At 45.6% G+C, this 63101-nt stretch overlaps 3 protein-coding genes and 1 non-coding gene across 5 annotated transcripts; 3 read left to right on the top strand and 1 right to left on the bottom strand.

Annotated features, from left to right (window-relative positions):
* The first annotated feature begins 5822 nt into the window (after positions 1 to 5822).
* Positions 5823 to 46187, top strand: RTF2 (replication termination factor 2). 2 transcript variants are annotated; one of them, XM_060123848.1, is made up of 9 exons: positions 5823 to 5962; positions 9675 to 9769; positions 10607 to 10700; positions 12436 to 12575; positions 16233 to 16311; positions 41508 to 41621; positions 44481 to 44535; positions 44643 to 44738; positions 45557 to 46187. In XM_060123848.1, the coding sequence occupies exons 1-9, from the start codon at positions 5894 to 5896 to the stop codon at positions 45982 to 45984; spliced, it is 1170 nt and encodes a 389-aa protein (XP_059979831.1). In that variant the 5' UTR covers positions 5823 to 5893; the 3' UTR covers positions 45985 to 46187. The 2 variants fall into 2 exon arrangements, with proteins under 2 accessions (XP_059979831.1, XP_059979832.1); XM_060123849.1 differs by having other exon boundaries at positions 45552 to 45925.
* Positions 24581 to 30643, bottom strand: LOC132505667 (beta-1,3-galactosyl-O-glycosyl-glycoprotein beta-1,6-N-acetylglucosaminyltransferase 7). Its single transcript, XM_060123847.1, has 3 exons — positions 29659 to 30643; positions 28623 to 28718; positions 24581 to 24804 (listed from the first exon to the last, which is right to left on the bottom strand). The coding sequence occupies exons 1-3, from the start codon at positions 30626 to 30628 to the stop codon at positions 24581 to 24583; spliced, it is 1290 nt and encodes a 429-aa protein (XP_059979830.1). The 5' UTR covers positions 30629 to 30643.
* Positions 46188 to 48572: 2385 nt separating the features above from the next.
* Positions 48573 to 50017, top strand: FAM209A (family with sequence similarity 209 member A). The gene is made up of 2 exons (XM_060124466.1): positions 48573 to 48821; positions 49754 to 50017. Exons 1-2 carry the CDS (start codon positions 48573 to 48575, stop codon positions 50015 to 50017), a joined length of 513 nt encoding a protein of 170 aa, XP_059980449.1.
* A 2758-nt stretch (positions 50018 to 52775) lies between these two features.
* On the top strand, positions 52776 to 52848 carry TRNAE-UUC (transfer RNA glutamic acid (anticodon UUC)). Its single transcript has one exon. It is a non-coding gene; the product is annotated as a tRNA-Glu (tRNA).
* The last annotated feature ends 10253 nt before the right edge of the window (positions 52849 to 63101 follow it).

The following is a 63101-nucleotide window of genomic DNA, read 5'->3' as shown; positions in this document are numbered from 1 at the left end:
AAATCGACAAAGGGAAAGCGCACAGGTGGCGGGGGGTGAAGTAGCAAGGAAACCAGGCTCAAGGTGCTGAGAGTCCCCTCCCAGAGGTCACACAGGACACCCTTAATTCCTCCAGCAGCGAGCTGTGACAAACACATGGGCAATGTTGCCGGTTAGGGAAACTCTTGAGAGCCTGGCCCCCAGGGTCTTCACTGGGGCTGATCATGCAGGCAGCCTCTGTGTGGCCTGGACCAAAATTCCAGACTCTCCAAAGGAGAGCAGGCATCCAGCATGAATCACATCATTTGTACAAACAGTTTAGGCCCTGCACCATTCTTATCAACTCTGGGGATGGTGAAAACCCTCCTCAAATCCAAATTCCTATCCAAGCACCAAAGGCAACCTTGCAAGCAGGACTCTCTAGGGAGATTAGTCAGGCCTGTCATGTCAACTCTCCTGCACAGTCAGGGGGCTTTTCTTCCAGCCTCGCAAGCAGCTTATGTTTCATCTTTGCATCATTTCCTCACATCCCTCAAGTCCCAGGGACAATGCAAAGGTGGGCCCATGTGATGCTGTGCACACAGTGGGTTTGCATCAAAGCCAAAGAAAAAAAACCCTGAACGTAGGAAGCCCCAATCTTTTATAGTATCTGTGTAAACCTGACCAAGCTTTGCCTCAGAGGGAGACCTTATCTTTACGACATTGGACAGCAAACAATCCCGCCCTTCTGCTCTGGAGGGAGAGGTTATCTCTGTCTTCCAAGGGAGTTTGTTACAAACATCCTGGAAAGGATAGTCTAGAAAAAAATGTCAAGTCAATGCCTCTGCTCAGAAGATGTGCAGAAACACGAGAGACCCTTGGGGCGCTGTGTCCCAGCTGGAGCCCCTAGCAAAGTTAGCAATGGTGTTAGGAGGAGGGGTTGCTCCAGGGAGACACCAATAATTGTTTACTCCAGGGGTCAAAATGATGTTTTACACATGAGTGATAACAACAAGATGTATCTATTAAGGGATTACTATATTCCAGACACTGTTCTAATGCTTTAGATGTTTCAGCTCATTTAGTCCTTTAGAAGTGACATAGTCTCCAATAGGTAATGGACAGGTCCCAAATGGTTTCAGAATACTATGTATGTACGTATGTGAGTGGAGAGATCAAGCCATGGATAGAGCCAAAGAGAAAGAGAAAGACAGAGAGAGAAACACACACACACACATGGATCTGGAGTTATATCTATATATACTTCCTTTTTTGAGAAGAGTTCAAACCAAGGACCTTTGTCAACAAAGTACAAAACCATTGGGTTTAAAATAATGCAAACTGCTGCTCTCAGCTAAATGTGTTTCCTTCCTTTTTTTTAAAAGAGAGCAGTTGTGGGATGAGTTTCCACTGATTAATTCAATAGGAAAATTACTTCTGAAAAAAACCTGTAAATTAGGATAAAATCGTATTTTTTAGCTTTCAGCAACTTTTGGCTAAGTATTTTTCTCTAACACCCAGACTTCTGTACTGTTTCCTCTCCAGGTAGGAAGAGGAAATGGTGGGTGGTATGGTGGTGATGGTGGTGGTAGCAACTTGATCTCAATTAAGTTCAATTTCATCAGGAAGATGGAAGTGGTAAGAAGCCTTGTTTAGAGATCTCCTAGTGTGATAAGCACTGTGGACCCAAGCACCCAGTGGCAACTATTTTTCTTAACAAAGCATCTTTTAAAAACTTTATGTTCTCCCCAGGTAGGCACCCCATGTCTCCTGAAGCTGCCCCTTTGCAAAAGTTGCCCATTTATGTAGGTTATTTGCTAATGCCCTTTTCCTTTCATTCATTCAACATTTAGTGAGCACCTCCTATCTGCCCAGGCCTCTGCTGATCACTAGAGGTGCTGCAGGGGCCAAAGCAAAGACTCTGCGTCATGCAGCTTTCATCCCAGCTGAGGGACATGGAAAACCAGGGCCAGAACCGGGTGAGGCGAGTGAGGCACTCTTTTTGGATGGAAAATGTAAGGGGGGGCTCCCCCAAAACTTAGTAATCAAGATAAATTATACTTTGATGCCATATTTTAAAAATCTAAATCAATGCAAAAAATCCATGGTGAACAAGATATCAAAATTTAAATTTATAACACGGTATCAGTGGTGGGAAGTGCAAGGAAGAAATTAAATCAAGGTAGGGGGTAGCATGATGGAGGAGATGTGCTCTTTTAGATGGAGAGGTCTGGGAAGATGACTTCGAATAGGGGACCAGGAGCTGAGTGATGCGTCGCTGAAGGGAGCTGGTCTGGCAAACATGGGGAAGAGTGTTCTGGAAAGGGAATAGCGAGGTGAGTGCCCAGAGTAGACGTACACCTGGAGAGTTCAACGGAGAGGAGCATGCCCGTGAGGCTGGAACTGAGTGAAAGATAGAGAAGACAGTGACATGAGCTGAAAGGAGTAGCCAGGGGCCACTTCATGTAAGGCCCATATAGTCCTGGAATATTTTGTTTTCGGCCACACCGTGCGGCCTGTGGGATCTCAGTTCCCCGACCAGGGATCAAACCCGCACCCCCTGCAGTGGAAGCTCGGAGTCTTAACCACTGGACTGCCAGGGAAGACCCTCCTAGAATATTTTTAATATTTCACTAAAACTGCAAACAAAAAGTAATTTTTGTCCTGAGTTATCTCAGCAATCAATTCCATTTTCTACTTTATTTTATTTTAACCATCTTTGGGTTATCCTCCCAAGTGTAACCTTAAATGAGGCTGTGAAATTCTTAAAGAATCCTAGCACAGAGTTGTTTTTTTTTTATGCTAACTCTTAAAGTGAGTTACTCTGCATATCAACTTTTTCCAGAAAGAATTCTTATTATTTATGTTATTTATTTATTTTTGGCTGTGTTGGGTCTTCGCTGCTGCGCATGAGTTTCTCTAGTTGCGACGAGCAGGGGCTACTCTTCGTTGCAGTGCACGGGCTTCTCATTGCGGTGGCTTCTCTCGTTGTGGAGCACGGGCTCTAGGCACGCGGGTTTCAGTAGTTGTGTCACGTGGGCTCAGTAGTTGTGGCTCTTGGGCTCTAGAGCGCAGGCTTAGTAGTTGTGGCGCACGGGCTTAGTTGCTCTGTGGCATGTGAGATCTTCCCGGACCAGGGCTCGAACCCGTGTCCCCTGCCTTGGCAGGCGGATTCTTAACCACTGCGCCACCAGGGAAGTCCCTCCAAACAGAATTTAAAACTGCACCTCTGGAGAGCACATGGGCAGAGCTAACCGGAAATCAAACCCTCAACAGTTTAGAAGTCTGAAATATTTGGGAACTATAGTAACACCCAGTAGAAGCATTTAAAGTATTGGTTCTTAACCTGGGCCTCGGGAAGTCATGAATGAAATACATACACGTATAAACTGTAGCAAAATTTCCTACATGCTTATGGATATTCTTCTGTGGAATAAGTCCAAAGTTTTCATCAAATTCTCCGACAGGTCCAATGACCCCAGAAAGGTTAAGGAATACTGATTTTGCTAGAGGGTAATGTTTTTCTCTTTCATGATTTCATTCCTCTCCTGCCCTTCAAGTTCACAGTTTGATCCAAGGATCAAAGTTGTCACCAAGGATCCTTGTAAGGGAATATCCTTTACTGGTTCATTCAGCACAGGCAGTGGGAAGAAGCAGCAGATAACGAACCTGCTGCCCAGTGCGCTGGAAATGAAATGGCTCAAATCACATAAAGCACGGAATACAATGCCTGACAGCTCTCAACACAGATTAGTTGCTACTGATGATAATAATCAACTTAGCTGTGTATAGTCTGCAACAAGAAGTACCTTAGAGACCAATACTCTAAAAAAAGAAACCAAGGAAGAAGAGAAAAAACATCCAGCTGCCTGAACTTTAATGCCCTGAGAGTCATCACCACTGGGTGTCATCAGCAGCTTTGCGGGGAGAGGTCAAGGATCCTGGCATCTGTGGTTAGATGGGCCTCATTTGAGGAAGCCCCTTCCTCATCTCCTACTCCTACTTCCTTGATGTGTGACCCTGACCCAAGACACCATGGACATCTGAGCCTCAGGTTTGTCCTTCGGGAAACAGAAGGCATTACACCCCCTACTAAGGTTGTGAGGACAGAAGGAAAGAATGTTTCCAAATCTCCCAGTGTAGGTAGAATCATGGTTTGATAAAGAGCAGCTATTTTTTTTTCTTTTTTTTTTTTTTTCGGTACGCGGGCCTCTCACTGTTGTGGCCTCTCCCGATGCGGAGCACAGGCTCCGGATGCGCAGGCTCAGCGGCCATGGCTCACGGGCCCAGCTGCTCTGCGGCATGTGGAATCTTCCCGGACCGGGGCACGAACCCGTGTCCCCTGCATCGGCAGGCGGACTCTCAACCACTGTGCCACCAGGGAAGCCCAAGAGCAGCTGTTTTTGTTTTTTCTGCCCCAAATGAATTCAGTGAGGGGTAGATATACTTGTCAGAAAATAGCACTGGTTTGAGAGTCTGTCTAAAGATCCTTGGGTTTTTGCTATTCTCTGTCTGATTTTCTGTCCATTGCTGTAAGAGAAAACTAATCTTAGAACCCATTCCCAGCTCTCACTGACTAGCTGTCTGACCGTTGACGAGTGCTTCGATCTTTCCAGCCTTCTGTTTCCTCCCCTAGAAATGAGATTCTAGGTGTACTCATCAGTTTTAGGGGCTGCTTGTCACCTCTCTCTGAATGAGTCTGTACTTTCTTTTGGTTTATTGACTACTGAATAGTGAGTGTGCCAAAGATTCTTCTAGGCACTGAGGATGCAACAGGGAATAAATCAAAGTCCCTAGTGAGTTTACAATTCTTGTCATGGGCATAAAAATAAATCATAAGCCAATGAGAGGCCAGCTGATTAAAGGGTTTATTTTCTTTTAATTCCCATTAACTGCAGTAACAGATAACCCAATCTTATAGCCCTTGAAGTTTTCATAACCACATACACTTTATTTTCTGTTCCCAAGTGGGGAATATTTTCTGTTTTTTATGTTTCACTTTGGTCAACGTGGTAACATCCATTCATAAATGGTCGGCTTTACTCGCAGTGGATAAGCTTTCCCCTAATATTTGTAATAATTAAAGGAACAAATGGAGAAATGGTCAAGAGCATGAAAGCAGACAATCATGGATTTTAACAGGGGTTTTGCAAGGGATTTGTGTTCTCATTATAGATATGATACAGCCTGTCTCTTGGAAACATCAGTGTACGTTTTATAACTATACCTGAGTCTGTTAATTATACCTCCTTTATCCTTTAATTTATTTTTAATTTTTTTATATACCTGCGTTTTAATAAGTAAAATATTTTTGCCTGGGCTTCAGTCTGCTGTGAATGAAATGTATACATGTACAGACTGTGTGCACTATTTCATATGTATAAAATATACATGGCAGTATCAGAAAGTTTCAGGCCTTAGAGAATCTTACTCCCCCATAATCTCATATAATATCACTTCAAAGGATTTGTTATGAGTGCTTAGGTCACAACTGATGCTCACTAAAAAGATACGTTCTCTTTTTGAACACATGAACGTTAACTGAAATAACAGTTCCATCCATATTCATCACTAATTGCACGAATAAAATGCAGCCCTTCCCTCCACGAGCTCCCCAGCCTACGGATGTCTGCCCAGAGTCAGACAGGCTGGGGCCCGACGGGCTGCCGCGAGGGAGTGGAAGAACGCTCCGCACCCTGCTTGGCACTCGAGGCCCATTCAACACTTTGCAGCAGCTCCTGCCGTGGGGCCACGCCCAGCGCCCAGCGATATTCTCCATGACAACCAGGGCGGGGCAAAAGCCCCACCCCCCCTCGCCGCGTTGCGACGGGCGTTTGCGTCACTGCGGCGCGCCGGAAGTGACTGCTACAGTCGCTAGGCAGCCCGGAAGTTGCGGCTGTAGGGGTTTACTTTGGACTCTGACTCCCGGCTTGCGATGGGTTGCGACGGGGGAACAATCCCCAAGAGGCATGAACTGGTGAAGGGGCCGAAGAAGGTTGAGAAGGTCAGTGACATGGGTCCAGTGGGGCCCGGGGGTAGTGGGGCACACGGACGCTCCCAGGGGGCGAAAGGAGGTGGGAGGGGGAGCCAGCGGGTTTCCACACGCAACTGTGCTCATTTATCCCTTTCAGAAAACTCAAGATTAACCACAGTATTAATAACGGGCCTCTATTGAGTGCGTGCTATTGCTATTCACCCGGCAGTGCGCATAATATGGGGTATCTCATGTAATTCTCAAAACAGCTCTGCGGGTACATACTGTCAGAAGACATGCAAATTGAGGCTCAGGAGGAGAAAGTTGTAAAGCTAGTAAGTGGCAGAACCAGGATTTGAAGTCTGTCTGCTGCTAGTAACAGTGATACAAATGGCTGCTCTTTGTTGAGTTTTGTACACACTAACTTCGTTTTCTCAGTGAAGTCTTCTCAAACCGTTACCTATGAGATCAGGTCCTCCTCTTTTTTTTTTTTTTTCTCTGCTGCGCTGCGAGGTATGTGGGATTTTAGTTCCCCGACCAGGGATCGAACCCGTGCCCCCTGCAGTGGAAGCGCGGAGCCCTAAGCACTAGACCGCGGGGGAAGTCCCCAGGTCCTCCTCTTTAAAACTATCTGACAACCATGTAGACTGCTTTCAGGTTGGTTAATGTTGATCTCAGAGGATGGTAAGCTCCTGGTAGCAGAGCCTGCACCTTTTACCCCCTCTACAACTAGCACAGCTCCTGGTGCAGTAGATGTAGTGGATAAATGAATGAGTGAATAATCCCTAATTCTCACCAGTAATTGAGCAAATTATGTATTATAATTTCCATGCTACTAACAGGGAAATTGAGTCAGTAGCGTGACCAAGATCATGCAACTGGTAGGTAATGAAGCCAGGATTCACATCCAGTTATTCAGGATTTCAAAGTTAGCACTAGTAATTACTTTTTAATAATAGAAGGTGTGTAAAGCACCTAATACAAGTGGCTGGCACATTGTGGATGGTCCATATGAGTCTCCATTCAGCAGCCAGAGAAGTCTTTTTTAAAGATAAACTCCACATTATCAACTGTATTTAAACCACTCCAGTGGCTTCCCATTGTGTTCAGAAAAAGAATCCCACAAGACCCTGTGTGGTCAGACAGGGTCTGATGTAATTACCTCATCTTCTGCCCTTCTCCAGCCCTTTCATTCTGTTCCAGCTACACAGGCCTTGTTCCTCAACCTGGAGTATAATTTCCTCAACCTGATATGTTCTTCACTGAGATAGTCATGTCATTTGGGTTTTGTTTTTTTTTTTAACATCAATCAGTTCTTTACTCAAATGTTCTCTCAGTCCACTGTAGCCAAAATACATCTCACTTCTGATCACTCTATCCTCTTCTGCTGCTTTATTTTTCTTTCTTTAAATAAAAATTATTTATTTATTTATTTTGGCTGCGCCGGGTCTTAGTTGCAGCATGTGGACCCTTAGTTGCGGCATGCATGCGGGATCTAGTTCCCTGACCAGGGATTGAACCCGGGCCCCCTGTGTGGGGAGCATGGAGTCTTACCCACTGGACCACCAGGGAAGTCCCTACTTTTCTTTATAATGATTATCACTATATTTGTTCTTGTCTCTTTCCTATATGGACAGGGTCCTTGTATGTTTTATTTCTGTGACCCCTGTGATGTGTCTGCCACACAGTAGACACCCAACAAATATGTGGAATTTGAGAGTGAATGAACACCCAGGAGGATGGAGCGTACCCTCTAATCATACCAACATGTGCAGACATTAATGCTGGGTAGTTACCACTTGTGTGCGAGAGCTTTTACCCAAAGAGTATTCAGCTCAGTTTTGTTAACTTGTGCCCAGAGCTGAAGAAGTAGCTTAATGAAAGGCTTGGCAAAGAATAGGTGTCAGAAGGGGATAGAAAAGAAAAAGGGTGATCTGAAACAACTAGAGTGCCCAGGCAGGATGGAGTTTTATTATCCTTATTCACTCAACAAATACTTATTAAGTGCTTACCGTATACACCATTCTAGGCCCTGAGGATGCAGCAGGAAACAGAGTCCAGCCCTTGTAGAGCTTACATTTTCAAATAGGTAAATAATAACATTTGTTGATCACTCATGTGGTATGTTGGGTCTGGCCCAAAACTCAAATTTGATACCTTGCCCTGAAAAGAGTGACCCTAGAATAAATGTTTTCAGAAGTTTGGGGGGGACCAATTTTTAAATTCCTGGGCAAGGAGTAATCTGGAAAGTAGATCCTAAACTTGCTGAACATGGCTTTTTATTTTTTTATTTTTTTAAATTGATTTTTTGTTAGCTGCGTTGGGTCTTCGTTGCTGCGCGCAGGCTTTCTCTAGTTGCGGTGAGCGGTGAGCAGGGGCTACTCTTTGTTGTGGTGCACGGGCTTCTCATTCCGGTGGCTTCTCGAGTTGCGGAGCACGGGCTCTAGGCGTGGGCTTCAGTAGTTGTGGCTCGCGTGCTCTAGAGCGCAGGCTCAGTAGTTGTGGTGCACGGGCCTAGTTGCCCCGTGGCACGTGGGATCTTCCTGGACCAGGGATCGAACCTGTGTCTCCTGCATTGGCAGGCAGATTCTTAACGATTGTGCCACCAGTGAAGTCCCCTGCCTGGCTTTTGATCCTAGCTCCTTGGTCTGCTTGTGTGTTTGTGACCTTGACATGTAACTTAACTTCTTGGTATGTCAGTTTCCTCAACTACAAAGGTAAAAATCCTAACTCAGAAGGTTTTATGAGGGCTAAAAGACAAGTCACTGAAACTGCTTAGCACAGTGCCTGGCACACAGTAAACACTTAAGTAGTTGTTCCTGCAAAAATTAAATTTAAGGGAATTTAAAATTTTTTCTTCTTGTTTTCTTTCAAATGTGCCATCCTGTTACATTATTCAGGTTTGACATTTTAGGAAGAGGAAAGAGTGGGACATGGAATATTAAATAGGAGAAAATATCATTTGAGGGCTCAGGAAGGTCTCAGACCTGGATATTTATACTGTGGATAATGGCTTGATATGCCACATAGTGAGCAGTTGGCAAAAAACACTTCTGTTAAATTGCTGATTTTATAAAGAATTATACAGTCTGTGCTGAACTGTTTTTTTAAAAAAATGCCTATCTTCTCAATTCTTTGTCCTTAAATTCTGCTACAACTTTGGAGCCTTTCCCATTGTTAGGAATTAAACTGTACTGCTTGTTTTTTCTGTATGGCCTTCCTAACTTACTGTTAAGATACAGATATTAATATGTAACTAGCATAAGCAATATAATGACTTGATGTGAACTGTTTCTTTGTACATGTCATGTATAGAGAGGCCTTTATTTGACGTAGTGTCGGTTACTTGTGACTTTTTAAATCCCAACTTCGTGTGTCACTATCTTTGATTTAAAACACAAAAATCGTGGGACTTCCCTGGTGGTGCAGTGGTTAAGACTCCGCGCTCCCAATGCAGGGATCCTGGGTTCAATCCCTGGTCAAGGAACTAGATGCCACATGCTTGCCACAGCTAAGGGTTCGCATGCTGCAACTAAGGAGCCCTCGAGCCACGACTAAGGAGCTGGTGAGCCACAACTAAGACCTGGCGCAACCAAATAAATAAATAAATAAATATTTTAAAAACAAACAAAAAAATTGTCACAGTGTGGTATTACTGAATAAGCCTTTATATGTGGAACTGTGGACCATGTGTCTTTCAGAGGTGAAAATTAATTAACAAGATTTTTTTTTCTTTTCTCAGGTTGACAAGAATGCTGAGTTAGTGGCCCAGTGGAACTATTGTACTCTAAGTCAAGAAATATTAAGACGACCAATAGTTGCCTGTGAACTTGGCAGGTGTGGTTCCTTTACTTAATGGAGACGAGTTTTTATTAAATGATCTTAAAAAGAATTTTAATGTATAAATGCTGTTCTTGATTCATCAAATGTGAATGATCTCCAGCAAATTTGTGAAGGCTGGGTTATCATTCCCTGTCTCAGAACATACTTCTGCACTTTTCTATTCAGTTTGGTTTATTTAATCCATGGGTTGAAAACTCAGGGGCCATTAGGAGTTAAGTTATAAAGATAAATGCATGAAGGACCCATGTGGGGTCAGTAGGGAATGGTGAGGACTGGGGGAAACTGGAGAGTTCACATCCTGTCTAAAAGGTAGCTGCAGGAATTCCCTGGTGCTCCAGTGGTTAGGACTGACTCCACGCTCTCACTGCCAAGGGCCCAGGTTCAGTCCCTGGTTGGAGAACTAAGATCCCACAAGCTGTGCTGCACGGCCGACAAAAAAGGCAAATTAAGGGTAGCTGCTATTCAGTTCCAGCCTGTTGTTACAGTTCAAGATTGTAGACTGATTCCAGAACATCTGTTTTTTTTTTTCTTTTTTTCAGGGAAAGTTGAAAATGTGTACTTTTATATTAAACTTCCCAATTTAAAAAAAGCCTTGTTCAGGTCACATTCAGTCCTCAGACTGCCAGTTTGTAGCCCTTTATTTAAACTAGTTTCTTTCTTTGTATGCTTTGGAAATGGTTGATACAGGATTAAATTTACTTTTTTTTTAGGAGTGCAGGGCATTTCTATTATCAGACGTAAATGACTTTGGATTGTACTCAATTTAGTCTCCTTCCTTTGGGTGAAGGTTGATTATTGCCAGAATGTTTTGACTGATCTTTATTGTTGCAGACTTTACAACAAAGATGCCATCATTGAGTTTTTATTGGACAAGTCTTCTGAAAAGGCTCTTGGGAAGGCAGCCTCTCACATTAAAAGCATTAAGGTAAGACAGGTGATTCTGAAGTGCTCCGGCGCTTTCAGTGGTTAGGGTTTATTTTATAGAATTCATGTAAATTTTAGACTGAACTTGGAAATTTGGAATTCCAGTCCCGCCCAGCCACCTAATAAAGGTGTGATTTGGGGCAAGTCACTTGAAGTTCAAACCAGAAGTCCTCACACCCGTACTTCCTGGATTATAAATCTGTTGTGAGTTCATATGTGGGAAAGAACTTCAAAACTGTAGTATACAAGTTTCAAAACTTCGAAACTTGTATATTGTGCTATATAGGTTTTGGGGGGCATTATTTTTATAGTTAAAACTCAGCCACTCGAATTTTGGTTTGGAAGACACTTTTATACAATTAGAGATTTTTATAGGTGGATAACTATTCAATCATAGTGGTTATCTCCTGCTGATTAGAGGTTCTGAAAGTTCTTTCATAAAAGTGGAAAAACAAGCTTTTTAGTAAAGGAAGTTTGTTGAGAGGACAGACTCTTTCAAATCTGGTCAGTGGGAGAAAAACAAAGTAGTGAAGAATTTGAGAACCACAGGCTTGACAGGTGAAAACACTCGCTGTGTATGACGTGTTGAGGCCTCATGGCTAGTCAGTGGGGCGCTTAAACTAGGTCCAGAGCCCCTGACGCCCGGGCTAAGGCTTTGAGTTTTTTCCTCCTTCTGTTTCTTTTTAAAATCTTTTTATTATTATAATAGGCTTTTTGTTTAAGTTCTCGGGGTAATTACAGAATATGTTTATTTCAGACAAATTAGTGATTCTGAGATGTAGCTGTTGGTAGTGCTGTAGAGGTAACCATGCTGACTGTTCCCATCATTTCTTTGGGAAGAGAATTCATTTCTCAAAAACCCATAGTAGCATAATTATCTTATCTCAAAAATGCGATTATCACTGAAATTAACTTATACAAGTCTACACTTAAAACACAATATATAATGTATGTGGTTGAACTTTTAACTTTAATGCAAAATTTTTTTTTCCAAGAAATCACAACTGTAAAGACAAAAGGATTCACATAAAACAATGCAAAGGTTATTATTACTGCAGTTAATAGTCCACAGACACTCTGAGCAGAGAACTTGATGAACACACAAGCAGGAAGCCGACCCCGTGTGTGGTGGCTTTCCCTTCAAGGTGCTCAGCTGCTCTCTGGAGTGTTGAAATCAAATGGTGCGGTTAAATATGAAGAAATGCTTCAAATGCTAAAGTGGGGCTGTTAAGTCACTCCTTGTAAAACTGAATTTTGAAAACCGGAACAGCTGGATCTTGGAGTGTGACAGTAATCTCCGGCTAATATTCTGCCTTGGACTCATTAGACCATGGCCTCACAGATTTTACCGTCTATTTATCTGTTAAATAAACGTGGCTGGTCAGTAATATGAACAGCCTCAGTGAGGCTTCATCAGCCAGGGAAAAAAGTGTTCCTTTCTGGATGAAACTAATACAAAGCTTTCTTCTCTTAGTGGGGTAAATTTTCATGTCTGAAGTTACTTTGCCTTATATAGCAAAATGCTTGTAAAATAGAAATTAATTATTTGCTAGACAGTGCATTTAAAAAATTTTGTTTTCTATCACAACTTATGGTTTAATTTTATATCCATGTTAATTGATGTTAAAGGAAAGTAGAAAAAGAGGTTTGAATGGGAAGGGACTAGAATAATACTTAAGGCCAAAGATGATCCATTTGTCAAAGGAACTCTTAAAATATTCATGTTTTTTTCACAGAATGTGACAGAACTGAGGCTTTCTGATAACCCCGCCTGGGAAGGAGATAAAGGAAACACTAAAGGTGACAAACACGATGACCTCCAGCGGGCACGTTTCATCTGCCCTGTTGTGGGCTTGGAGATGAATGGCCGACACAGGTCAGTAATGGGCGTGGGCAGATGCTGTGGAGTCTGGGTGAGTAATCGCAGTGCTGTTAGGATCTGTGCCGAAGCTTAATAATCACACGGATTTCTTTAAGGTGCCTTTTGGTTTGGGTGGCGCACAAGGCCATGTTCATTCCCTACCAGCCACGTGTAACGTGGCCTCTTTGTTGTCTGCAGCTTTCTGTTCTTGAGGTCAGGAGAACCTAAAGTAAAGAGGGAGTTGAAACATTTGTCTTGTGACACTTAAGAGACTTGAGTTGAGTTCTTTGGTCTTCTCCTATGGGAAAGAAAGTAAAGGACAGATATTTCCCATCAAACAAATGCCATTTCCTTAACAATTGCTTAAAACTCTGCAGTGGAAAACGGTCTTACAGAACGTGTGGTTGATCGGTCAGTGAAAGGCCCAGTTGATGATGATAACTTGCTTTGAATTTGTAGCTAACAGAGCCTCTGGCTAGAGCACCAGAAATCTTAAGCTTGAGATTTATATTGCAAATGTAAGTAAGTAAGTATATTTCCCCCTTAAAAAAATACGAATGTCGAGTGGATTAGTAGGTGCCTTTTTATAGGATGTCTCACTTTGCCAAAGCTTTAAACTTCTTTCCCATCATTTAGAAATATCTTTAATAGCTGGTAGTCCAGACTAAATTTCACAAGAGGAATATTCTGGGGAATGAGATTCATGTACCTAACCTTGTCCTACGTGTGTGTGTGTGTGTGTGTGTGTGTACGTACACATTATTTTGAGGTGAAAGTCATAACATTCACAATCTTTTTAAAGGGTATGTTTCAGTGCCATTTAGTACATTCTCAGTGTTGTGCAACCATCACCTCCATCTAGTTCCGGAACATTTTCAGCACCCCAAAGTAAAAACCCCTACCCATTAAGCAGTCCCTCCCCATGCCCCCTCCCCCCAGCCCCTAGCAGCAAACAATCTGCTTTCTGTCCAGTGGATTTACCTATTCTGAATATTTCATATAAAATAGAATCACACAATATGTGACCTTTTGTATCTGGCTTCCCACTTCTTTTTAAGAAAACCATGGTTCACCCCCAAAAGAGGAACTTAGCAGAAACAGACTCAACTCTGGCGTCTTGAGCAGGGGTTACCTGTAGCCTGTTGCTCCAGTTGTGGCTTCCCCCAGTTTTTTCCCTTTCATTTGCTGGTTAATCTCTTCTCCTTTTTCTCTTCTCGGTTAATTGAGCTTTGCCTGTTTTGGCTTTGCCCTCTTCCTGTTAATAGGGCCTCCACACTCAGAAATTGATTTGGGGGTTAGTTTGTATATTTAATAACGTTTGTATAATAAGGATTTAAGTGTATAGAAAAATAGAAATAGGTTATTGGTATAATAAAAACATTTAGCCTTTGTTTAAAGAAAAACCAGTTCCTAAGTCACTAATACTTAGTAAGCATTCATAAAGCAGGGTTTTTTTTAAGTCCTAAACAACATTTAATGAATATTAGTACAATGTTATTAATTTGGTTTTCATTAGAGCAATCTGCATCTGCTATAATCCCTAGGATTAAAAGTTTCTATGGAGAAATTAGAGAAAGTTTCTATGGTGAAAAGTTTGGAGAAAGTTTCTATGGTGGCATTTTTTAGAGGAACATAAGAAGTAAATGTGAGGGGCTTCCCTGGTGGTTCAGTGGCTAAGACTCCACGCTCCCGATGCAGGGGGCCCGGGTTTGATCCCTGGTCGGGGAACTAGATCCCACATGCTGCACTGAAGAGTTCACATGCCGCAGCGAAGATCCCACATGCTGCAGCTAAGACCCAGCCCAGCCAAATAAAAAAATAAATAAAGAAGTAAATTGTGAAAGTGCTTTTTGCACCTTTGCCCCATCCTAGCCTCCAGTGACAGCACTGTTAGCTGTTCGGTGTCTAACGCCCCCTACAGACCTCTGCAACTCCAACACACAACACACTTCCCTGCACCTCTGCAAGAGAGACACAAATAGACATGTATGCTTCCCACCGGCATGGAATCATATTACACATATTTTGTAACCTTATTTTTTTCTACTTCTCTAATTTAAACATTTTCTTGGCCATACATACAGATTTCCTTATTCTTTTTTTTTTTTAATTTATTTGTTTGCATCAGATCTTTGTTGTGGCAGGCGGGCTCCTTAGTTGCAACTCGCCGGCTCCTTAGTTGTGGCAGACAGGGTCCTCAGTTGCGGCTCGCGGGCTCCCCAGCTGTGACACACGAACTCCTACTTGCAGCATCATGTGGGATCCAATTCCCGGACCAGGGATCGAACCCAGGGCCCCTGCCGTGGGAGTATGGAGTCTTAACCACTGTGCCACCAGGGAAGTCCCACCTTATTCTTTTTAATAGCTGTGTAAGAGTTCATATTTATTTAACCAGTCCTCTGTTGATAGGCATTAGGTGGCTTCCTCTTCTTCCTTGCTGTCCTACACAACTTCATAAATACATACTTGTGCATGTGCACACTTGTGGGCATGTTTCTGTAGGAGAAAGTCTGCAGAGTGATGCTTTACCTGATACTACTGCCAATTGTCCTGAAATGTTGTAGCCACCCAGCAACACGTGCCTGTTTCCTCAGACAGTTTCCAACTGGATACCTTCAGACTCTTTCATTATTGCCTGATAGGTAAAACACTGTATGTCCTTGTTTGAACGCATTTCTGTAATTAAAAGTAGGGGTTAAGCATCTCTTATGTGTTTTGGCCGTTTATATTTCTCTTGTCAACTGCATGTTAACGCCCTTTACCCATTTTTCTATATTGTACTGTTGCTTTTATAGACCTCTTTGAATATTCATAAACTCTGAACCTCATATGTGTTTAAAATATTTTCTCCCTGAGTTCCTATTCTGTCTTTTGACTTTTTATGGTGTTTTTTAAAAAATGCCTTTATTTATTTTTATTGATAGAGTCTTTTTTCCAAAGGATTATTGCAAGGGGGTAGGAGTGGAACTTTGGCCTATGTTTGTGGTTTTAATTTCAGCACACAAGTTTCTCCTCTCTCTGAAAAGTAGAGCTTTTCCTAAGTGACTAAGAAAACTTTCCTAAGCTGAAATGGCGTAAATCGAAGAAGCAGTTACCCTTAAGACACATCTTGCTAGCAGATGCACAAAATAAATAGGGATAAAGCACAGATGGTCACAGGCACAGTTCAAAGCTATGGCAGCTTGACACTGAGATGCTGAATGTAGTTCCTCTAGAAGGAGCTTGGGGTGCGAGCTGCCTGTATAACAGCTCACTGCAAAACAAATGCTGAATGCCATTTTTTAGTTCTTGCCATTTTTCATAAAAGCAGAAATCCACTTTGGATTTCTTTCCGTTAGCAAAAATAGGTACTAATGTAGGTCTTTCGTAAAAATGAAGTGGCGTAAGGCAGACAGACTTTCAGAAAGCGGGTGTGTGTGTGTGTGTGTGTGTGTGTGTGTGTGTGTGTGTGTGTGTGTGTGTGTGTGTGTGTGTGTGTGTGTGTGTGTGTGTTTTAAGTACTTTATTTATTTAGGACACACTGATTTTTTTTTTAATGGAATCAAATATAACCATTTTTTTCTTTGAGGCTCTTGGCCTTTGTGTAAACAAAACAAATGTTAATTGATAAATATGGGTAATGATTTTTCAATTGTTATTTAAGTCATTCTCCATGTTGGATTATTTCTCCAGGTTTTGTTTCCTGCGGTGCTGCGGTTGCGTGTTTTCTGAACGAGCCCTGAAAGAGATAAAAGCAGAAGTTTGTCACACGGTGAGTTGTTAACATACATCATTTGTTCCTTCCCAGTAGCTGAAGAAATCAGATGGTTTGGGGTCCCCCCTCCATGTGTCATTTCAGCATCTTTCAATTCTTTCTGAAACATGAATCTAATTAGTTGCTTCTCTGCTTAAAACCTTTCTACTCCCGTCCTTGCCGGAAGTAGAGACTCAGACTGCCTCTTGTGATGTGTCCCTGCCCGCCTGTCCTCTCCTGTGCCTTTGTCCCCTCCACCGTGACCTGCCAGTGGGAGGGGTCCTGCTCCCCGAACCTTAGTTCCAGAGCCATTGCTTCCTGTGTGAACCTTGCTGCTGTCTCCTTCCCTGCTCCCTGGGCACCTTATTATCCCACTGATCTCATCACAGTGTAATTGCTAGTTAGGTGGTGCTTTCCCTACTGGACCATGAGGGTTTCTTCTTCTAACTCTTTTTTTTTTTTTTTTTAAAGACTTTATATTTTTTTTGAGCAGCTTTAGGTGCACAGCAAAATTAAGAGGAAAGTAAGGGGTTTCCCCTGTACCCTCTACCCTCACACGTGCCTCCCCCATTATCAGCATCCCCCCCCAGAGCGGTGTACTTGTTCCAGTTAGTGAGCCTACGTTGACACCCCATCATCACCCACATCCCCTTTACATTAGGGTTCACTCGTGGTGCTGTACATTCTGTGGGTTTGGACAAGTATATAATGACGTGTATCCATCATTATAGCCTCACGTGGTGTATCTTCGCTGCCCTCGTGATCCCCTGTGCTCTGCCTGTGAGTGTTTGAGAGCAAGGGCAAAGCTCGTCCATCCTTCACCCCGCCAGCCTTGTTCTCCCCAGGGCAGGTCGCACGTCCTCAGTAGACGCGCTCAGGAGTGAGTGAACCCATCACGTGAGGGCGCGCCTGCTCAGCTCACATGAGGGCGGTGCTGAGGGCTTTGCCCTCACGGGGTTGCTGCTGCAGCCTGGGACATCTGTGTCTGGGTGTTCCACCGGTCCGTGGGGAGCCTGGCATTTACTTTAATGTCATGGATACCAACAACTCCTGGCTGCATTTTCACCCACATTAATTCTGCTTGGATTTCCTTAGGCCTCCCAGTACTGTTTCTCCCTGTTGTGAATTACTCTTTGATCCAGTAGCTATGGTGGAACAGCTGCCATGGGCAGTACCGTCCTAGGCACGTGGGGTGGCGTACATTGTAGATAAGATTGATCCAGTCCCTGCCTTCATGGAACCCACATTCCAGTTGGAGAGAGAGACACTCAGGTAACTGAGCAAGGCAGTACCGCTTGTGACAGCTGCCAGGAAGGAAGCGCAGAGGGTGAGGTGCCGGAGGGCGAGAGGCCCCCTCAGCGGTGGTCGGCGGGGGCGCCTCTGGGGCTTTGAGCTAAGACCCGAGGGTGAACGGCAGCCAGCCAAGCGAGGTCTGAGCCGAAGCTCAGAAGTGGCGGAGGACTTTGCTAGTTGAAGGAGCAGAGAGTGCGGTGGATGGTGGGGACAGGAGAGAAGTAGATGAGGTTGAGGGTGAGGCAGAGGCCACCTTCTGTAGGGCCCAGGTGGCTGTGCTGGGGCTTGTGGATTTTACCCTAAGAGCAGTGGGAAGCTGGGGACAGCTTTCGGCCAGGCCGGATGTACTTTAGTTTCAGAACGATTTCTCTGTAAAGAAGTCAGACGTGGAGGAGGATATGCTCAAATGTGATTCCGTTTATTTGAGACTCAAAAGATAGACAAAAGGTGATTGGTAGTGAAGAAGTCAGGGAGGGGCGTGGAGTTGTTTCCAGTTTGGGGCGATTACGGATCAAGCCGTCAGAGAATTTGGAATCTGTCTCATTAAGCTTTTGCCAAAAAAAGAGAAATTCAAAGAATGCATTCAGGAATTGATTCATGTCGTTTATTGTCTAGTATTTATTATGTCTCCTGTGTTCACGACGATGTTACAGGTGTTCCCAGGGAGGATGGGATGTGAAGGAATCAGTGCCTGTGCTCAAGGAGACTGCAGTAGTGCAGGAATCAGGTTACATGAAAAATCATATTCTGTTTTGTTTTTTGAGGCCAGTTGCCAAGTGGATGTAAGGATGCTACTGGAGTTGAAGGGCCAGAGAACTTTCTGGCTGTGCTGGTGAGAAATGGCTTTATGGGAAGAAACATTTGTTCTAGGCCTTGAAGGCAGAGCGTGTTCTCACGGGTCAGGCTTTCCCAGAGAGTGGGACATGGCTGCTGGCATAGGCGAATTGGTGTGAGGGGTCCACAGACAGGACCCCAGACGCCCCTGTGAGACATTGCACAGCAGGACGGTAGCTCCCATTCTGGCGCACCTTCTGCCTGCGTGCCTGCCTGCCTTGTGGAGAAAGTCTCGTTTGGTCCTCGGATGGTTTTAATACATCTCACTGAGCTCCCAAGAGAGAGCGGACCTTACGCTCAGAGCTTTGGCAGGCAGGGCCTCGAGAGATATGTTTGTGTTCTCTGCATTTTTATGCTTTCTTTACATATATGGCAAGGGGTACTGTTTTTATACATATGGTATGAATATAAAGTCAACATTTAAAGTAAATTTAAGTAAAAACAATGGGTAGATTTAACGAAAAGTATTAAGATACTGACAGTACCTTAGGCAGGGGAACGCCTGATTGAGAGACGCCCTTGTCAGTGATGGTGGGTGCGCTGTGGGCAAAGGGAATGTGTGGGAGAGGAGAGCAGCCATCACACTCAGGGGAGGAAGTGCCGGGGCAGCCTGTGAAGATGGGGCCTCAAGATGTCCTGCCCCAGCCGCTCAGGAGCAGGGAGAGGCCAGAGATGTGAGTCAGACTTCTGGCGGAAGCTCTGAGTGCCAGGCAGAGGGGCAGCTCGGGGGGCGTGCAGCAGGCGGCCCTTGACGCCTTTGCAGCAGCACAGCGCCTGGGGAGCAGCGGGGTGTAGGTCTGTGCAGTATGGGCAGAGGGAAAAGACTAAACAAGAGCAAGAATCTGACAGCAGGTGAGGAAAAGGAGCCTGAGAGAGAAGTATCGTGAAGGAAACGGCTCAGCTGGCCTGGGCTTCTGCGAGCAGGAAAGGAACCTCGCTCGCATTTGTTCTGTGTCCGAGTGTGTGCGTGTTTTCACAGATAGTGCGCGCGGCGTTGTCTGAGTGTTAGACACATCCGCAGGCACACTGAGGAAATTTACTTGAAAGGATATAAATATGAGAAGGTGGGAAATGAAGCTGAAATTTATTAAAGCAGCCAAGTGTCCTGAATCAGTGGTTCCCAACCCAGGCTGCACTGCAGAATCCCCACAGTGGTTTGCTAAGTTCCCACTCCCCACCTCAGACCCCTCATGAGAATCTTCAGGGTTAGTGTGGAGCCCGCACGGAGTTCCACTTTTATATAAGCTCCCGGAATAATTCTAAGGGGCAGGCAGGTCTGGGGGACTCGGGGATCGAAAGCACTCAGGCTTCTTTCCCCGACCCACAGGGATAACTTTCTTAGATTGGCGTGCAGTTGTCCCTTCATTGGCTGACCTCAGGCATCCGTAACCATCTTGACAGACTTGAAGCAGAATAGGAGTGTCTGCTCACAGCTCTGCAGAGAAGTTGATTTTATTTCATGGAAATGCAACATTGCAAGGGAACTCTGAAATCATTTTGTTGGTGTCTGGGAACAAAGTGCTAGTAAACGTCTGAAAGTCTACGTAGAGCACTTCAAGGGAAAGGAAGGAAGTAGGAGGAAAGGGGAAGCAACTGCATCAGGATTGCGCAAGAAGCCAAGACCAGTTGAGGACTGGACACCGGCTCCTCCAGCCTCCTAATGGGGGCTGCCAGGGCTGTTGAGACCACCTGCAGTCAAGACAGGACCCTGGCTGGAGTCCAGGAACACCTCAGGGACAAAATTCTCTTAAAAATAAATCTGTTATCAGAAGAGTAATATTTTACTCTTTTCACTTGTATAATCTCCTTAAAAATTGCCTTTGCAACATAGCTAGATTGAATACTCTGCATATTAGTTTGCTAGGGCTGCCATAAGCAGGTACCACAAACTGGGTGACTTAACAGAAATTTATTTTCTTACAGTTCTGGAGGCTAGAAGTCTGCAGTCACGATGCTGGCTGGGTTGGTTCTTCCTGAGGGCAGTGAGGGGAGGATCTGTTCCAGACCTGTCTCCCTGAGTTGTCGGTGGCCGCTTCTCCCTGTGTCTGTTCATATTGTCTTCCCTCTGTGGAGTTTGTCCCTGTGTCCAAATTTCCCCTTTTTATAAGGACACCAGTCGGGTTGGATTAGGGCCCACACTAGTGACTGCACCTTAACTAATTGCATCTGCAGAAGGTGACATTCTGACATACTGGGGATTAGGACCTCAACATTTGCCAGGGCGGGGGGAGCATAATTCAACTGATAACACTATACAATTTAGAAAATCAGAGCATGGGACAGTCAGTCAGTGGCACACTTGAGTGGGAGTCATTCATTCAGGCACTCACAGGACTGACATTGAGAGCCTGATATATATCAGTTTTGGTTCACACACCAGCACTGGCTGGCTTGGGAGTATAAATCACTTCACCTCTCTGGGCTTCAGATTCTAGTATGTAAAACAAAGGAATTGTAGTAAATTTTTGGATGCTTTCCTTTTAGACCCAAATTCCAAACAATGACATTTTTAAATGAAGAAAAAATCCAATGACAAATTCGTATACTGTCATTAGGAATCAAGCTCGTACTTCTAATTTCAGGTCTCTAAAGTTTAGTAATACTAAGTATATCAGTCAAGGTTGGCTACGTCCTGTAACAAACAGCCCCCCAATTCCAGTGGCTAATAACGGTGAGAGCTCCTGGTTAGGCAGCTTTCTTTTAAGGGAAACTCAAGGACTCAGGCTTCTTCTGTCCTGTAGGTCTGACCTCCTCTGGTGTTTAGAGTATTCTCCATTCAGTTGGCTGATGGGAACAGAGAAGGAAGCATCTAGCTTAGGAGGTTTTTATGGGCCAGGCCTACTTAATGCTTCTGTTCACATTCCGTTGGCCAGAACTCAGGCACGTGACCACAGCTACATGCAGGAGCCTGGGGATTATAGTCTAGCTGGACGCCCAGGAAGAAGAGGTGAACAAGAGCCACTTCTGCCAAACTAGCAAAAGGAAGATTGATGGCGCAGTTTCAGGAGCTGTAGTGCATCGTGAAAATGTGAATGAGGGAAGATAAGGCCACAGTGTCAAAGTCTAAAGCAAATATTTTCATGTTTTACGTAATGTCTGAAATTTAGAGGAACCAACATCATAAGAACAGTGTCAGGGACTTCCCTGGCGGTCCAGTGGTTAAGACCGCACTTCCACTGCAGTGGGCACGGGTTCAATCCCTGGTCAGGGAACTAAGATCCTGCATGCTGCGCGGCACGGCCAAAGGAAAAAACAAAAAAAGGAAGACACCTTCCCATGGAAACAGAAAGGAATAAACAAGTAAACAGACACGATAGAATGTGATATTAAAAAAAAAAAAAAGAACAGTGTCAGGAACCTCCGTGATACTGAGGGTGTGCACGTTCTCTGCTTTTCCCTGTGTAGTTCCATCGACATTTGGCTTTTCAGTTCCCTAGAAGAGACTCCAGGGTTTGAAGTAGCTCTGGTTCTGTGTCTAAAACACATGGTGTGCACACTTGATTTCAGTAAACAGAGTCCAAAGAGATGTAGTTGCTAGGTTTCTTTGTTTTCACTGTCAGCAAAGCACCAGCCGAAAAATTAGTTGTATTCCCCACTATGTTCTTCCCTTCTTGTAAAAAGAAGAAACACATTGGAGTAATCACAGGTTGCAAAATAAATGATGTGCTTGTTACTCAAAACACGTCCATGGTCCTGCGAATATTGACATCGCCTGGGAGGTTTTTGTATTTTTGTTTTTTAAGAAATGCAGACTCGCAGGCCCCTCCCCAGACGTGCAGAATCAGAAACCGCATTTTAACAAGAGCCCCAGGGCACTTGTATGCACAGTAAAGGTTGAGAAGCTGATCTGGGTGTTAGAGGTGTGGGCAGCAGTGTTTGACTTGCTACCCTTCTGGCTTCATTTATTTAGGCTTTGTGACAGGTGAGTGCGGTGTTTTAAAGTCAGAAGCGAAACAAAAAAATTTACACTCGTATACCTTTTGTTTGTTTGTTTTGAGTACTTGTCATGGAGGGGGTGGAGTGGAAAGGGGAGAAAATAAGGAAGGGGGTCTCTTCAAAAGCGGTTGGCAAATTCTGCTGTTCGGGCCCAGCCTCCTTCACGCTTTTCCTTTCTACTGTCTTTATGGTCTTTGTGAATATTAAGCCTCAAGAAATCATATACAGCAGAGGCAGCTGTAGACTTCTACATGAAAGAAAAATACAATAGAGAAATTGAACAGTAGACTGCGTGTTAACAAGAAGGTTCTGTTCCCCAGAAAGTTAGAGGAATCATCTCAGTATCCCTGTTATCCTCAAGGTTGCCTTTAAGTTACAGTCTGTAGCAATGTATTTCAGACGTGTTTTACACATGATTTAATTTTGTTCTTTTACTTCATGAATGAGTACAGCCAGAGGCTGAGTCAGGCTGGAGAGCAGCAGCTTCTTGCTGGTTCCGATCCCCACGAAGCCTGCTGCTTTACCTTGGCCTCCCTGGCCTGTCCCCTGACGCTCCACTGAAACCCAGCTTGCGCTTCCCTGAATCTCATGCTGCTTCATTCCACCGTGCCTTTAAGTTATTTTATTATTTTTATTTTATCTCACTGTTACTGAAAGGATTCACTGAGATGACTTCTTCCATGATAATGTTTGAGCCCTCTGAGGGCAGGTATGTGTTTGAATTTGGGTTCTATGAGTTGACGTTGAAATGAGATGAAGGAAGGCTTATCTTTTGAGTAATTTGAAAAGATTTAAGCTTCTCCTTTATTTTTTATTTTATTTAATTTTAAAAATGCAATGGGGTGTGCACTTACTTGCAAATGCGTTGTGATGAAACGTAAGGGACATGACTGTGGTGAACCTGAGCTTTCGGAACAGCCAGTCGGAACACGGCCGTGAGCTGTGTGTCTGCCTGTGCGCGGGGAGGCCGCACCGAGCTGTCTGGGGCTCTCATGCCCTTCTCTGACGGTCTTAACCCTCTGCTGTGTGTTCTCCCTGGGATTACATATCTTTGGGGAAGAAATGTTTGTTTAACAGAGATTTTAATATGCTGTGGGTAGCTCGGGTTTGATTTGTGGGCTGTGCTTTCAGAGCCTCTTTTCCTTCTATGTAGTTTTCGTGCTTTTCAAGGGCTATTTTCATTGAGTGGATTTCATTTCATTTCTCTGTTTGGGAAGCGTCAGTTCACTGAGGGGTTATACTTCGCCCTTGAATTATCCATTTATTTCTTTAGTGACCTCTCCTGTGGTTCCTGCTTTTCCTTTATTTTAGTTGTTTTAAGTTGTGCTATTTAATAGTTGTATATTTCCAGCCTTGTATGACGCCGTGAGCTCTTTTTTAGAAAGAGAGTATATTAAAAGTCCTCGACAAAACAACAAAGATTCGCGGACTTTTGGCAGACCTGAATCTGTGAGTAGAGAGAATTCAGACCATTCATGCCTTTGACCTGTGCTGTTCTGTATGGTAATCATCAGCCACGTGTGACCATTTAGATTTCAATTAATTAAAATTTTAAAAGTTAAGGTTCCCTTAATCAGCCACTGCAGCCACGTTTCAGATGCCCAGCTCTCCCCGTGATTGTGTCTGGTATCAGACTGTGCAGACGTAGACCACTGCATCATCACAGCTGCACGGCTGCAGGGACCTAGGGCGGCCTTTGTAGGAAGTTGTGTTTCAACTCCAGAATTTTATTTTACCCAAAGGAAATAGACTCTTCCATGCTTTTCTAGGATTTCCAGAACAAAGTTACATTGTTCCCAGCCAGAGATAAGCATATTTTCTCCCATTTTCTGTGGGAGTTTGTTCTTTTTTAGAATCTCATCCACAGTTGTATATCTTTAAGACAAGATATGTTCTTATTCTAACCGGAGCCTGAATCTAAGTGTTTGGGGGACTTTGATTTTCAGCAGCTGTTAAGTGAGGCAGTCGAGCCTCCAGGCCACTTACCCAGTCACCAGTGGGACTTTGAGTTATTTTTTCTCTTGTGATTTCTTTCTCAAAGCCGTAAAAGTGGCCTATAGTCAATAGCAGAGTCTTGTTGGTAGCACGTTTCTAAACTCATTTCAGGACTAACTTGTGTCAAGGAATTATTTTCCCATTCTTTTTGGTTGAATGTTCTCTGATTTCAAGTTAGGGAAACAGAATTATACCAGTAAGAAAGCAAACATTCTCTATAACTTCCAGCTCAGCGGTTCAATTTCATATTAAAATGACTCTCCCGTTTGAAATGCCAGTGTGGTTCCACAGGGACCTCCGCCTGCCCTAGAACTTTAAGTCTGTGCCACCGCTCCAAGCATGAGACCACAAGAGGCTCGGTCGAGTCAAACTGGTTGGCAAACAAAGAAGGTGATTGAATGATCCAGGGCAAGTCTCCTGGTCCATACACACAGGTGTCCTGGACATAGTGGCCTGCAAAGGGAACACAGAAACTTAGCTGCCTTTGTTTCCTCATCAGTTTACATCCACGTGGAAAAGTGATGCACTTCTAAGGTCATCTGTAACGCCTCTCTGCTTCATGCCAGTTCAGATTAAATGGGGTTTCCATGATCTCTTTGACAGGGGCTTTTATGTTGAATTTTGAATTCATGATGGAAGGGAAGCTTTCATTTGTTTGGTTAGTGATTTCTGAAATGTTTAATGGCTACTTTAGGTGAATACTGTAGAATTTTAGCTAGTCATGAGCACAAGGGGGAAGTAACAGCCATCATTTGCCAGATAACACCTAAATTCTGATAGCTGCTGTTTTAAGTTCCATGAACTTTTCAACTATTTTCCTCGGTTGTGGGTAGTTCATAAGAGTTGTGTTGGTTTTAATAACCAGCATATTGCTTCAACCTTCTATTGCTTCAACCTTCTTTTGGTTTTGCAGAGTGAGTTTGATATAAGTAGAAGTAATTAAAATTGGAATTCTAGTTTGGATCCAGTACTGATTGGACTCCTTCGAGGTGAACTCAGTAGCACGTTTTATGTGTCTGACACTGTGCTTGACTCTCCCTACTCTATTTTTTTTTTTTTTTTTTTTTTTTGCGGTACGCGGGCCTCTCGCTGTTGTGGCCTCTCCCGTTGCGGAGCACAGGCTCAGCCACTCTGCAGCATGTGGGATCCTCCCGGACCGGGGCACGAACCCGTGTCCCCTGCATCGGCAGGCGGACTCTCAACCACTGCGCCACCAGGGAAGCCCCCTCCTACTCTATTTTAATCCTCCCACCAACACTGGGAGGTGGTTTCTGTCATCACCTTCAGTTTGCAGAGGCAGGAGTGCTCAGTTTGCGTGTAAGGGAAATTTCTGTCCATTTTGGAGACCTTGCTCTTTTCTCTGCTCAGTGCTGCCATGCTCTCTCTCCCCCTGCTGATACTGTAATCCTACTTCCAGAAACTTATCTTAAGAAAATATTATTTAAAAGGGTTGGAACTGCATGCATAGAAATGTCCAGTGTTGTTTGTAAGACTGAAAAAAATCAAAAGGGATCTTTTCCCTGCTAAGCGTGCATTCGTGTAGTGAAGGGCCTAGAACTGGCCCATGGTAAGCACTGTATGCGTGAAAGCTGTTATCATGATCAGAATCTTTTTAACTGATAGACTCTTGGTGCAGTGTCACAGAATCTCAGTAGTATTACATTTAACCAGTTGAAAGTGTAAATATGAAGATAATATGAAAAGCTTAGGACATAGTGAAAGAGGAATCAACTGCACCTTGATCGTAACTGCATACTCTATAACTTATGTACGTATGAACTGGAAGGGAACACAAATAAATGGAACTTTGTCAGAATTGCGTTAATGCTGTTTTGGTGATTAAAAATAAACAAATTCTTTGTTGCTGATAGCAATGGGATGGCTCTGCACTGTGTGCAGAGCTGGGCCATATGCTCCCCCAGTGGCGTGGCATCAGGCAGCCGCACCTGGTTTGAGACCCAGCTCTGCTATGGCCTTTGCCACTTCCTGTGCCACGTCCTGTGACTCTGGGAGTGACCTCGCTTCTCTGAGTCTGGGGTTCCTCGTCTGTAAAGTGTGCATAATGATAGTTTCTACCTGCATATCGCTGTGAGCATCGACAGCAGGCCCAGAGCCGGGTTCCAGAAGGGTTTACCACAGACCCTGCAACAGTGCTTGGCCTAAGTCGGGACTGACTGAATGCTGGCCAGGGTTGGCCCTGTACTGTTTTGCTAGTAGAACCATTTGCACAGTGAAGCTAGTGATGGCAAGAACTTTCTGAAGTGTTTACTTGTAGGGAATAATGATTCTCGTTAAGACTCGCAGTGACTAGGTTTTCTTGCAAACATTATTAAAATACTCAGATTTTGCTACTCTAAGAATTTGGAATCACTTTATCATTGACAGCCACAACCCTTCATGACATCTTTTTTTTTTTTTTTTTCGGTACGTGGGCCTCTCATTGCTGTGGCCTCTCCCGTTGCGGAGCACAGGCTCCGGACGCGCAGGCTCAGCGGCCATGGCTCACGGGCCCAGCCGCTCCGCGGCATGTGGGATCTTCCCGGACCAGGGCACGAACCCGTGTCCCCTGCATCGGCAGGCGGACTCTCAACCACTGCGCCACCAGGGAAGCCCCATGACATCTTATATACCATTGGTGAATCACTTTTTCAGGAAGAATCTGAGCCTCTCCTTTTCTGAGCATTTATCCGCCAGTCCTGTCAACCCCTGTGAGCCACTTACTGTCTGAAGAAAGGCCAGGGTTGTTTGTTAGTCTGTCGTTTAACTGTTACCTTCTTTCTATGTGACTATCCCCCTAGCTGAATCATATCTACCTTTTAAAAAATACTAGAAAATTATTCCAGTCCTTCTGACCTGGTACCTGTTCAGGAGGATGGCTGTGCACATGGCAGCAGGAATTGTTTGTCTTTGAACTGTTCTGGTATTAGATTTTCCATTTTTTGTTTGTCCACAACCTGTTTCTTTTAGATCAGTCTTTAAATCAGCTTGGAAACTGGGCGAACCTAGTTTATTTTGCATTATCTGATATACTGTATTCAGACCCGAGGACTGTACCCAGATGCCTTGTGAAAATAGGTATGTATCTCTGTAGTAGCTCCTGTGGTGGTTAGGGAGCTGCTTGTAGACAGACAGCGCAGGGCCCAGGTATCCCTGGAGAGCACGTGCTCTGCCGGAGCCGCCTTCACACACGGCTTTGCTCCAGTCTTCCCGCGTTCTCTGTCCACCACCAGCTGTGGCCCCAGAGACGTCAAGCACGCTCTGTTTTCCTTCCCCGGAGTACACCAGAGAACTTGCCATCTTTCTGCTGGACTCGTCCGTATCATGCTGCGAATTGTCTGTCATCCATTGTTTCCTCCCTGAGACTGTCTGCTCACCCTGGGGGTTCAGGGGTGCAGAGCGCCGGCCCCAGAGAGGAGGCACGGATAACTTCCCGGGAGCCAAGTTCTAGCTTTTCGACTCCGGAGGTGTTTTCCCCGAACCGGTGCACCTGAGAGCTGCTCTGCAGCCAGCTAGTTCTCTTCCAGACTCTTCACAGAATAGAGATGTCCTGTCCTCCACCCCAGACCTGGCTTTTGTGTACTGCCCTGGCCACTAAAACCTCTGGCACACAAGACAAAGGGGCAAAAGAATTCACAGTCCCTCAGGGAGAATCTCCTGAGGGCAAAGCAAAGAGACCATTTTTTAGCAAGAACTGCGTAAGAAGTATGGGGGCAGCTGGCTGACCCCACCGAGGAGCATATACCTGTGTTACTCAGGTGTCTGTTCTAGTAAAGAGACCCAGGGAGACAGAGAACTCATTTTAAATAAATGTTAGGGTTTGAATTCTAGGAGCAGGTGGGACAAGCCAGATAGCTCATGTGTTTTCATCTTAAAACTTCAAAAGTTGCAGCCCTGTTGTGTGTTCACTTTGTGAAAATTTATCGACTCAGATACTTAGAATTTGTCTACTTCTCTGTCTGGATATTATAATTCAAAGGAAAGTTTTTTAAAAATTGACACCGTGCTAGTTGGATCATCACTAATTCTTCCAGATTGCAGTAAACATGACTGTCAGTCTTCTCCCACTGTTTTCGAGGCAGCAGTTGTACAGTTTTTATAAAGTTTGAAGGCGTTTTGTGGCTTGGGTTTTGTTTTTATTTTTGTTTTGGCCACACTGCGTGGCTTGCAGGATCTCAGTTCCCAGACCAGGTACTGAACCTGGGCCCCGGCAGTGAAAGCCCAGAATCCTAACCACTAGGCCACCAGAGAACCCCCTTGGGTTTTGTTTTTACCTTTGCAGCCATCATGAACAGTTCCCTCCTTGTTTTTCCATTTAATGGCTCGAACATTTCCTTCCCATCCAGTGTTTGGGGTGGAACCTGGAGCATCTAAGGGAAAAGACATGCAGGCATACAGTGAGCAGATGAAGGGGAAGCCCAGCCTCATTCAGAATGCATGTTCTCATCTGATGAAAGGCTAACGCTTCTGGGGGCGGGGTGTGTGCTGCACCTGTGGTAGTATCAGGGTGGAGCGAGGTCCCGTATTCCGTCTTCGTGCTTAGATTTCACTTTTCATCCCTTCCACCATCCCTAGTAACTCACCTAGTATTGACAGAGTGTTATGTTGGGTTTCTTTGGATCGCGTTTTCTCCGCAGCAGCTCTCTGGGGGTGATTTGAAAGGATTTTCAGTGGATGTGAGAGGTTTTAAAAAGCTCCTAACCCATTTCTGCTGGATTTCATTGTTTGCACTGTCGCCTGGACTGACTGATTCACTTAGCTGTTCAAGCTTGAAGCCACATTCGCAATAAGAGCCAATCAGCTTTATAGAAAGAGCAAATAAGCCCATTTAAAGTAGTGCATCAGATTTCCCTCTACCTCTAAGAAAACCTATCTGAAGTATCATATTAGCCACAAACAAAATTACTAGTTTTAATATTTTCCATTCTTAACGAGCCCCTAGCATGATACCTGGCACTAGTAGGTATCCAGCAGTATCTAATAAGTGAAGGAAGAAAGGAAGAACTTTCCAAAGATCTGTGCTCAGAAGTTTCAAAAGGCTCTATTTGAGGAGATGCACAGTGCTGGTACTTCCTTCTGGAGAGGGAGCAAAAGCAGCCAGCCTGCTGTGGGAGCACGGCGCGCTCTCGGCAAACCTCAGATCCCTAAAAGCAAAGACCCTCCTGGACTACCCCAGTGGAAGGTCTTACAGAACGCAGAGCTGTTTACCAAGGCAAAGAGCCGAAATAGAAAGAATCTTCAGTTAAGGATACACTTCTCCTGTTGTTGCCCCTGGCCTGAACAGACACTGTTTTTCTGGATTGTTCTTACCTTTCAGTCGGTTCAGAGTTACCCAGTAATGTCGCTCTGGGCCGTGGATGTCTTTAGACCACCGAAGCATGTCTTTTGCGCGGGTGTCTGTTAGTACAAACTCCACAAACTTCCTTGTTAGTACATAGTAAGCACTTCCAAAATAAATTGTTAAGTTATGGGGTGGTTCATCTTTGAATCTTTCATTTGGAGGTACATAGATATCTTCTTCAGGGGTGAATTCGGGATGGCTTTGACTCGTCTTGGATTTAATGTTTGGTGGCTGGATTACTCCAGGAGTTATATTTTTATCATTCCATTTGCTTCTGATGTAGTGTATGATTTCTCTGTTAGTTTTGATTGGAAAATCCTGTCCACAAAGATTAATGACATAGTTCCATTGAAATTTGGAATGGACTAGATCTTTCATACAATTAATATCTGCCTGTAGTCTCCTAAAGCCAGTGTAAGCCATTTTCTCTCTCGTTGATGAAATAAAAATATTTTCAAAACAATTAACCAGGGATTGCACAGCAGTCTTATACTTCTTGGGGGCCTTTTCATCAACATGAATACAGTAAACATTTTGAGGCACATAAATGGCTCTGAGAAGCTGCACAAACATAGCCAGCTCCTTATGAATAGTTATAATATATGCCAAAGGGAAGGTGCCCTCTTCTGCAGACAGTGGTCTGGTTATGAAATGCAACTCCTGGGATATCCTGGAACAATTTCCTGGCCTGTGTAAATGAGCAAGTATTTCAGATCCGTGAGGGTTTTTACAGAATTTTGCAATTTGGGGAGCCACCTCTTTCCCTTCAAACAAAGCTGAACACAGTTCATCTGGATAAAAGCCACAGTCCACTACTGCTGGGTAGGTGGGTTCCTCCTCTGGTTCCTCAGGAGTTGGATTCCTTAAATAAAGAAAAATGAAGACGCAAATGGCTACGCACACGAGAAGACCTGGCTTTGTGGCTCGCAGCTGGCTCATGTTTTGAGCTCCAGTCGCCTTCTTATTACCATGGTTTGAAATGTTTTCCTCTAAGCTTCCTAAAAGAGCAACAGGCAGAATTTAGGGTGTTGTTAACTCTATTCCCCCCCGTCCCTGCTAACTCTATTGGCGTACACGTATTTAAAGTGTATGATTTGATCAGTATTTATATATGTGTATACTCATGAAACTGTCACCACAGTCATGATAACAATCATTTCTTTTACCCCTAAAAGTTTTCTTGGACCCCTTTTACTCCATCCTCCTTCCACTATTGTCTCTGGGAAATCACTCATATGCTCTTGTCACTGTAGACTAGTTGGCATATTCTACAGTTTTATATAAACAAAGTTATACGTGTGTACCTTTTTGCCTGGATTTTTTTTCACTTAGGATAATGATTTTAAGATTTCATCCACATCACTGCATTTATCACCATTTTTCCCTTTTTATTGTTGAGCAGTATTCCATGAAATGGACGAGCCACAATCTGTTTATCTGTTCATCTGTTGAAGGACACTGAAGTTGCTTCTAGTTTTAGGGTATTACAGGATGCTGTAAGCATTTGTGCACAAGTCTTTGTGTAGACCTTTGTTTTTGTGTCTCTGGGGTGAATACCTAAGAGTGAAATGGCTGGCTCGCATACAGGTATATGTTTAACTTCTTAAGAAATTGCCAGGTTTTTTTCCAAAGTGGGTGTGCCATTTTACATTCCCACCAGCAGTGTATGAGAGCTCCATTTACTGTACATCCTCACCAACACTCGGTATGGTCAATTTAAAACACTTTACCCAGTCTAATAGGTGCATAGTGGTAATTCATTTTGGTTTAACTTTGCATTTCCCTGATGACTAATTTTCATGTGTTATTGCCCTTTTATTGGCAGATAAAAATCTCAAATATTTATTTTGGACATAGATACTGTCCTGTTCGACGTTATTCAGAATTTATCTTACGCCATTATTCTGTATCGTGTTATGAGAATATATCTTTCCAATAAAGAAAACAACAAATCAAGAGAAATTTTGCGATCACATAATTCAACGTGTTGCAATGAGTTTATGAATTGTTTTTAGAGAAGGCTTCAGTGATTAAAAACAAGATATCTTTATCTAATAAAATTATTTGACAATAATTTAGTTTCCTCTCTTGAACTCTACAGAGATGCATGAAGAAGTATTTTAATTAATTAATTATTATTGGCATGCAAAGACCATCCTTTTGAATTTAGGGAAGAAAATTGATCAGGTAAAATGTCTATATTGTTAGTAGTTTTTTCCCTTGTTTATGAATTTTGTCTCTAGGTTTCTGTAAAAAGTCACATCATTGCTTATTCCTACTTCCTATTTTAAAAAAAATATTTATTTGTTTTATTTTTGGCTGTGTTGGGTCTTAGGTGTGGCACGAGGGCTCCAGAGTGCATGGGCTCTGTAGTTGTGGCACGTGGGCTCTCTGTTGTAGCCCTTGTGCTCAGTAGTTGCAGCGTGTGGGCTTAGTTGCCCCACAGCGTGTGAGATCTTAGTTCCCCGACCAGGGATCGAACTCGTGTCACCTGCATTGGAAGGCAGATTCTTAACCCCTGGACTACTACTGGATTCTTAACCCCTGGACTAACCCCTACTTCCTGTTTTTAAAAACCCTTTTACTTTTTTTTTTTTTTTTTTTTGGTGGTACGCGGGCCTCTCACTGTTGTGGCCTCTCCCATTGCGAAGCACAGGCTCCGGACGCGCAGGCTCAGCGGCCATGGCTCACGGGCCTAGCCGCTCCGCGGCATGTGGGATCTTCCCGGACCGGGACACGAACCCGTGTCCCCTGCATCGGCAGGCGGACACTCAACCAGGGAAGCCCCCCATTTACTTTTGACCAGTGTTTATCTCAGATTTGACATTAGTCCCTTACCTTTCCACATCATTATTGCAAATGCCATTTGGATAAAGCATTAACAAGGCAGCATTTTGAGTTATCCTGTGTTCTTAAACTATGAGCCCATAAAAACTGTAAATGCTGATTGTGGATTTTAAAAATGTATTTATTTTCATTGTATAGTTTCTTTTTGCCCATCATGCTTCAAAAATAAAACAACCACTGCCCAAATATGTCAGGTTACGTTTTACTCTGGTTCGGTAAATGTTGATTGCCCCCAGCATAAAACGTTATGGCATAATTTTACAGGCATTTTTATAAATTACATAATACCTTTTATAAGCACAGTCATCATTATAATTAACACATTTCATATCTGGTCTCTAAAATAGACACAACATGTATCATAAAAACAGAAATTCAGTTGGACAGAAATACCTTCTTGAAATGAAAATAAAGCTTTTAACTGCTTCTCTGTTAAGAATTTTGGTGAAAGGTAAACCATGTACCATAGTTCGTTACATTTTCTCCTGTGTTTAGCTTTTGCATGGGAAGGGGGTTTGGGGGGTTTTTTGGTTTGTTGTCTTGGTTGTTGTTTTTAAGCTTATGGTCAAAGTGTAAAACATGCTGGTCTCATCACAGAAATGTTAGCCCCACTTCACTGACAGACTATATACCCCATGCAGAGCCCAGGGGATTGGGTATTTTCAGTGTTTTATGATAATTAAGTGAAGACACGTCCCACGTGTAGTCCGTTGTCCTTCAGGGCAATACGTTGGCTAAATGCTTTCCCTCCCTTATTTATAGAGAGACAGGCACAGGAGCTTGCTCACAGTTAATCTGCTGCCTTTCTGCCTCGTGTTCTGTTAGTGCAGTGCTCACAGTTGCCTGGTTAAATCTTCCTTTTGGCTCAGGTTCACTTTGAAATTTAGAAATCGGTGTGGCTAGAATGCCATGTTGTGGGAAGGGTCACCAGCTTTATTTTCATTGTTTCAGTACAAGCTTTTCCAGGTAGTCAGGACAGCCTTGTAATGAAACCTTTGGAGACTCCACTGCTGCTGAATTTTACATAGTTCTTGCTGTGGCTTTAACCTGCTTCGGGTGGACAGTGTGAAAATTCCCACAGGAATCAACTCTTTAGGGCCTGGCAGTTTTTCCTTTTTAAGTCACGATGAGCATCACTTTCAGCTTTGCAGACATTTCAGTTCTTGGTGATTTGTTGTCATGGTTTTGTTGCTATAATGTGAAATCAACTTTTGTAGTCATAATGAAACTGTAATTGTTAAACATGTGCCTTTTTATCACTAAATTAATTTCCAAGAAATGTAAGTGATATTTTCCAAGTGAGAGGAACATGCAGCCCATTAAAAAAAAGTGCAGTCTTACTGATTATTGAGCAATTTTTTTCCTCCACAAAATGTTTAAATTTTTATTTATCTTAAAGACTTTAGAAAGAGTGGCAGTTATCATTATATATCATGGAGCAGATACAAAAGTTCTTTATTCAGACCAGACCCATTATTTTACCATTCCAGTGTTCTATTTCCTCACGTACTACTGAAATCACAAATGATTTCTAGAATTATTATTTTGTGTGTGTGAGAGAACATCTTAAGGCTTTTTTCGTATAGTGTCATTCCTTAAATTATCTTTCCTGGCCCTTATATATTTTGATAATCTTTTAGCTCCTCATATCTGCAGCCTTTAGTGAGTAGCATCATTAAAATATGTATAGTGTACAGTAGAATTGAATAGCTTCCAGACAGTGAATAATGTTTTGAAGATTACACGTTCAGTTGACTGAGGACATATGACATCCAAGGGATTTTGTAGAGTATCTTTCAGTAGCAGTAATTACCAAAGTTACGGTTAAGGATGGTATTAAAATTTTTTCCTTTTCGTGATACTAGAAATCACAGATGATTCCCAGTTACAGTTCTCAGAATGGAATTATCTTTACCTTTTATTTAGGTTTTTGTCCAAGCATAAAATATTGCCAAGGAGTTGTTTCAAAATACATTACTATCCTAATTATGAGAGCCGGCAAGCATGTTTTCCTTCTTCTTTTCTGCCTTCTTTATCTGTCTGTAGTGCCCCTCTCCCACCGCCCCTACTGCAGGCCTTAACAGCCAAGAACAGAAGTCAGCAATATGGGTCTGGTACTATGTGTTGCCACTAGAACACTTAAGGGCAGTCATTTTGAATTTGTTATGATGGGATTTAATTTGTTATATAGGCTTTTCAGGGGGAGTTGGCAACATCCTGGATAAATTAATTATTTTGCTAAATCTTTTATACTTTGTGGGTTTTGTTTTTTTTTTAATTTGGTTGCACCGGGTCTTAGTTGTGGCAGGCAGGCTCCTTAGTTGTGGCTCACCGGCTCCTTAGTTGTGGCGTGTGAACTCTTAGCTGCAGCATGCATGTGGGATCTAGTTCCCTGACCAGGGGTCGAACCCCGGCCCCCTGCATTGGGAGTGCAGAGTCTTAACCACTGCGCCGCCAGGGAAGTCCCTCTGGTTTTTTTTTAAAGGTAATTCCTGTTAGTAAATAGAAAATGGGCATCTTTAAAGATGAACTTGTAACATTTTGCCATATATTCTATAGACTATTACTGTTTTAGAGTATTAACATTAGCTTAACCAGATTAAACAATCTAGTCTTTATTTTCTGGACTGCAGATGGGGGTGTATGATAGTACCTGCCTCATGAGGACACTGGGCTAGGGGTGTGGAGCAGACGGCTGAGCGTTTCCCTCTCAGCCTGGCCCGGGGCAGTGCTCAGTGCTTGAGCGGGGTGGGGCTACTCGGTACCCGCCAGTCCCGGAGCAGTGAGACCCTCAGACCAAAGAAGTCACTGTAGCTGCAGCAATGAAAATTTTGTGTCTGTTATTTTTGTCGTCTCTGGGCTCAGAATGATGTCCAGAGCACCCTACAAGTTAACAGTTTTTTCTTGAACTATTTGAGCTGTATCATAGTAGTTAGACTGATTTCGAATTCAGACCGTCAGAGCTGTCCAGTAAAATAGATGTCTTAATCACACATGCTTATTCCTAAAATGTGTATACGTTTCTTCAGCCACTTTGATGTGAAGGGGAAAACTACATTTTAGGATATCTATTTAAAACAATCACAACAAAAACAACATTTTTATTAGAGGACTGTTTTTTGAGAGGAAGAGTTGCCTGCTACTTCTGCATTTTATAAAATTACTGATATTCCAATCGTTCTATTTTAAAACCATGGAGGAGGCACAGAAAAACATATTTTAGTAATAAGACCTGCTCAGCCTGTGCCATTCATGATCTCTGCATAGTTAACGAAGCACTTACCGGGAGAGGCTCGCATATGGGGGTAGAGGTCCTGGCCGTGTCTGCGCCCAGCCTGGCTTTTTTTTTCCTTCAGTTGCTTCCTTGCTGTGGCTCTGGCTGAAATCACATGAACAGAGTTGCTTGGCAGGTTTTGTTACCCTTTCATCCCTGGAGGATTTTATTCTTGTTGATCCTGACGCATGGGTTGGAAAATAGAACCTGCGTATTTCTTCAGGGTTGGCCCCCTGCCTTACAAAACAAACAGCAGAAAACACCCAGCCCAGGTGAAGGGCAGCGCAGGGTAATTGTTGGATTCTGAAAGCTGGATGAAATCCTGGCAGTCCTGGGTCAAATTCTTTAAATGTCTTTAAAAGTAGGAGGCTAGGTTTGGTTATCGGACACTTTTTCATTAAAGGGATAAATAAAAGTCATTTAAAAATCTCATTTGATTCCTAAGTAGCATTGGGAGTGCTTCAGTGTGGCTCTCCAGAGGCCTGACTTCAGGGAGGCAGGTGCGCCCTGCCGTGCCCCGTCCTCCCGCAGCCGTCTGTGCACGGTTAGTAATGACTCCCTTTCGTTATTCTCCGATGGATACTTTTCCTCCTAACGTCCTTCCTTTTCTGGTTTAAAAGGTCCTCCCGCTCGCTGGACCTCTCTTTAGGTTTATCCCAGATGTGTCTGTTGAGAATAGTGAAGCCAAGAGACGTGAATCACACCCTGCAGAGACTCTCACCCTCGTGGGTGTCCAGACACCTGAGCTCTTTATTTAGTCAGCCGAGTTCAGCTTTTCTTCACCTGCTGCGGTGACTCGAGATACCTGTTGCTCTTTTGCAGAACAGATGTTGCTGTTGCCCTAGAAAGATTTCTTAACTAGGCAGATAGAACCTAGTCTCTTTAGTCTTAAGGGGACGCAGCATTGCTGCACGTGTGACATGTGTGCCTTTTATATAGAAACAGGTCCATGCAGCCTTTTAGTGGGGAGACCCTGTATATGTTTGCATGGAGTTGTTCACATTCTGTGAGTTGAGAGACTAATTTTATCAGACAAGAGTCAGGAAAGGAAAGGCCACCCTGTCAGCTGCTGAAGTGTTGCTCCAACTCTGCCCCAACCCCGAGGGCTTGTTTTAAATTGTCCTGTGAGTGCTGCTGAACTGGCCTGGCAGGTCCGTCCCTGGGGGAAGAGGATTGGTGCTGGATTTCACCTGGACCTCACATGCTTAACCTGGAAAAAAGCAGTGGAAGAACCTGAGAAAATGATGCGGAGAGTTGCCTGTGTGCAGCTTTGTACTCCCATAGCTCTAAGGGAGACACAGAGTAAAACCAGCCATGCTGAACGGAGTGTTGTAATAAATGGACCAAAAAACAGGCTTAATGTATCAGCTTCTTTTATTTTTTTTAATTTATTTATTTTATTTATTTATTTTTGGCTGCATTGGGTCTTCGTTGCTGCACGCGGGCTTTCTCTAGTTTCAGTGAGCGGGGCCTACTCTTCGTTGCGGTGCGCAGGCCTCTCATTGCGGTGGCTTCTCTTGTTGCGGAGCACGGGCTCTAGGCATGCGGGCTTCAGTAGTTGTGGCTCACAGGCTCTGGAGCGCAGGCTCAGTAGTTGTGGCGCACGGGCTTAGTTGCTCCGCGGCATGTGGGATCTTCCCAGACCAGGGCTCAAGCCTGTGTCCCTTGCACTGGCATGCGGATTCTTAACCACTGCGCCGCCAGGGAAGCCCTGCATCAGCTCCTTATACTGATGTGATTCAACTAAAATTTTTGAAAGATGAAAATCCTGATAAATAAAACAGACATAGAGCGTAAACATGTAAATTACGAAAGAGGCGCTGTGAATACAGTGGGGTGTTTTATGTTTCTTAAAGCCAAAAAGGAGCTGTCTTCTTCTGCTTTTTAGGTTAGCATAAGTTTTTTTTCTCCTTCCTTTATGTGGTGTGATGGGCATTCTCACATGTTGTAAGGAGTGTGAAGTTCATGACCTTCTACAGGAGCTATTTGGCTTTAAAATTTCACTCCCTTTCATCCTGGTTTGAAATATTTCTTTAGGTCATGTTCTCATTCCTTCATTCAGCAATTATTTACTGAACATCCCTGTGTGCAGGACCCTGGGCTTAAGACTCAGCTACAGCCATGAAAGATAAAGACAAAACCTTCCCATTTGGAGCTTACAGTGTGACAGAGGGAAGCCCTGTTTTAAAAGTCAATACACACATACAGGCATACGTTCATTTATCATAAGCCATGAATACAGGAAACAGGGTTCTGTGATAGAGAACAAGCAAGTCTTAGAAGTGGAATTTGGGGGTCAAAGATGCATGTAATCAGTTGTTCATCACAATTATTATTTGTAGGAACAAAGATTGAGAAACCACTATTCCACTTGTTTGTGATATAAATATACAGACATAGTAGCATATTACTCTTGATTCTGTTTCCTTCAGCACTTTCCTACTGGCCTTTTTTTTTTCAATATTTAAAAAAAATTAACATCCAGAGGTCATGTAAATATACAACGTCTAGTCTGCTTTTCTATTTAACATATACTGAGCATATGCTGTGTTGTCGAAAACTCTTAACATAACTGTATACGCTTCCTTTTTAGGAATGTATTATGATTTATTTAGCCATTTCCCACCTTTTTTGGACATCTGAGGTACAAGTCATAAAAGGAAGCAAAACTGAAAATGAATATGTGATTTCACCTGTACGGGAACAGTACACATAGAAAAATGGGAAATCCAGGTGTTTTCTACTTTGTGTACCTATTACTTTTATAAGCAAAGAGAGGGTCAGTCCCTTTGGGCCGCTGGCCTTTGCAGCAGCCCCACTCCCTTTCTAAAGCCCCCCCGCCCTTTAGTCCACGGAGGAGAGCCCCTGTCTGGCAGCTGACATCGTGGCAGAAACCTGCTTCCTGCCCTGGTTTTACTCGCCTCCAGGGATGGGCTGCTCCACGCAGGGCCCTGGGTTCCAGCAGAAGCCTGGTGAGGTCAGGCATGACCCCAGAACAGGTGCTGGGCCCGTAGCTGGAGGGAGGGCCACGTGCTGCCGTCCCCAGGGGCTGCCCGCTCAGGTCCAGGCAGCTGAGTCCTTGAGGGGTGGGTTTGGTATTAGTGGATTTTTTGAATTTTGGAGACAAAGAGCAAAATATCTCAAGTTTTAACGTGCAAGGTTCCCGGCTCAGTGTTGTTACTAGCAGCTGATTCAACTCTAGGACTACAACTCGGGTACAACACACCACAGCTGTAGGCAGGACAGGGCCCACCGTCACACGTAGACAACTAAACAATCGTGTGCAGGGAAGGAGGCTGCGGACCATTGGCACGATCAGTCAGACCCGGGCAGCAAGAGTGGTGGAAAGAGGCGCAGAAAGCCCGCGGGGGAGGAGGGTGAGGGCTGTGACAGGGCAGGGGAGCAGATACGCTAAGGAGGGTTATTGACGCCAGAGCCCCAGCCCCAAGCCCCACCGGGCCTTATCTACCACCTGATTCTGTTCCTGCAGATCCTTTTTCCTTCTTTCTCCAAGGAGGACAGCCCCCAGGGGAAGGCTCTGCCCCAGTCTCCCACAGCCCGGGGCTTCCCAGGTGGCCTTCCCCTGCAGAGGGGCTGTTCCCCTCCCCTGGCCTCCTGGCATCTCTGTTCTCCAGAGGCAGCCCTGGCCAGACGCCATACCAGACGCCCCCTGTCTGTGCACAGAGCTCCTCTCTGGCACCAGCCTCAGGCTTTGTGGGTCTTTACCACCTTAGAAAAAGAGCCGACTTTGACCTAGAGCTGTGGGTTTTGGACACAGAACCACAATAAATAACCCCAGCTAAGGCAGCGGCCAAGGAGAGTCAGCAGACGGTGACCGGCTCCTCTGTGTGTTAAGAGGTGCTGGGAAAGCTGTGGCAACTTTTAAGAAAAAGAGCAGTTGCGTGGCTTTTCTTGTGCTGAGAATGTTTTCTATGAGAGAGATACTGGGCGTGGACTCGGCATACGGCCGTCCTCACCGCCCAGGTTTGTCCAGTGATCCAGCAGGGCTGTGTAGCCCTCAGATGGTAAGGGGCAGAGACCCAGGCAGAGTCTAGAGAAATCCATGTGAGGCTTCCTTATGCTTTCTCCCTTCCACGAGGGGGCACAACTCCCAGCGAGGAAAATGCAGCAGCGCGTACTGTCATCCCTCCCTGTCGGTTGGGGGGCTGGGGGGATTGGCCCAGGACTCCCGCATATACTGAAATCCGCACATGCTCAAGCCCCTTATATAAAGTGGTGTAGCGTTTGCGTATAACCGACACCCATCTTCCCGTTTACTTTAAGTCATCTTCAAGTTACTTATAATACCTAATATAATGTAAATTCTATGTAAATAGTTGTAAATACAGTGTAAATGTTACGTAAATAGTTGCTGGTCTGTGTAAATAGTTGCCAGGACGTGCACTGGTACTTGGCAGCTATTTATATAGTATTCAAGTGTTGCTTTTTGGAACTTTCTGGAAAATATTTTCTTCCCAAATATTTTCTGTCTGAAGTTGGTTGAATCCATGGATGAGGAACTCAGGTTATGCGATGCTTCAGCCTAGGGAAGCTAGTTAGAGACACGATGCTGAGGGCTGGAACTTGGAGTTCCATCCGTGTTAGGAAAATGCAAAACTGGTGATGGTTGAGTGTTCAGTGCCCAGCTCTGGGCTCCATTCCCTACGGCGTTACCCTTAATTCTTGCCTCAACCCGATCATGCTGGGAGTTCAGTTTATCCCCATTTAACAGATGTGGTAACTGAGGCCAAGGTCTAGGCAGAGGGACTCTAGAGAACCCACAGGAAGAGGGAAACAAACCCACGAAATGGATGCTGGCCCAAACACTGTCCTCAGCAGTGCTGGCTCCCCAGGGAGCAATTGAAAATGCAGATCCCCTGTGGGCATGACAGTGGGCAGCTGCAGCCCAGGAAAGAGCCGAAATGCAGGCTGTGCCTCTGGAATGGTCCTTCCCCTTTCCTGCTGGGATTTAGTCCATTTACCCTAATTGGCCAACTTCCTAAACTCTAGAACAGTGGTTCTCAAAGCCTGGTTCCCACACAGGCAGCATCTGCATGACCTAAGAAAACATTAGAAATGCAAATTATCGGGTCCCACCCTAGAACTCCTGAATCAGAAACTGGCGTGGGTCTCAGGGATCTCCCTGGAGATGCTGATGTAAGGTCAAGGTTGCAAACCTCTGTCTGGCATGTGAGATCCCCCGGCCTCTTGCTTTTAGCCTTGGCTCAGCTGTGTGTGAGTCTCACAGGCTCTTATTAAGTCAGTCCTCATGAGACGAGCCAGCAGTAGGTGCTCAATAAGTATTGCTAATGATCCCTTAAACAGACATTTCCTAAACGTCCACCCTGTGCTTGGGTCTTTGCATGGGGCCCCTGGAGGTCGGGTCCACTGGGGAGGCCTGTAAGCTAAGAAGCCCAACACAATTAGGAAGTGGGAGGAACCCTGCAGAAATCCAAGTTCCTAGACACCAGCCAGGGCCAGTCTGGCAGGCAGGCCTGCTATGCTACCCTGTACACAGAAACTTTCCCAAGCAGGGCTCGGGGTCAAAAACTGGCCAAGCCAAGGTGCAGGCGGGGAAACAACAGGAATTTCCCAAGAGCTTGAGGACCCGTGGTTGGGCTAAGAGTGAGGGCCTGAGGGTAGCTGCTTTCCACGTGGTGACGGAATCTGTCGTCTTCTCTCTTTCGTCCTCTTCAGTGTGGGGCTGCCTTCCAGGAGGACGACGTCATCGTGCTCAATGGCACCAAGGAGGACGTGGAAACGCTGAAGAGAAGGATGGAGGGGAGGAGGCTGCGATCCAAGCTGGGAAAGGTACCGGAGTCCTAGGCTCAGTTCCTCACCTTCCCGAGTCTGGGCGCAAGTCAAGTCTGCAGGTTCTGCTCCAGAGCCTGTCGCAAACCCGCCAGGTGTGCTGCTGGTGCTGGTTCGGGGTTCACTGCGATCAAGGTGTTTTTTATGACCAGGCGGGCCTGGGCTCTGGAAGATTCCAGGCGGCCTTGCTGGGTCGAGCTCAGTGGTCTGCCCTGCGCTCGGCTGCCTCATCGGTGAAGGGGGGTGGGGGTTCACGCCACCTGCGGGGGGCGGGTGTGGGCAGGAGGGTAGAAAAGCTCAGGCCTGTGAAGTGCGTCCGGAGGGCAAGGCGGCCACCACGATTGCTGCGCGGGCACTGCGTGTAAGAGGCTTGGTGTCACACCTTGTAAAACTGAGGAGTGAAAGACACCACCCCCAGCACCTCTGCAGAGCCTGTGCGGCCCAGGTTTGAACGTCCTAGAGATCTGGGGGGAGCCCGGGGCCTGTGCTTCCCACCCACTCCTGGGAGTGCAGATGCAGATGCGCACACGCATGCAGCCACACACACACGCATGCAGACACACATGCACACGCGTGCATGCACACACACACACACACACACACACATGCAGACACACACACACGCACACCCCCTCCCTGCACTCCCTGGAGCGAGGAGACAAGCAGCCTTCCCCCCGTGGAAGCCGCTGCCTGGCCGTCCCGAGCCTCCCCTGGCCGCGGTCTTGAGTGGCGCCCCGGCGATGCTTGCTGATGCCCGGCGCTCTGGGTCGGGGGTGCTGGGGTGAAGGCTTTGCTTTGCGCCCCAGGTTTAGAACCACCTTCCATAAGCAGTGGAATCCGTGCTTAAAGATCTGATGTGATGAGCAGGCTCAAAACAGTTGATCAGCTAAGAAATCGTCCAACGTGTCATTGATTCTGGACCCAGTAGCAAATTTTGTTGTTTCTTGAGTACTTACAGATGATAGCCATGGTCTTTTTTTCTTTCTTTAAAAAAAAAAAAAGATTCAGGGTAAATGTGGGAGAAACTTCATGCCATCAGAACTAAGGCAAAAGAATGCCTAAAGTATTAGAAAATTAGTTTCAGTGTCCTGAGGACATAAAGTTGTGAAGAGAAATAGCCTGCCTGGTTCTGTGCTACTGGCTGCATTTACCAGTGATGTAATGATTAAAGATTTTTCAGCTTTTTCATTCTTTAAAATGATAATAGAGGAAAGTGCAAGACCGTATCACCCTGGAATAATATATAATTCATGGTCGTGAGGCTTTAAAAAGCTGAGAATATGATAGCAGTATCGTTATTGTGCATGGGCCCAGAATTCTCAGAGCCAAACCACTGGCATTTCCTCCTTTGATAGCTTCACTTAGGTGGAAAATAGATAATGTGTGTGGATGGTTCTGTAGTACAAGGAATTGTGCCCAGCTTTTGTGATCAAATACCAGTAGAAGTGCTCCGTGAAGCGGTCTTGTACAAGGTTATTGCAATATTCATGAGAAAGAAAGAGACGCTCTGTCATTTAAAGGGGCGAGTTCGGGTTTAGAAGCGAATAGAAGTTTGAGGTATTTTTGAGGACATTTACCAACTTGTTCTTTGTTGCTACTATTGATCAAGTTCAGTTTTTAAGAAGCACAAAAGGGAAAAATTGTATTTTAATGGAAGCTCCTAGAGACATTGGTATGGTCATTAGCCTTCTTCTTACTTTAGTGAGCTGTCTCCTCTGTCCCAGGCTTCCTGCCAAGTTGTTCAAAGCCCGGTGGAACTAACACACCCCTCTCCGGAGGCAGGATACTTCCCAGACCTTCTGGGAATGCTTCCTAGAGACGGCTACCAGGAAACCAAAATATTTCCCCAGTATACCCGCAGCTGGAGACAGGGCATAGCATTTCCTGTCTAAGGCCTCATTGCTCGTGCTTTTCAGATAACCTCAGCTCTGAATGGAGGGCTTAGAAATAAGCAGCTTTCTGCATTTTTTTTTTTGAAGGATGACGTGTTACCCTCACAAATGTAAATGCATGTCTTGCATGTGTGAAATGAACAGGATGTGTTTATGTTTTATGCAAGTGTTACAGATCACGTAGCATATACATATTACAGGTTCAGGGCCACTGCCTGAGCCAGGTCTTTGATGTTTTCTAGTGATGGGAGCCTTCAGAAACGTTTAGGCTGCGTATCTTTAATGCCACCTTTTGGATGCTTAGGAAAACGGCATGTTTAAAGTAAATTCTCTGAGTGAACGTAAGTCCTGTTTGTCCTTTCTGTGATTGAATCAGCTGTGTGGTTTTAGAACGGTTTGTTGCATTCCTTAAATTTTTGCTGACCAGTTTAACGATTATGAGCGACAGAATTCTGACAGAAGTGATCCAGAGCTGAGGAGAATTGGCTCAAGTGTTCCTTAGTACAGGCCTCAAGCCCTTATAGTTAAATACACAAGTGTCAGAGCAGTTGGACAACTTTGAAGAAGTCTTCCTGGAAAGGTTGAGATTCGGTACTGGCTGGACTTATGTTATCATCCAGGTAACTGCTCTTTTGGGTGCAGTCGTCACCATTAACACTGACTGTTACCACTGAAACCTGTCCTCCGCATTTAGATTTTTTGAGGATGTGGTTTTGGAATGTAACTATACAGCTGAGCAGATCTCTGCGGATGTATGTCATGTGAGGCCAGAGTGCACAACTGGAAACACGTGGGGAGGCCGAGGTTTAGGGCAGAGGATCAGAGTCCTCTTCAGCGGGAGGCCTGCCCTGAGTGACCCGTGTTGGCCTCTCACTGGGCTCCCGGACTGGCGGGAGCCACACTGACACCGAAATCAGTGCATCTGAGCACGTGTCCGCCCCTCCCCCCACCCCCTTTCTTTTCACAGAAAACAAAGAAACCCAAGGTGGCAGAGTCTCTCTCAAAATCAGATGTCAGTGAAGGTAAGATGCTCAAAGAGGTCCTTATCTTAGCAATAATAAGGCCATAGGCCTGTTTCCTAAGTAAGTTCCTGATGTTGTTTTGTTTTGCTTACTTTGTTCTTTCACAGAAGCCCCAGGACCATCAAAAATGAAGACAGGGAAGCCCGAAGAAACCAGCCTTGATTCTCAAGAGAAGAAAACCACCTTGCCTCCCAGAAGTGCAGGTGGGTCCTACTGAGATGGCAGTGGGCCACTTAGACAGCTGGGAACCTGCGTGGGTGCGTCACGGTTTTGCTGGCGCGAATTCGAGAACTCAAGCTCGTCCTAATGGTGTCTCTGAATAGTTCACTGAGCTCTCTTGGCGGGTAACTAAGAAACAGTTGATTCACCTTAGAGCAGGAGCCCTCTCGGGACAGAAGGGGTGCGGGCACAAATGCCAGTTTTCCTGTGGAGTCTGCACTTGGTGCCAGGCTAACAAGGGGTGCCGAGGCCTGACTCAGGCGTTCCCTAATTTAAGGCTGGGGCTCGCTGTGCACCACGTGTGCACTCGAGCCGGCCTTCCTCCACCTGCTCTTGACCGAGAGCCGTTCCATTTGGTGCATAGTCCAGAATTTAGTGCCTTTCCCTGGAAACTCACTACCTTTAGCAAAGAAAATAGTATTTCACAAAGAAGAAAAGCACAGATTGAAGAGGTAAATAAAGGAGTGTGTAATCCTGTGGTGTAATCGCCCTCCAGAGTGTTCATGGGTTCCAGTACCCCGACACACACCTCAGCCACCTGGCCTCGGGATCTGATGTACGTCATCCCCAGAGCTGGAACCAGTGCCGAGAATATATAGCAAGTCGTGATGAGTGTGATTTTAAATACAGTAGCTTCATTTGTTTTTAGGACTTGGCGATTGAGATAACGTATTTCAACATTCATCCCCAGAAAGCAGGAGGGAAATTCCTGGGATTAATGAACTTTTGAGGATGTGACATCTGGAATAATCTGTAGTCCCAGCTTTAAAGTTTTGGGCTTTTCATTTTTCCAGCAGCACAGGGGAGCTCTTCCGGAAAAGCCGGGAAGCCTCCGTGTGGAGCCATGAAGAGGTCCATCGCCGACAGCGGAGAGTCAGAAGCTTACAAGTCCCTTTTCACGACCCACAGCTCCGCCAAGCGCTCCAAGGAGGAATCGGCCCACTGGGTCACCCACACATCCTACTGCTTCTGAGGCCCAGGGCGCGGCCTCAGCGCACCCCACAGCTCGGAGCCGGCGTGGCAGGGCAAGACGGGGGCTCGGTGACCCTGCCGGCCCCACCCCGTCACCCTCTCCACTCACCTCCCCCAGTGCGCGTGGACCCGCCCACGGCCGAAAGCACGCTGGCCGCACTATTTATGCTTAAAATAATTAAAGATGCCAGATTCCTCACGGGTATGTGGTTGGCTCATTTTGACTCAGACTCTTATGGTTTTGCTCGCGGTGGTTAATTAATTAAACAAGCCAAGTGAAACCGAACTTGAGGAAGGGCGAGTTTGAAGTGCGTTCCGCCTGCAGGGCTGTGGGCTGTAGGAGGGGTCGTCTCGGCGCCAGGGAGGGGACTGAGGGGGCTTCCTTGCTGATCGCCTTGATGAGAGAGGAGGTTTAGTTGGCACCCGATGATTTCGTACGAAAATAAAGTAAGTCTAAAGTCTGCTCTTGTTCTCATCTCTGTATTTTTCTCCTTTCTTCCCCGAATGTTGAGTAAGAAAATTGCAGCCATTGCACTGATAGCGATTGTAGTTCTATGACATCATGTCAATTCCACTTTCTCTCTCAGAAGATTATAAAAGGGGGAAACTGCATAAAATTGGTGTATCTTATCCATAAAGTGTATTGAAGTGAATAATTAATGAAATTCTCCTATGAGACTAAGAATCAGGAACATCCAGGTTCAACACTGCCTTTCTGGAGACAATTGTATCATTCAGATGGTTCTTTATACCAGATCCAGGGCCCTGGTTTCCATGAAAAAGCAGGCAAAGGAGCTGGGGGAGGAAGGTCGGAGGCGGGAGGGAGCAGCCTCAGCGGGAGGATTCTGGGGAGGGGGTGGAGAGCCGAGCGCAGCCTGCTCCATCCCGGGTCCTGTGCCTCAGCGGGGTGGGAAGTTGGACCTGAGGACGTGTTGACATTGTGAATATAGAGGAGTTTTATCAGAATGACACTAACATCAGTGAATTTCTGTTGTGGACTTTTCCGGAACAAACCTGAAAATTATCTATTTTCTTTCTCAGATCAGCATTTATATACCTTTACATACAGATAAGTCTGGTTATAATAGCCGTGCCTATTTCCTAATCAATTCTTGGGCCTCGCGCCCCCGTAAGCCCTGCACAGATGCTCTTGGCAGGGAGCCCCACGTCCCCACCCCAAGCTGGGGGAGGATGTGCCCCAGGGCAGTCTGTGCCACTGGATCCCACTCTCCGTCTCTCCTCCTGGTTTCAAACCATCTCACAGAACTTAATCACTCAACACAGTTAGAGGCACAGGGGAGGCACCCAATGGACCCTTGGTTATATCCAGCAGAAGGCTTTATTCCCCAGGAATAAGTGTGAATCAGGTGACCCAGCGGAACAGGTACAAGCCCTGCGTTCCATTAGTCGGGACTTTTTGTTTCCTGTCATTTTTAGAAACTGATGGTTTCAAGTGCACTGGCTGTTGAGCCCTGGCTGTACTCCTGGCAGCGGCCTCTGTTGTCCTGCAGGCTGTGTCCCTCTCGCCTCAGAGTCTTCACACCTGCCTGGACGTCAGCCACTTCCCCATCTTACCCAGCCAGCTCCTGATCATCCCACGCGTTCCACCTGAATGTCTTTTTCAGGAAAGCCTTCCTACCTGAACCAGCCTAGAGCTGCCCCCTTGTGTTCTCTTAAAGCTCTCTGTTCTTATCACAAATGTTATTTTTTTCTTTTTTGGCCACACTGTGCAGCATGCAGGATCTTAGTTCCCCAACCGGGGGTTGAACCCGTGCCTTCTGTATTGGGAGCGTGCAGTCTTAACCACTGGACCACTAGGGAAGTCCCCCTATCACAACTTTTTTTTTTTTTTTTTTTTTTTTTGCGGTACGCGGGCCTCTCACTGTTGTGGCCTCTCCCATTGCGGAGCACAGGCTCCGGACGCGCAGGCTCAGCGGCCATGGCTCACGGGCCCAGCCACTCTGCGGCATGTGGGATCTTCCCGGACCGGGGCACGAACCCGTGTCCCCTGCATCGGCAGGCGGACTCTCAACCACTGCGCCACCAGGGAAGCCCAGCCTTATCACAATTTTAATGAAATAAATGATACTCTTAATTAACTCAGGCATTGCACACTCAGGTGAAGTCAATGAGCGTAACTGTGAGGCGATAGGGAGTGGTGGGGACTGTGGAGAAAACATGGCCACCTAGAGGGGCGGTTGCTACTCAACTCCAGCAGAGAGGGGCCCCCGTGTTACCAGATGGTCCATACTTTTCAAAGGAAACTTAGTTTCCTTTGAAATCTGGCCTTTTTAAATGAAGCCCTCCCCCCACCGACATTTAAATATTGGCAAATAATCATTTTCAGAAACAATGTAGGCCAAAATACATCAGTGGCTCCTAGTCTGTAGCCTCTGTTTTTTTGGTTGTTTTTTTTTTTTAGCCTCTGGTTTAATATCTTTCTTTCCCACTAGGCTCTCAGCTCCACAGGGACACATGCCTGGGCTGCTCTGCTCACCACAGCATCTGTAGTCAACAAATAGAAAAACAAAAATAGATGGACTCTCCCAGTAGAGCATGAGGGTCAGAAAGAACATAGTGGCAAGGAGATGGCCTTCTATCACTCCCCCGCCTCTCTTTTTATTGCCCTCTGGAAATTTCGCTATTTCCCTTTAAGCCCTACTCCCAGGCAACCCCTGCGAGCCTCTTTATCCTCTGCCCTGAAGTCATCACATTGGCCAGAGCTGGTTCTGGTTCAGGGCCTTTGTGACATCACCAACCGCCCAGCCCAGCCCTGGTTCCCAGTCTCCGGGTGCAAGGGCAGACCAACCCACCATGAGCCACTTTGTCCCCCATCTCTGCTCACCATGCGGACACTGAAATGGTTCTTGTTCTTTCCTCTGTGCCTCTCCTGCGGCTATGCCTTTACGTTTTCTTCTCTGAGAGATAAAGCCAGAGAACCCCAGGAGAAGGCGCCTTGCGGAGCGCGCTTTCGAATTCGGCAGAGTCTCCCAGAGCACGCCCAAGGCTGGCTTGGGAGCAAGTGGCTCTGGCCTTTCTTTGTTGTCGTGCTGTATATGATGCTAAAGTTTCGAGGAGTTAGTGAGACGGGTAAGGTAAGGATGGCTCCGTTTTTCACACCACGTTGATTCCACCGCAGAAAGCTTAGATTCAGAGGAACACGTACTCTGGTTGTTACAGGCAAGATGGTTAAGTACAACGAGTTTGAATACAGAGTACCTACTTCTGGTCCTGAGAAACGTTGGCTAACTCATTTCCCGACGTGTCCTTAGGGAGGATGGGAGATCTTAACTCACAGAGGTGGAGACTCATAGTTGAAGACCACCTTCTGTTTACTGGGCAACTAAAGCCTTGGCTCAATAGTTATCCTGTTAAATCAGATGTTTCAAATTGAGGATAGATTCAAGAACTTGGCGTGTTTCAGGTCAACATTAGTTATGGAGGCAGACTCACTGCCCCTGATTTTTAATTTCCCTAGCGTTTGAGTCATTACAAGTTGCTGAACTGAATGGAAATGGTATCATTTCCCTGGTAAAGGAAAAGACCTGTCGTAAAGCGTCAGAGGTGTAAAGAGGTAACAGCCTGTCCATAAAGTGGCTGAACAGCTCTGAGAAGAGGAAGGGAGAGAAATACGGCAGCATGTTCGCTCCTGGACAAACCCCCCGCTTCAGGATTCTGTGTCCAAACTGATGGGAGCAGGGGTTGGCAAACCTTTTCTGTAAAAGGCCAGATAGTTGATATTTTCAGCTGTGCAGCCCATTCAGTCTGTGTTGCAAGGACTCAACTCTGCTGTTTGAGCATGAAAGCAGCCGTAGACAGTATGCAAATGAACGAGCCTGGCTGTGTTCCAATAAGACTTTATTAACAAGAAAAGCTGGTGGGCCAGATTTGGCCATCGTTTGCCAATCCCTGGGCTAGATCAATGCTAGAGCCAACTTCTCTTAGGTGAGCCCAGCTCTCTTAGAATTGTGTCAAAACCAGCAACATCAGCAGTATTATTCACCCCGAATATCTTTCTTGACAGGAGCAGAAGAATCCTCCGGCCCTTCGAGGCTGTTCATTACGCTCTCCAACAAAGAAAAATCAAAATGCTTCCCCCAACGAAGACCATGCATTCAATATCCTAACCCAGCTCGAGATGGACCTTGTGAAATTCATGTCCAAGGTGCAGAATCTGAAAACCGCCATGGCAACAGGCAGTAACCTCAAGCTTCTCAACTCAGAGATGCCTGCAGCCCCACACAATAATATTACAATATATGAGATATGGGGAGAAGAAGACTCCGAGTGAGTGGATTTGTGTGTCAGAGTAGGAGAGAAAAATTTGAGTGTTTACAAACCGTAGGCAAACTAGTAAAACTATTCTGAAGAAAAAGAATTCTCGAATTTGGGGCCTTTTTCCTTTCTCTTTTTTTAACCTTGAAAAAAGTGTGAGACCAGTAGCCATAGCAGTTATTGTTTTGTTTAACTGTTGTTGTTTGTTTGTTTGTTTGTTTTTACATCTTTATTGGAGTATAATTGCTTTACAATGGTGTGTTAGTTTCTGCTTTATAACAAAGTGAATCAGTTATACATATACATATGTTCCCATATCTCTTCCCTCTTGCGTCTCCCTCCCTCCCACCCTCCCTATCCCACCCCTCCAGGCCGTCACAAAGCACCGAGCTGATCTCCCTGTGCTATGCAGCTGCTCCCCACTAGCTATCTATTTTACGTTTGGTAGTGTATATATGTCCATGCCACTCTCTCGCTTTGTCCCAGCTTACCCTTCCTCCTCCCCATATCTTCAAGTCCATTCTCTAGTAGGTCTGTGTCTTTATTCCTGTCTTACCCCTAGGTTCTTCATGACATTTTTTTTCCCTTAAATTCCATATACATGTGTTACCATACGGTATTTGTCTTTCTCTTTCTGACTTACTTCACTCTGTATGACAGACTCTAGGTCTATCTACCTCATTACAAATAGCTCAATTTCGGGCTTCCCTGGTGGTGCAGTGGTTGAGAGTCCGCCTGCCAATGCAGGGGACACGGGTTCGTGCCCCGGTCCGGGAAGATCCCACATGCCGCGGAGCGGCTGGGCCCATGAGCCATGGCCACTGAGCCTGCGCGTCCGGAGCCTGTGCTCCACAACGGGAGAGGCCACAACAGTGAGAGGCCCACGTACCGCAAAAAAAAAAAAAAAAACAAATAACTCATTTTCATTTCTTTTTATGGCTGATTAATATTCCATTGTATATATGTGCCACATCGTCTTTATCCATTCATCCGATGATGGGCACTTAGGTTGCTTCCATCTCCTGGCTATTGTAAATAGAGCTACAATGAACATTTTGGTACATGGCTCTTTTTGAATTATGGTTTTCTCAGGGTATATGCCCAGTAGTGGGATTCCTGGGTCGTATGGTAGTTCTACTTTTAGTTTTTTAAGGAACCTCCATACTGTTCTCCATAGTGGCTTTATCAATTTACATTCCCACCAACAGTGCAAGAGGGTTCCCTTTCCTCCACACCCTCTCCAGCATTTACAGCAGTTACTGTTTTGTTTTTGCCTTCCTCACTTCCTCTAGAGCTGAGGGTGGTGAGAAGTGCATGGACAGTGGCATTAGTGTAGGGTGACATTCTTGGCCACTGTGCCATGGCCCTTGTAGAATAAGGCTTTTGGGAAATTTGGGGTAAGATGCTGATATTATTTTCTTAATAACTATCTTTACAGTAGCTATTTTTGCAAAAGACAGAACCTTTTTTTATCTTTATGATTTATTATATTACAAAGGACAACTTTATAGGTTTTAAAATGAAATAAAATAAAAAATTATTGTTAGGAGGTGTGTGTGTCAAGGGGATGGTGGATTCTAGAATCATTTCATTTTCTTACCACCAGAAAAGTCATCTTATTCATTCTGTCTCATGGGTCCCATGCATTGACTTTTCTACTACAAAACTAACAGTTACATGTGTCTAAGTGGATTCAGAGAAATGGAGAATCAAACCATGTTTGAATGTAATTCAGATATAGATGAGCTAACCAGGGGTTCCCAAATTGGTCAATATGAATATTCTTCATAATACTTATTTAAAATATGGGTATTTGGGCATGTTTGTATGGCTAATGGAAACTACACTTACTCCAGGCTGTTCTGTTAGCTCATGACCTCTAATCTAGGCCAGCCTGGTAGTTTTAGAGACATGCAGGGACTTCCCTGGCAGTCCAGGGGTTAAGACTTCGCCTTCCAATGCAGGGGGTGTGGGTTTGATCCCTGGTCAGGGAGCTAAGATCCCACATGCGCCTAGTGGCAAAAAAACAAAACATAAAACAGAAGCAATATTGTAACAAATTCAATAAAGGCTTTAAAAAAAATGGTCCACATCAAAAAAAATCTTAAAAAAAAAAAAAGACCTGCAGGTGCAGGCCTGGGCAGAGACGTCAGCTATGCGAGACCATGGAAATTCCCTTATTTCCACTTCAGTCCAAATTAAAGTGGGCTTGACTCTCCATCACCTTCCTTCCCAGCCACAAAGAGTTCAAAGAGTTCATCCTCATCGTCGGAGCACAGTCCTCAGGGTCAGTCGCACATACGTGTTCGGGAAGAGACCTCAGATCAGAGCCGGCCATCTCTTCCCCTCTCTTAACTGTGACGCTACCTTTGAAAAGTGGTCCCTGAGCCCTTTACTTTTTGCCGAAACTTCAACTTCCAGGACGTGGAAAAACTGGAAGGAGCTGAGACGCCTCCTTTGTGCCTTCTGTTCTCTTTCTGGGTGTTTTCAAGCAAATGGGACTATGTGAGTTATTTTCACAGCACATTCTGAAGAAATGCAGATAAGGAAAAAAGACTTTGGTTTTAACCTGTGATGTCAACATGGGGCACATTTTAGATTAGAATAGAGATAATGTAAAGGTTGCCAAACCGTGGCTCATGGGCCAGATCAGCCCACGGCTGGTTTTTGTACAGCCCATGAGCTAATAATGGTGTTTATACTTTTATATGGTTGAAAAAAATCAAATGATGAATTGTATTTCATGACATGAAAATTACATGAAATTCGGGAATTCCCTGGTGGTCCAGTGGTTAGGACTCTGCACTTTCACTGCCGAGGGCCTGGGTTCGATCCCTGGTCAGGGAACTAAGATCGCAAGCCACGGGATGAGGCCAAAAAAAAAACCCGAAAAATTACATGAAATTCACATATCAGTGACCATAAATAAATTTTTATTGGAACACAGCTGTATCCATTTACATATTGCCTGTGGTTGCTTTTGTGCTCTGTGGCAGAGTTGAATTACTGCACAGAAACCATTTTGGCCCCAAAGCTGAAAATATTTACTAACTAGCCCTTTACAGGAAAAGTTTGCCAATCCTAGTTTATGCTAATCTTATTTATATGTTAACAACCAGAAAAGGTGTTCATCGAGAACCAGTGTATTCAATAACCTTCACAAATAGCCCCTCTTTGTCTGATGGGCAAAAATGTAATTTCATATCATATTTTTGTGTCTACTTTTGTCCAGGTCACTACCAGCTAATGAAGGGAATCCTAAGAAAGAGCAGAACATCAAAATGCCTTATAGCAAGTCAATCGAGGACATAAATGAGAACGAAATCTGCTGTACAATTGGATTTAGCAATTCCCATAAAATAGCGTCCCGGGTCTTTGCCTCGCCCTAACACAGAGCTTTGCAGACCTCGGTGTTGCCTGGAAAACAGTGTTTCCTCACCCCAGTCCATTTCATGCAATATTTTCAGGCAAAAATGCATTAGATATAGGTGGAGAAGCCAGAGCTCCACAAAGCTGCTCGGCTCTGTTGTTCCAGGGTCAGCTCAAACCCCAGTTACCACACTCCGCAGTGACTCAGCAAATCGTAGCCGCTGGATCGCTGTAGTTGTCTACACCTGCTGTCTCTGTCAGAGGAGGTTCACTCGGGTGGTTGGCAGAATTCCTAGACAAGACTCCTCTCCTGGGGGCCTGAAGGGGCCACTGCCATACGCGAGGTGATGGGTCATGGGGCGGAGACGTGAGGGCAGCCTTCAGGATCCAAGAATGGTCCCCAGTCAACAGCTAGAAAAGAAACCCGGAATCTCAGCCATACAACTGCAAGGACATGGGCTCTACCAGCAACCAGTAACCTGGAAGAGGCCCCCGAGTCAGAGGGGATCCCAGTCTGGTGAGACCCTGAGCATATGAGGCCACCTACCAGAACATAGACTCCCAACCCACAGAAACTGTGAGATAATAAATGTGTGTAGTGTGAAGCCACTAAGTGGCTTTGTGGTAGTTTATTACACAGCAGTAGAAAATCAATACAGGACACACACACACACACACACACACACACACACACACACACACACACACACACACACACACACACACACACACACACACACACACACACACCACACACACACACACACCACACACACACACACTCTTTCCATCCGCTCTTTCTGATGCTTTGGATGACACATCCACGCTCCCTCTGGCCTAGTCACCAGCCTCTGAACCAGGGGAATGGGACCAAAGAAAATGCAGAGGGTCACGAACAGGGCTACCCTGCTCCTGGAAACCAGAGGTTACAAAGCGTTGGCTCAGGGACCAAACCTCCCCCCACCCCAGCATGTTTGTTTGGCCCTAATCATATTCTCTAACATTTTATCTTGAAATTTGTAGATTCACGGGAAGTTGCAAAGTAGCAGAGTATCTCCTTAGACGTTTGGCCTAGTTTTCCGCATTGGTTTTCCCCAGCGGTTACATCTTACTTGAGTACAGTCACAAAACCAGGAGACTGACATTGCAACAATGTGTGTGGGGAGTTTTGTGTTGTTTTATCCCGGGTGTGGAGGCGTGGTCCCACCACTCCACCATCCCAGCAGAGACCCCCAACCCCTGGCAACCACCAATCAGTTTCCATCTCTGTGATGTTTTAAAATTTTTGTTTATTATTTTATATTTATTTTTGCCTGTGTTGGGTCTTCATTGCTCCGCGCGGGCTTTCTCTAGTTGCAGCGAGCGAGGGCTGCTCTTCATTGTGGTGCGTGGGCTTCTCATTGCAGTGGCTTCCCTTGTTGTGGAGCACGGGCTCTAGCCGCGCAGGCTTCAGTAGTCATGCCTCGTGGGCTTAGTTGCTCCGCGCATGTGGGATCTTCCCGGACCAGGGTTTGAACCCGTGTCCCCTGCGTTGGCAGGTGGATTCTTAACCACTCCGCCACCAGGGAAGTCTCCAATCTCTATGAGTTTTGTCCTTACAAGAATGTTTATGTGAATGAAATCATACAGTGTGTGACCTTTTACTTTTTAAAAATATTTATGTATTTATTTAGCTGCGCCGGTTCTTAGTTGTGGCACGCAAGCTCCTTAGTTGCAGCATGCAGGCTCTTAGTTGCGGCGTGCAGGATCTATCTAGTTCCCCGACCAGGGATCGAACCCGAGCCCCCTACATTGGGAGCTCAGAGTCTTAACCACTGGACCGCCAGGGAAGTCCCCTACAGTGTGTGACCTGTGAGGCTGGCTTCCTTCACCCGACATAAGGCCCTTCAGATCTATCCAGGTAGTCTCATGTGCCAGGACTTTGTGCCTGTCTGCTGCTGAGTCCATGGAACCCTCTGCCTGCCGTGTGGGGGAAGTTTTGGTCTCTTGTAGGTTTCGGTTATAATTACAGAGCTGCTACAAAGAATCGTGTGCAGGTTTTTACATGAACACGCATTTTCATCTTTCTGGTATAAATGCCCCGGGTTGCGGTCGCTGGGTCACATGGGAAATGCATGTTTTGGCTTCCAGTAAGAGTCAAAGATTTAGAAGAAGATACACCCAGGGAACTGCCGCTCTTTCCTCATCCCGGCTACCCGGATCCCACACCCTCCTGCCCTCCACGAAGCCCTGTAGTGACGTGATCAGCCCCTTAGTTTCTGTTTTGTCCTTCCTTTCTCTTGCACAAACGAACAGATGCGTGTGTATTTTCTTATACCCCTTCTTTCCGACGTGAAGGACAGCAAGCTTTCCAAATTCTTTGGGGCTTTGCTTTTTCCACTTAACAGAAGGTTCTTGGAAATCCCTTCGAAGTGGCTCTTAGGGGGTCTTTCTCATTCTTTTTTCCCGCTGCAGAGTGCGCCATTGTGTTTGTCCAGCCCCTGTCTTATATGCGGACATTCAGGTAGCTTCCAGGAGTTTGAAATGACAAATAATGATGCAGTGAATAACCTTGTGCTGTGGTGTTGGAGATATATCTTCAGGGTAGGTTCCTAGGAGTGGGTTTGGTGGGGAGAAGGGTGAACGCATGTGTGGTTTTGTTAGGCATTGCTAAATTTCCCTCCAGAAGGGTGGTGCTGAGTCGCGTTCTCATCAGGGATGCCAACACAGCGTTTCAGCTGCCCGAAACGCCGGTCTTAGAACGCTTTGCATGGCTTGCAGTTACCGAAGGTTTCCACTAGGTGGCAGACAAAGCCCGTCACAGGGAACAGCGCTCTTGCTTCCCGAAGATTTCGTTTTCAAGGGCCCTCGATAACAGTCACGTGTGAGTTGAAGTAGTAGCTGTCATAACACTTGTATCCCAGTTAGCAACTAGCATTCATTGTACTGGTAGTAATGAAAACATTACTTTGTGTTAACAATGAACATTTGTCGTTTGATTATTCACTCATTCAGTCAAGTATTTGTTCTATGCACTGTTCCAGGCTCTGGGCATGAGGAGATAAAAAGAAACAAACATCTTGCAGGCACAGAGCTTGCATTCCACTGGGGGAGAGACAAGAAACACGTACATAGTCCAACATGTAGGCTGTCAGGTGGGCCCATGTACTACAGAGAAAGGTAAAACAAGGAAGGGGAACAGGGTTTGGGGGTCAGTGAGTGAATGGTTGTTTAGGATCTTAGTGTGGTCGGGGAAGGGTTGCTGAGAAGCCCTTACTGGAGGGAGTCAGCCCTGAGGACTCACGAGGAGATGAAGAGGACGTGGGAAGAGGAAGTGCAAAGGCCCTGAGGCAGGAGTGCCAGGCCTCAAGGCGAGCTGCTGGGGGTCCCGTGCTTGGGGTCGAGTGAGGGAGGAGATGAGGTGGGACACAAGGAGCGGGTGCCTCGCAGGCCACCGGCAGGACTCGAGTTTCCCTCCTAGAGAGATGAGGGCTGTGGGGAGACTGTGGAAACCCTCCTTCCCCCACTCCCCGGACAGAGATGCACCCATCCCCCAGGTGTCTCCAAACGGCCCAGCCCCAGCCACACCTGATCTGGGCTTTGTCGGTCTCTGTTCTCAGGGGCCCTTGGGGGTGGGGGATATGGGGACGACAGGTGGGGGGAGATGAGGCTTCCTGTGGGAGACGAGCACCTTTCAGGGGCCCTGCTGTGTGACCTCTGCCTTCCATTGTCTTTGGGCCACTTAACGATTCTGTAAACTGTAGAAAATGGGTAATACACGAAGCCTCGGTGTTTATCAAAATGCAGGTGGATCTCATGTAAGGGACGCAGTTAGTTGTGCAGCTCTCTGTCTGTCTGTCCTCCCGTCGGCTTCTGGTCCTTTGAAGCCTCCTCTGAACCTGCTGTACCGTCCTACTGGCCCCTCCTTAACCAATGAGTTGAGTCACATTTCTGACACATGATCGTCTTATATCGCATGAGTCGTGAGTCTGCCGCTTCAAAAGTTCCCTTTCCCGGTGCCCCGAGCCCTTTTCAGCCATGGTGCGGACATGAAGACACCTCTAGCACGTTACCCCAGGAGGGGAAGAAATTAGATTCCCTTCCATTTTGAAAACCCATAAAAAGGAAATGTGATGGAGAGGAGGGGGCAGTGGCTGTGGGAGGACCCGCTGCGGCCCAGGCTCTCCTGTCTTCCGTTCTCTAGGTGTCAGGGACACCCAGGGGAGGGGGCCCAGCGGGGGCCTGCCCGAGGGTGGTGACCCGGGAGATGCAGCACCCTGGAGGCAAAGGGGAGGCTCTGAGCTCCTGAGGGCAGAGCCTGGTCTCACCCTGAGCACCCCCTGCTCCTCCCAGCAGACCCTCGCTGCCCGTGCAGGCGTGAGGGAGGCCTCCCCAGCCCTGAGGTCACTCCTGGCGCCCTCAGGAAAGCGCCTGCCTTTACTGGGCAAACCTCCGGGTTCCTTCAACTTGAAGAGCCCGCGAGTCTGCTCAGTACGTTTCCCTCCCCGGCGTGTGTGGACTTAGACATCAGGCAGACGCTGCAGGAGCTTTGCCTCTCACTCGGACCAGTGCCTTCCGGCCACTTCGTTCTTCCAGAAACACCCTCTCCCCTCCACTCACTCATCCTTCCTTCCGTCATTTATCTGTCCGTCATTCAACCAGGACTCAGGAGCATCTCACTGTGCGGACATGGCAGTGGGTGCAGAGGATACAGGGATGAGCGAACGTGGACCACAGGGAGACCCACCTCACACACCTCAGAGGCTGCTCTCGAGAAAGAAACTGTAAAATGGTGCAGCCACCGTGCAGAACGGTATGGAAGTTCCCCAAACACTTAAAAATAGAATTTCCATATGATCCAGCAAATCCTCTTGTGGGTATAAAACCCCGAGAATTAAAAGCAGGATCTGGAAGAGATGTTTGCACACCCAGGCTCATAGCAGTGTTGTTCACAACAGCCAAGAAGTAGAAGCAAAAAAAAAATAAAATAAAAAATAATAAAAAAAAAAGAAGTAGAAGCAACCTAAGTGTCCATGGATGGATGAATGGATGGACAAAATGTGTCTTATACATGCGTTGAGTATTATTCGGCTTCAAAAAGGCCAAGCACCCTCTGGGCACCAGGAATGCAAAGGTAATCAAATCCTACAGTATTATTGGGGGCTGTCAGACAATTAGGAAAAACAGGCAGTGGCTACAAACACATAAAATATACAACAGCATTCAGGAGTGGGTAAGTGCTGTGAAGAAAAATACTCCAGAGGAGGGGTCTCTTGTGCCAGATGGTCAGGAAAGACCTTCCAGAGGACACTTTGAACAAACCTGTGTGAGGTGAGGACCCAGTGATGGGAAAAGCAAGTGCAAAGGCCCTGAGGTTCTCCTAGAAACCCACCCCTTCCTTCAGAGGGCCGACCTCCATCCTTAATTATACCTTCATTTGCGTTGTAATTGGGTCCTTAACGGATATGCTGTCCCCAAATGTGCCACTTTGGCATAAGGATTATTTTGAGCTGAAGGCAGCTGAGGCAGGAAGAGTTCTCCACCCTCCCCTTTTCTGCCTAAAAGCAGGACATAAATTTCGCACTGAGGAAGGTGCCCCCCTTCCCAGCACACCAGGGGGAGAACAGTGACTCTTATCATCAAAGACTGGAAGTCGAAACCGAGATGCATTTGCATAAACAGACCTGACTAGAACAGTCCTGTTTTCCATTAGTTTCCCCCATATATTTCCTAGTCACTTGCCCACAGTCTGTCCCTTGAACCCTAAACCCTCTTTCCTTTGTTAAAATGGTATATAAGCCCCTGAGTCTACCTGCTTCTTTGATTGTCACTTCTTTTCTGTGAACTCCTGTGCACACAAACAGTAAAAATTGTCTTCTGTTCACCTTTTATTAGTTTAATTCATAAACCCCTATTTACTGAGCGTAAGAGAGTAGAGGAAAAGCTTTCCTCCCCAACATTTTTTTGTCTTTTTTTTTCTTTTATTATTTTATTATTATTTTCTTTCAGTTTTCTTTTTTTTTCTCCCCAACATTTTAAATTCTCTATTTTTAATAGATTTTGGCTCTTCTTATTCTAGAGTTTGGATGTACCGTAATTTAACCAGTTCCCTACTGGTGGATGTCTGGGTGCTCTCCAGTGTTTTCTTATTACGAACACATATGGTACCTATTTCCCTAGATCGGGCAGGATTTGGTGCTTCCCACTTGAGGCCGTACAACCGCCATCTGCCAGTGTTTGGGTTTATTCCACAGTCAGCAAACACAGAAAGTGCAGCCAGCCAAGGCACTGAAAACAAAAACCCTGCAGTGGCTTTTTACACGTGACTTATTTTAGAATTTCTAAGCACAGTTAAGTGATGACTCATCCCACTTAAATTCTGAGCTGTTTAAAGGGCCATCTGGTTCATCAGAATATGAAAGACTCTGCCCAGCAACCTGGAAAAGCACCCAAGATGAAGACCCAGCGCTTTTTAACCACTGACGGTGAGTCCCAAGGAATGTCAGCCGAGTGTTAGCTCCTTGAGGACAAGAATGTTGTCAACTAAATAACCTGCATAATGTCTGGGCCTATTTTTGTAAAAAACGTTTCCTTTTTTTTTTTTTTTGATTACATAGGCAATGCAACCCAAAGCACAAGTAACCAAAGAAAAATAGATAAGTTAGACTTCATCAAAATTAAAAGTTTTTGCGCTCCAAAGGAAACTATAAGAAAGTGAAAAGACAACTCAGAGAATGGGAGACAATATTTGTAAATTATATATTTGACAAGGATCTAGTATTAAGCATATAGGAAGAGCTCACAACTCAACAGTGAAAAGAAAAACACCCAACTGAAAATGGGCAAAGGACTCAAAGAGACATTTCTTCAAAGAAATGTACAAATGGCCAATAAGTACATGAAAAGGTGCTCATCGGCAGTCCTCAGGGAAATGCAAATCAAAACCACAGCGAGACACCACTTTGTACCCACTAGGATGTCTGTCATCAAAAAGGCAGACAAGGGCTTCCCTGGTGGCGCAGTGGTTGGGAGTCCCCCTGCCGATGCAGGGGACACGGGTTCGTGCCCTGGTCCGGGAAGATCCCACATGCCGTGGAGCGGCTGGGCCCGTGAGCCATGGCCGCTGAGCCTGCGGGTCCGGAGCCTGTGCTCCGCAACGGGAGAGGCCACAACAGTGAGAGGCCCGCGTACCGCAAAAAAACAAAAAACAAAACAAACAAAAACACCAGCCTCATACCCATTAGCACTCACTCCCCATCCCTGCCCCACCACTGATAACCACGAATCTACTTTGTCTTTTTGGATTGGCCTCTTCTGGACATTTCTCATAAACTGAGTCACACACGTACAGCCTTTTGTGTCTGTAGCATGTACCATGTTCCTTCTCATGGCTGAATAATATTCCATTGCATGAATGGACCACATTTGGGTTGTTTGCACCTTTGGGCTATTAGCTCTCTCATTCTTAATCATATCACCTTACCTCCTTCATCGTTATTACGCCATCATCCTACTTATCTACCCGTATCTGTTTGTTTTCTCCCTCCCTCACTGCACTGTAAGCTCCAAGCAGGCACAGAGTTTTGTCTGAATCACTGCTGGGTGCCTGGCCCACAACGATAAATGAGTGATTGGAATTGGACCTGCTCCCACTGAGTCAGGCCTCTGGGAAGTGAGGGCATCATGAGCTCAGGGAGAAGAAAGTTCTCATAGTTTCCAGGTGTGGCCTGCAGACGCTGCTTTTCTCTTGGCCACCGCGACCTCTGCTTTGAGGGTCTGCACCACCAACTTTATCTTCCTCTGAACCTTTCACGTAAAGGGGAGGTGTTGGGACAAGTGGTGGAAACGGGTGCGCTGGGGGGAGCGGGGTGGGGGTAGTTGGGGTGGGCGGGGCCACTGGGGTGGGCGGGGCCACTAGCTTCTGGGAACTGATTCCTGAAACTTGCTGGTTCTACCGAGACACCAACCATGCAGTGGTTTCAACAGTTACCCCATGGAGGGAGGTTCCCACCTGTAATCAGCTCTCCTAGCCCAGATGAGGATGCTGATAATCCCCTCTGCTCAGCATTTATTTTATTTTATTTTTGTAGTTTGGGGGAAATTTGCCAAATATACCCTCTTTCCAGGAAAAGGAAATTTTTATTTCCTTTTTTTAAAAATAAATTTATTTATTTTATTTATGGCTGCATTGGGTCTTTGTTGCTGCGTGCAGGCTTTCTCTAGTTGCGGTGAGCGGGGGCTACTCTTCGTTGCGGTGCGTGGGCTTCTCTTTGCAGTGGCTTCTCTTGTTGTGGAGCACGGGCTCTAGGCAATCAGGCTTCAGTAGTTGTGGCTGGCGGGCTTCGTTGCTCCGTGGCATGTGGGATCTTCCCGGACCAGGGTTCGAATCCGTGTTCCCTGCATTGGCAGGTGGATTCTTGACCACCGCACCACCAGGGAAGCCCAATTTCTATTATCTCGACTTCATTCTCAGACCAGCCTTCCCTCGTGCTTGCGAAAAGGCTGCCAGGAGCTCCTGAGGCCACCGCCATGGAGATCTTTCCTTTGGCTTCCTTTTCAAACGTCTCATGGCCTCTCATTGGCTCTTTCTAGAGCATCTGCCCATCCCCGACCAATCGCAATGGCTGAGGTGAAAGCAGAGTGCTGATTGGCTTAGGCCTAGGTCACAAGCCCCATCCTCAGCCTGGATGCTCAACTTGGGGAGACATGTGGACTGGGGGGCAGGGGCATGGAGGAAAGCGGGGGCACTTGTTTCCAGAGGAAGGATGGATGGAAAATGCGGAAGGGACACCGAATACCATCTTTATGAGAATGTAAAGTGAAAACCTGGAGTGGTGGGGTTCGTGCTCAGGGATAGCTGGGGCCAGATCAGGGAGGGCCCAAAGGGAGGTGCTTGCAGCTTAGATGCAGGGGGCGGGGGTGGGGAGGTGTGGAGGATGTGAGCCAGCATCCCGGAGACAGCAAGTCTCATCCGTGGGCTGCCTGGCTCAGGTGGTGATGGTGGCCAATGGTTTCCATCTTTGAGTCAATTCTTTCATCTTGACAACGATGAAATGCTGCTTCTCCTGAGTTCCTTCCTTCATTGACTTGTAATCCACCCAGTATACTCAGAGGTCCACACACTTTTTCTGTAATTGGCCAGAAATAGTAAATATTTGGGGCTCTGAGGGCCATCTGGTCTCTGTCACATCTGCTCAACTTCGCTGTTGTAGTGACAGCCGCCATATTATTCGCATACTGCCTGTGGCTGCTTTTGAGACAATATGTACCGCAGAGCCTAAAATTCCTATCTAGCCCTTTACAGAAAGTGTTTGCCAACCCTGTCATATACTAGGAACGTCTTCCAAGGGAGTAAACACCCTTCCTCACCACCATGTTTAGTGACTGCATTTTGCTTTTCCCTTCCATAGACTTTTCCAAAGCTGCTCTACTGAGGACCTTTATTTCCCTGGCAAATGTTCTCAGAAATGAGTTTGTTAAGGAAGACACCTGAATTTGAGAAGCAGTGAGACAAGTGTCCCCAAAGCCCCGCCTGACTTCTCTCCCGGCCCAGCCCTGGTCTCTAAGCTCTGAAGGGCTGAAAAACGGACATTTTCTCAGGTACGTCTCCTGACTCAAGAACTTGCAACTTTGCAAACCCATAAAGTAGGCCACCTACTCAGGAATCCCACTGGCCCTGTCCTGATAGTACAGGACAGTCCCCGCTGGTCCCTGCAACCTGGACCCAACCACATCAAGCTGTTTACAAGGAG

Source organism: Lagenorhynchus albirostris, chromosome 15 (assembly GCF_949774975.1).
Source record: "Lagenorhynchus albirostris chromosome 15, mLagAlb1.1, whole genome shotgun sequence".
Classification (NCBI taxonomy): Eukaryota; Metazoa; Chordata; class Mammalia; order Artiodactyla; family Delphinidae; genus Lagenorhynchus; species Lagenorhynchus albirostris.
This window is presented reverse-complemented; position numbering and strand designations above follow the sequence as displayed.

Coding starts and splice junctions, on each gene's coding strand:
- FAM209A (XM_060124466.1), top strand. CDS start 48,573: ATGCGGACACTGAAATGGTTCTTGTTCTTTCCTCTGTGCCTCTCCTGC. Junction 48,822..49,753: donor GAGTTAGTGAGACGGGTAAG/GTAAGGATGGCT, acceptor TCTTGACAGGAG/CAGAAGAATCCTCCGGCCCT.
- RTF2 (XM_060123848.1), top strand. CDS start 5,894: ATGGGTTGCGACGGGGGAACAATCCCCAAGAGGCATGAACTGGTGAAG. Junction 10,701..12,435: donor CTCACATTAAAAGCATTAAG/GTAAGACAGGTG, acceptor TTTTTTTCACAG/AATGTGACAGAACTGAGGCT. Junction 12,576..16,232: donor GAGATGAATGGCCGACACAG/GTCAGTAATGGG, acceptor TTATTTCTCCAG/GTTTTGTTTCCTGCGGTGCT.
- LOC132505667 (XM_060123847.1), bottom strand. CDS start 30,628: ATGAGCCAGCTGCGAGCCACAAAGCCAGGTCTTCTCGTGTGCGTAGCC. Junction 28,719..29,658: donor AACTCTGAACCGACTGAAAG/GTAAGAACAATC, acceptor CTTTTCCCTTAG/ATGCTCCAGGTTCCACCCCA. Junction 24,805..28,622: donor TGTTCATGATGGCTGCAAAG/GTAAAAACAAAA, acceptor TTCCCTTTGCAG/GCCACTATGTCCAGGACACC.